The sequence below is a fragment of the Medicago truncatula genome, chromosome 5 (assembly GCF_003473485.1).
Source record: "Medicago truncatula cultivar Jemalong A17 chromosome 5, MtrunA17r5.0-ANR, whole genome shotgun sequence".
Taxonomy (NCBI): Eukaryota; Viridiplantae; Streptophyta; class Magnoliopsida; order Fabales; family Fabaceae; genus Medicago; species Medicago truncatula.
In genome coordinates this window covers 24505824-24577912 of record NC_053046.1, presented here as the reverse complement: position 1 = coordinate 24577912, position 72089 = coordinate 24505824, and the positions used below count along the sequence as shown (strand labels likewise).

Sequence of the window (72089 nt, the reverse complement as noted above, 5' to 3'; positions counted from 1 at the left end):
GGGTTCTTTGATTAGAGTATCTCTTGGGTTGAAAACATGGGAAACACCCTGCAGAGAGAATCATTGAGTGTCTTGGTGAGATTGGGAAAAGGGTAGAAATTAGGGTTTGTTCATTGTGAACTTGTCAAGCTAATTTCTTGTAACCTTTTGTATCCCTTTTGTAAGAACTCTTTGATAGTGGATTGGGGAGTACAATCTCTCCTCCAGAGTAGGTCAAGTTTGGACCGAACTGGGTGAACAATCTCTTGGTGCTTTTGTTTTCTTCTTCCCTCCCCTTTTATCTTGTGATTGTGTTTTGAGTTTCTCACTTGTTTCCTAGATTAGATCTAGGTGTTTTTTGTTGATTGTTGCTTGCATACACTTTGCTTTGGTGGTTACCGCTCTCCGTCGCTCCACACATCATTCTTTGTATTGGTGTGGTTCGATCCGAGGTTATCGGGAATTCACAACATCACTCTAAAACGCCTGGTTGTCATCAAATTCATAAGACAGACCTCAAAACAAAGCTAAAGGCCTCATATGATGAGGTGTAATCACTTGCATGATTACTTTGCTGAAAAGCTCCCAGAGCTGGAGAGTTAGGAATCACTGGAATAATTGTCTGGCTATTGCTAAAAGAATAATAAATTGCTCTTGTACTCACTTCGAGGGAGGAAAATGTGGTAGCAGATGCATTGGCTAGGCTTGGGCACAACTCAGCAGATCCATTTACAATAGACTTATCTAAAAGAATAAATTGTTCTCTTGCTATCTACCATTAAACTTATATTGCAATATGTTTTTTCTTTGTGTTGGCATCTGCACAATTTCAATCCTATATAACTTTACCAATAGAACTCTTATACAAATCTACTGGAAATGATTAAAACCCTCCTCTGACAAATATATTTCGTTTGTTTTTAGTAATTCAAACACAAGGAGAAAAATATGCACGCCAACACTTAGATTATCAAGCATGAATTTGAATATTTTCCTTCTAATGGTTGTTCTGTCCTCGCCGAGAAAAACCAAAAAATCAAAGCACATGAAAATTGCAAAGAAAGCAAAATAAAGCACGATTCAACAAGAGGTAAACAATAGATTTCAGTTGATTTTTGAAGAAATCAGAAGCTTGCATGATTAATCTCACATAGTGTTGCCAAAGTCATGGTGGTGGGAGCTTCTACATTGGCAGCAATAAAGTAGTATAGTAGCAAGATTTGGCAAATGACCGATTCCATGTAGAGCATTGTGCGACGCCATAAATACGGTTTAAACACATGGTTTACTTCCAACACATATTTACCATATCACAGGTTTTTGTTTAGTTTTATGGTGTCCAGAGCTAAATATAGTTATTTCATTGCCCAACCTGTTAAGCGAATGGCATAAGTGTAACTAGCACCACTATTGTATAGGTTGTTTAACATACACTAGACTCTGAGAATGAACTAACTCATCAAATTCCCTTCTTCAATGTTTGTAGCACCTTGTGATGAAACGTGTCCTTGAGAAACCATTTGGAAGTGTCCATCCATCTGTGGCTGCTGAAGAAGCTGTTGATGCTGCAGTTGCAGTTGTGAAAGCTGCAGTTGCAGCTGTGAAAGCTGGTGTTGTTGTTGCATTTGCTGCATCTGCTGCATCTGCTGCTGCTGGTTAAATACAAACATATCCTGCTTGCATTCAAGGTTTCAAGTAAATAAACAACAGTGTAATGTAACCCACCCATCACAGATTTAAAATAGAAAGTAAAAAGCTCTCGACTATATGTTACCCGAGAAAAAAGCATCCCAATCAAGCGGCAGCAGGCTATGTCAGAAACAGATAGTAGCAAAGTCTGTGATGGCAATTGAATAACTGCACACTGAAATTAGATAATATGTTTTCATTACCACAACTTCAGTGCATAGACAAGTAACACAGGTGAAACCTTACTGTAACCGCAGCAAGTACTCTACTATCACAATTCACAAGTTTATATTCTACCGGTCACGGGTTTTATTATTAATTCATAACCAACAGGAGTTGAGATACTCACAGTATCCTGAATTTAAAGGTAAGACATTCTAACTAGGAAAGCAACCCTAAATTTAAGGCAAGGAGATTTAAACGAAAAGAAAACCAAAATTAGCAAGTCACAAATTACCTACCAGCTTTTTTTCTTGCAGCTGACCAAGAAAACCATGTGGGTTCATTGCCCGAAAAACTAGGAAATCTGCGTTTCCTACATATTGTTGCCTAGTTACATGATATAAAATTAGTGCAGATACAGAAAAAAATTCATGTGATCTTGAGATACAAAAATATGTTAAAAGAATACAAATTGAAATAAGGACATACAGGTTATTCATGTGATCCTGAGGTATAAGCTGAACTATTTGCATTTCAGGAGACCAGTTTGCTACAAGTCTGAGATTAATAAAAGGTGGTAAGTAAAAATGGAATATGGAAGGTCTGAGTGTCACGTATGTTAGTAAATCGAAGGAATTAAGAAGATATAAAATGTTAGATGATATGATTTGGCCCAATAAGGAAGTCAAACTCAGAAAAATTCAATACAGAATCAGTCATTACAATGAAATTGGAGAAAGCAATGTGTAAATTAAAAGTGAAATTTTCTAATGTTCTCAATCAAGTTAATTCAAAAAGAAATTATAAAACTGAAAATTGTATCACTGATTTTTATTGTGGATGGATGTTGGTCCTGAATTTGAATTATATGAAATTATTCTACAAAGATTCTGAGTGAGCATTAAATGCAAATGTCATTAAAAAAGGTTTAAATAGCTTTTTCGTCCCTGCAAATATAGGTCATTTGAATTTTCGTCCCCGAAGTTACTAATCCTTCAATGTTGCCATTGCAAATATTAATCATTTGAAAAATGGTCCTAATTACATCTGATTAGTAACTTCAGGGACGAAAATTCAAATGACCTAAATTTGCAGGGACGAAAGACCTATTTAAGCCAACCACCTCGCCCAATCATCACTTGCCACATGGGCACCATGTCGCTAATGACAGCCCACCTCAGCAAAAAAACCTAATTATGACCAAAAGTTAAATGATTAAATTTTGTAGTGGCAGATTGGAATGATTAATAACTTCAGGGACGAAAATTCAAATGACCTATATTTGCAAGGGCGAAAGACCTATTTAAGCCTTTAATAAAACAAATGATGTCATAATAATAAGTAATTCAGGTTTACTGTTTTAAATGAAGAGTGGGGCACTGCAGAATTATTCAGTGGCCTATTATAAAAAATGCTTTTATCAATTATTCAATTGCAGCCACTATTGGCATTCTTTATACTAGAGACTGTAGGCTGCAATGGCACATTATCAATGGCGGATGGCGGTTTATGGCTGTCACCAACAATCTGCCATAAAAATGTGTCATTGCGGCCCATGGCAGTTGACACAAACTCATCCGTACTGTAACGCCATGCAACACTGAACACTAGTAAATCATTTCTATGCAAGAAAAGACAAACCACTGAATTTGTATCACTTCCATTCGAAGGCAATACAGAATGCTCTTACATAGAAAGCAAGGACTTTGTTGTGTCCAGAACAAATGATGTGCCAAGCATAAGGCTACGAGTAGATGTATCAATAAACTCAAATGGAAAATTAAGCAATGTGACACATAGAATCTCTTAAAAAACTAACCAATTTTTGCACAATAGGAAAATCACTATTTCAGGCTTAACTTTAATGAAATGGACCTTCGGTAATAAACTGCTGAGATTGCTCTGTCCATTCATATGGGGGTCTGAAATTTATTTTCCTCATTGTGGTTACTTTGGGAAGATAATTTGTCCTGTTATAATTTCTTCTTCTTATATAAAATCAGTGTTTTCAATCGCGGATAGCGGAAAATAATGGACTGTTAAAACTCCGCTATGCAATAGTGCTATAGTGCCACTATAACCTCTATTCGACAATATTTTGTACTTAATAGTGTATCTCGGAACAATAGCAGTTTGTCCAAATCCAGCTACGTTATAGCACCAGTATAGCTTCTATTTAACAACATTGTGTGTGTATATATATATATATATAAGCATAAATTAATTATCAATCAAAGTTAATCAATACTAAGAAAATTTTCCCGAGCAAACCATTTTAAGGAATTACTACTTCACTTATTATAAAATATCACAGCATAGATTCTTTGACTCTAAAGTTTGAAGACCAAAATCAACCAAACATTAAATACTAATTATAATAATTTTGCAGCATTTTGAGAAGAACCACTGAATTATTATCACGTCCACAGAGATAATACAATATCCGAAACTTACGTCTCAGAGGAAGAAGAACTCCTGTAAGCCTGCCACAGAAATTATACATCAGGATTACACGTCAAAAAAACAAGACAGTTTCCACAAAATTGTATAAATAACAAATATTAAGAATAAGACTGCAAAGGCCATATAGGGAAATGATGATAGGCTGGGTAAATGAAAATGCAAAACTAAAATAGTTTGAAACACGTAAAATTATAATATATTTGATCAGGCAGTCGGGAACATACTTCGAGTTTGCTGATAAATTTTGGCTGTCCGTGTCTAAGTCCTAATAAGCTTCCCTGTATGAATTTCAAATTCAATTATTAAACAGTTAGAACTGATGCATGCTATAGAAATCCAAAAATTTGTTACTATAACATTCATAAATGATAGAAAGCTGCCAAGATTACCTATTGGTGCTAAACAAAATGAATGGCAGATGGAAAATTTGTGCGGCTATTTATACAACAAAATAAATTCTAAGCTTTACTAAAACAAAGTGAAATTCTTAAAGGACTTATAGACACGGTTGTGTAAAATGAGGGTGAGAGATAAAGTTGAATCTAGGTTTAAGAAAGAAATGCATACCTCCCAGACGCTTATATAATTCGATTGTGCAGAAGTTGTATGTTGTGATTGCATCTGCTGGTGCTGTTGCTGCTGCAGACTGGATAATTGTGACTTAGATACGAGCTTATCCTGCGTTCAAGGTTTCAAGTAAATAAACAAAGGTCTAACCCATCAGAGGTTTAAAATAGACACTAAAAAGCCAACAACTATATGTTATGCTACCCCAGGAAAAAGCACCCCCATCAAGCGGCAGGCTTTGTCTGACACAGATAGTAGCAACGTCTGTGATTGCAATTGAATAACTGCACACTGAAATTAGATAATATGTTTATTACCACAGCCATAGTGTATAGACAAGTAACACAGGTAAAACCTTACCTTCAAGAAAGCAAGTAACTCTACTGTTACGAGTTAATATTCTACAGCTCACGAGTTTTGTTATTAGTTCAGAACCAACAGGAATTTAGTTATTGAATTGAGATGCTCACAGTATCATGCGTCAATTTCATTACTCAGGCAAAGTTGGGGGAGAATTAAGGAAATCATTTACATTCTAACCAAGAAAACAAACACTAAATGTATGACAAGGGTGTTTAAACGAAAAAAAATATATATATAAGTAATTCCTTAGAAACTTAAATAACCTACCAACTTCTTTTCCTGCAGAAGACCAAGGAAACCATGCGTGTTTCTTGCCCGGAAAACTAGGAAATCTGCCTCTCCTACATATTTCCTAGTCACAGCATATAAAATTAGCACAGCTACGGAACAAAAATCATGTGATCCTGAGATACCAATAGTTGTTAAAAGAGTACAAATTGAAATAAGGACATACTTGTTATTCATGTGATCCTGAGATATAATCCGAACTATGTGCATTTCAGGAGGCCAGTTTGCTGCAAGTCTAAGATCAATAAAGGTAGTGTCATGTATTTTAGTGAAACGAATGATTTAAGAAGAGGATATAAAATGTTCGATCATATGATTTGGTCTGATAAGGAAGTCAACATCCGAAAAATCCAATACAGACTAGGTCATTACAATGAAATTGGAGGAAGCAATGCCTAAATTAAGAGTGAAATTTTCTATTGTTCTCAATCAAGTTAATTCAAAATGAAATTACGAAACTGAAAATTGTGGCACCCAGTTCTTTTATTAATTTTTATTGTGGATTGATGTTGGTACTTAAATTCGATTATATGAAATTATTCTTGGAAGGTGCTTAGTGAGCATTAAATGCAAAATCCGCCATGATATAACGCCGTGGCGACATTGATAACCACTAAATCAATTCCAGGCAAAAACAATTTATTTTCCAACTGAATTAACTTTTCAAACTGACAGAATTGCAAATAACAACCACTGAATTATTATCACTTCCATTCACACGCAATAAAGAATGCACTTACATAGAATTCATAGAGAGTAGAGAGAATTCATAGAGAATTTCTTAACTAGCTTTTGATCTGAAAACTATTTATCATTGATTGAACAAATTCAGCTACACTCAAGCACTTACAATAATAACTTGAAGGATATTGCATATTATATGCAGGGGCCGAACCCCGGACACCCCACTTTTCCACTGTGTGAGCTCTAGCCACTAAGGTACTTGACAAAAAAAATAAATTATAAAGCCAATCTAGCAAAATTTTGTATTAAATACTGTATCGTGGAACAATAACAGTTTGTCCAAATTCTGCTATGTTATAGCACCGCTGTAGCTGCTATTTAATAACACTGAATATAGTATTTATTTATATATGAAAAAACTATCTAAGCATGAATTAATTTATGAATCATAATTAACCAATACTAAGAAGAGAAAACCATTTTAAAGAAATACTTTATCTAAAAAAATATCACAGCATAAATTCTGACTAAAGTTTGAAGACCAAAATCAACCCAACACCAAATTTATACTACTGATAAAAAATTTGGAGCAAAAGCATTATAAACTTCATCTGCAATATAATCTCGTCTAGTATTGTTATGAGAAGAGATGATAAAACTTCCGAAACTTACGTCTCAGAGGCAGAAGATCTCCTGTAACCCTGGCACAGAGAAATTACACATGAGTTTCCACAAAATTATATAAATAACAGTTATTAAGAATAAGACTGCAAAAGTCATACAGGGAAATGATAATGATAGTAAGCTGGAAAAATGAAAATGCAAAACTGAAATAGATTAAAACGCGTAAATAGTATATATTCTTTTCGGCAGTTGAGAACATACTTCGAGTTTGGTGATAAATATTGGCTCTCCTTGTTTACGTCCATATAAGCTTCCCTGCATTTGTTGAACGTGTGTGATTATTTCGATACAGTATTTTATGATTTAGAAAGAACATTTCATACATGCATACCTCCCAGATCGGTGATGATCGATGCCATCCATTCTGAGTCTCATGTGATTGACCACCGATTTCATCCATGTTGACTCCGTTTTGCATCATTTTGGCCGGCCCCCTCAATACAACAAATTTACTTCTCACCTTTCCACCCCTAACAAAACTTAAGAATTCACCTAAACACTGTTATTTAAACATCTATTTGCTCTTCACAACTAAATAAACAATCATGTTTCTACAAAGAAAACTATCTATTGACACAAAAATCAAAGTAACAAAGAGATAAAGTAAAAATATAATATGAGCATGTGAGAGAAAGTTATCATCAAAGTTATTTATAAAATGGTTGTACGAATGTCCCGCGTGAGCATAGCTCAGTTGGCACGAACATGTTATTCAACTTGAAAACGGTTGAATTCTAGTTGACAAAAGAAAAAAGGTTGTACAAATATCGTTTCTCATATTAAAAAGGTTTTATTAACAAGTGTCTTAATGCATTTTTTAAATTCTAACTAAGAAATTATTCATTGAAAAAGTTTGATGCTTCAATTTCCGATACATTAAATACATAAATTTTCATAAAAATTTACAATCTTTAAAGAGTGTTTTTAGGACACTCGTTAACATTTTTTATATTAAAAAAAAAAATGTGTCACTTTGTATAGAACTCTTGGATAGGTCATTGACTTTACAAATATTACGAAAGATCTTTGACACCGTTAAAATCTTAAATTGGTCTCTATATTTAATATTAATCTAGTGCTCATATTTTAATAATTTATTGTCAATTTGGTCTCTATATTTATTCGTTACTATCTATTTAATCTCTAGCATATTTTTGTAAGGACTAATACGAGTAAAGTTTAAAAGAGTTCGAGACTTTTTGAAATATTCATATCATAAGGTCGTTGATCTATCTGAGAACGATTTGGCTTACTCTTAAAAAGGGCGATTAATGAATTTAATGTGTCAATTTCTTATGTTTTTTGACAATGTGTCTATTTCTTATGTTTTTTCTAACAACGTGTCTATTTTGTATTTTGATATTAACATACTCCCTTAGTTTTTTTATCATTTAATGTTTTAATTTTTGACACAAGTTTTAAGCGTAATTAAAGTATAGAAATATTTGTATGTTTTGGATTAAAATATTTTTATTTATGATTAAATTCATATGTGATAAGCCAAAGGTCACAACTCTTTTAATAGTTTTATGGTGTGTTTTTCAACAAAGGTAAATTTGGAATAAAATTATTAAATGTACTAAAACATCAAATATTTTGGAGTATAATTGAAGTCCTAAAATATCAAAGAAGAAAAACGGAGGGAGTAATATTTGTATACTACTCCCTCCGTCCCTATATATAAGACCTTTTTGCCAAAATCACGGGAATTAAGATAGTGGATATTTGTATTAAAGTTGTTTGTAATCACTATTGTTTTTACAATTTTATCCTTTAAAAAAGAAGGTTAGTTTATGTTTTCAACATGTTATTTATTGTTGATTGAAGAAAAAGATGTATAATAAATAGGGGCATGTATGTAAAGAAATAATTAATGTAGTTGGAAATAACAAAGGGGTCTTATAAAAAGGGACAAAAAAAATTCTCAAAAGGGTCTTATAATTAGGGACGGAGGGAGTATATATTATGTAACTTTAACTTTTTTAATTTTAAGATAAATTGGTAATCAGGGCCGGCCCATAGCCCGTCGAGGCTGGGCGACGACACCGGGCCTCCAATTTTTTGGGGCCCAAAATATTTTTTTTTATATGTAAGACACAAAAATAATGATTATATATCTTTTAAAAGCAAAATTATTTAATTTGTACAGCTTGCTTTAGTGACATGACCATTTTTTGTTGAGTGTGAGGTCATGTGTTCAAGACCCAGTGTGATTTTTAATTATTTTTTTTAAATAACTTATTTATTTTTTTGGGGCCCAGATTTTTTTTTTTTTGCATCCCTTATAAAATTAAAACCGGGCCTATGAATTTGTTAAAACGGCCTTGTTGGTAATATCAATAAGGGTATGTCATGGAAAAAATGCACTTAATAATGCATCTAGTAAATTGTATAGGAATTTATAATTAAGAACAAAAGGAATATAAAGTTTAAATTTTAATTTTTTTTTATCACAATAACACAAATTTTTGGAGATCTAGACAAGTTTTCTTCCGAATTTCAAGATAAGTTGCTTCTATGTTTTTAGTTTTTTTTTTTTCCTTCACATTATCGTTATTTATGTGTAATGGATTTGGATTGTATTAGGTGTGACAAAGCCTGAACCTATCCAAAAATAAAAATAAAAAGGATTTCAATTTTCCATTACTACTACAATAATGAAGAAATAATCAAAGCATAAATTTGAATATTTCCCTTCAAATGGTTGTTCTGTCCTCACCTAGAAAAAGCTTAAAATCAAAGCACTTGAAAATGACATGAATTTGCAAAAAAAAAATAAAAAAAAATCAAATTATGTGCTCAACTCAAAACAATAGATTTCCATTGATTTTCAAATAACCGGAAGCTTGTGCGATCTATCGCACATGGTGTTGCCAACATTTCATGGTGGTGGGAGCTTCTATGATGGCTGTGATAAAATAGTATGGAAGCAAAATTTGCCGTATGATGGATTCCATGCAAAGCATCCATCGTATGATTGTCCGGCAATATAAATACGGTTTAAACATGTGGTTTACTACAAACCACCTGTAGAAATAATCTAACCTAGCACCAGCCTTTAGTTCATGTTAACCACATCACAGTTTGTGAGTTTTATTCAACACAAATACATATTTCATCGCTCAACCCCTTGAGTGAATGGCATAACTTTTGTGCCTTGGATAGCGCAAATAGCATTACTCATGTATAGACTGTTTAACATAATATATAGACTCTGAATCCATCATAAATCCAATGACTTTATAGTATGCTCTCAATATATACAACCTATCTGTTTTTAATGGCTCATGACTAAAGAAATGGTACGACCATAAATTAAATGACCAAAACTATCACTGTCTGAGTGTAGCCATAAATTATGAGCCAAGTACTTGCAATTGCATGCTAGTAACCTACAAACATAAGTTTAATGTTGAAATGATATGCCAGAATATAAAATAAATAGAATCCCCAAAACATGACTGGTGTTGTGTCAATCTTGGGGAAGCTGTATCAGAGAATGAGCTAACTCATGAAATTCCCTCCACCAATGTTTGTAGCTCCCTGTGATGAAACTTGTCCCTGAGAAACCATTTGTGAGCGCCCCCCAGGACCTTGAACATAGGTTTGACCCATTCCAGCACCAACCATTTGTTGCTGCTGAGGAAGCTGTTGATGTTGCAGTTGCTGTAACTGCGGAAGCTGTTGCTGCTGTTGCTGCAGCTGAGAAAGCTGCTGCTGTTGAAGTTGAGGGAGTTGCTGCTGCTGTTGCTGGAGTTGTGGAATCTGCTGTTGAATCTGGGAAAGCTGCTGATTCTGTTGCAGCTGTGGAAGCTGTTGCTGTTGTTGTTGTTGTTGCATCTGTTGCTGCAATTGTGGAAGATGCTGCTGTTGCGATTGCATCTGCTGGTGTTGTTGCATTTGTTGCTGTTGCATCTGTTGCTGCTGCTGCTGACCAGACAATTGTGGCTTAAATACAACCATGTCCTGCTTGCATTCAAGGTTTCAAGTTAATAAACCAAGGTGTAACACATCACAGTTTAAAAACAGACATTGAAAATTCAACAGCTATATATTACCCCAGGAAAAAGCATCCCGATCAAGCGGCAGGCTTTGTCTGACACAGATAGTAGCAACGTCTGTGATGGCAATTGAATAACTGCACACTGAAATTAAAAAAATATTATCATGACCACACTTGTAAAAATATGAAATAAATGGTTCACAGCCATTGTATAAACAAGTAACACAGGTGTACTATTGTTGAGTATCATGGAATTATAATTCTATCGGTCACAAGATTATTAATTCAGAGCTAACGAGAATTGAGTAGTTGAGGTTAGATGTTCCCAGTATTACACCTCAATTCCATAATTCATGGGAGGAATATTGAGGAAGAATTCAGGAAAAACATTGACATTCCAACTAAGAAAACAACCACAAATATAAGAAATGGACTATGCTGCATACGAAACCAGTACTGTGTACAAGCAAGATACAAGATTTTTTGAAAAATTAAGGTATGGTTACGTTAATAGTATACAAAGACATGTAATTCATAAGAACAAAATTTAACAAAAAAAATATATAAAAAAAGCCTTCCATAATTTACTATATATCAAATCAAAACAGAGTTAGGAAATAAATATACATAATCAAGTAAGTTAGGATAAGAGTAATAATATATTTACATAATGGGAGTCTTATAAACAAGGTTGTCAAAATCGAGATCTTGCAATAGATCAAAGGGGGATATCAAGATCGTAAAACATAAGATCACAACCAAGATCGAAGGATTCAACTCAATTAATTTTGTAGGATCGAAAGGGGACAGCAAGATCGTAAAACATGAAATCACAACCAAGATCAAAGGATCCTACCAAAACAAAAATAATACTAAATATATATTATATAGTGCATACTACCCAAAGTTTCAAATCTTAAACAGACAAATCTCAAATCTAAACATAAAACAACCTAGTCACATCTTAAACAAAAACGACTCAAAGCCAAGATTGTTAGAATCGTATGGAATCGCCCAATTTCACGTCGACTTCATGTTTTCATGCGATTTCGTGGAGATTTTACTCAACTTGGGATTCTATTCACAATCTGAATCGGTAGGGGTGAGTGAAATTGCAAAATCGTGTATTTTCGGGATTATGATCGGGATTCTGACAACAATGCTTATAGATGTTAATGAGTAATGCTAGAAACACTAATTTTAACGCACTTTTTCTAACACTCACTCTCTTATTGGGTGAAATACATGTGGGTCACACCACTTTGGGAATATGGCCCACATAAAGGGGTGGGACCATGTGCATTTCACCCATGAAGAGGTTGTTAGAAAGTTTGTCTTACAATGATTGTTGCTAGTGAAAAATAGGAACATAATATACAATATAATATAAAAAAGTATCCACGAGTACCGGGTTCGGATGCGACAAGTATTCTGGAGTGCCCATGCATTAGAGGACAAGTGGGTTTGAATGAAAAGAAAACGAAATTAGAAACTCATAAAGAACCTACCAGCTTCTTTTCCTGCAGCTGACCAAGAAAACCATGCGGGTTCATTGCCCGAAATACTAGAAAATCTGCCTTTCCTACATATTGCCTAGTCACAACATATACAATTAGCACAACTATAGAACAAAGTTCTAGGAACAATATATATTAAAATAATACAAATTGAAATGAAAACGTACTTGTTATTCATGTGATCCTGAGATATAAGCCGAACTATTTGCATTACAGGAGGCCAGTTCGCTGCAAGTCTGTGATCAACAAAAGTATCACGTATGTTAGTAAAATGAGGAATTAAGAAAAGGAAGTCAAATTCAGAAAAATCCAATACAATCAGTCATTACAAAGAAATTGGAGAAAGCAATGCCCCAAATAAGAGCAAAATTTTCTATTTTGCTGAATAAAGGTAATTTATAATGCTATTATAAAACTGAGAATTTTAGCAGCAAATTTTTTAAACTAATTTTTATTGCGGATGAATTTTAGTTCTGAATTTGGATTATATGAGAATATTCTTCAAAGGTGAGGATTAAATGCAAATGTCATTAAATAAAACAAATGATGCCGTACTAATAAGCAATTTAGGTCAATGTTATTGATGGCGGAAAGCCAAAAACCCAACATACGGCTGACATATGGCACTGCCATATCTGAATATGACACCTTCATGGCTGATATTTGACAGCACTGTTAGGTTTAATGATTTCAATGAAGAGTAGGGCACTACAAAAGTACTCAGTGACCTCTAGAGTATGGAGAATGATTCTATCGAGTATTCAGTTGCAGCCATTATTGGCGTGCATTTAACACCACCAGTCTTATAAATGGCGGATTATGGCAGTCATCCAACAGTTCGCCACATAAACATGCCATTGCGGCCTATGACAAAACATGCGGGTATAATAGGTGTTGCAGCCTATAGAGATGGACACAAAACCTGCCATGCTATAACGATGCGGCGACACTGAACACCACTAAATCATTTCCTGGCATATTGTTTTACTTTTCCAACTGAATTGATTTGTCAAACACACAGAATTGCAAGAAATGACAAACCACAGAAATATTATCATTTCCATTCACAGGCTAAACATAATACCCTTACAGAGAAAGCAAGGATTTTGTTGTGCCCCGGACGAGAGTAGAAGTAATAATAAACTCAAATGGAAAATTAAGCAATATGACACATTATTGACTTACAAGTTCAATTGTTTGATATTTTTCTCTTGAAAAAACAAACAGGTTTTATTTTATAACCAAACAAACCATTTTTTTTTGTCCTCGTGAGCTTAGCTCGGTTGGTATGGACAATGCATAATATATGCAAGGTCCGGGGTTCAAACCCCGGCCACCACCAAAAAAAAACAAACCATTTTTGAACAATAGGAAAATCACTATTTCAAACTTTAGTTTAATCAAATAGACTCTTGGTGATAAATTGCTGAGATTCCTATGTAGGTTCATATATAGATTCCTATGTATTTCCCCTTATGAAATTTCTTTATTTGTATATAAGAGATATCTATGCATAAATTAATTATCAATCAATTTTAATCAGAACTATGAAAATATTCCCAATAAAACCATTTAACAAAATACTACTTTCCTATCTATGTATAAAAATATCACAGCATAAATTATTGGACTCTACAATTTAGAGACAAAAATCAACCCAACATCAAATACTACTTTCCTTGTCAAAAAAAAAAAAAAAAATCAAATACTACTTTCCTTATTAATAACAATATCACAGCATAAACTCTATGACTCTATAGTTCAAAAACAAAAACAACCCAACATCAAATACTACTACTTATAACTTTGCAGCAATAGTAGTATAAACTTCAACTACAATATAAACTAGTATTTTGATAACAGATAATACAACTTCCGAAACTTACGTCTCACTTGCAGAAGAACTCCTGTAACCCTGCCACAGAGAAATTATGAATCAGGATTACACGTCAAAAAACTAGACACTTTCCACAAAATTGGAATTTTTAAGAATGAGATGCAAAGGGCATACAGGGAAATGGTAGTAGGCTGAAAAAAATGAAAAAGCAGAACTGAAATGGATTAAAACAAGTAAAAAGTATATATATTTTTATCTCGCAGTTGGGAACATACTTCGAGTTTGGTGATAAATACCGGCTGTCCTTGTCTTTGTCCTGATAAGCTTCCCTGCATGAATTTCAATTATTGAACATATAGAACTGATGCACAAGCAAGCTATAAAAATTCCAACAAATTGCCACCACTCTAGAACCACCAGTTCATTCTTTGATATTACAAATAAGAAATACAACACAGCATATATATGATTATTTCCATACAGTGTTTTATGATTTAGAAAGAACATTTCAACGAGATATCAGAACATCTCTAAGTTATTATGTAAGAGGTTGTACTATTTTTTAAATACATATCAAGGCACATTTAAACCAAACATGATCAGCAGTTAACTAGTTATCTTCGCTGAGCCATTCACTTTCAAGTCTTAACATGGTATCGCAACATTGATTTAAAAGAGATTAACATGCAAGAAAAAATACAAAGTTCATAGTCAATTTGTATGAGAAAAGCTTCTGCAAACAATGATCAAAATCAATCATGTCACGTCTGGTATTTGCTAGCAGATTTCATCACAAAAACCAAAATGTTGCGCTAGCTCATTTAAATTCATAACAATATGCATGATTCGGCTTCAGGGAGTGTACAGAGTATTATGTGTACAGTAGACTTTCCTTATGCGTGGCAAGTGTTAAAAGAAAAGAAATAAGCAAAGCATATTGCTGTGAGTAGTACCATATCTATTTATACGTCATTTATAATAAATATGGTATCTAGAAAGCTAGATATGCGTAGCAAGTCCAAAGTCCTGAACATCCAATATACTCCCAGAAAACTATGTGGAAAGGCAATATTCAAACAAGTGATCCCTGACCCGAATGCTGCTCTAGGGAAACCATAATATAAACAGAAATATACCCAAAAAATAAGAAATTGTAATAAGTGAACTGAGTCCAAATTTTTGCAAAAATATTGCCTACCAAATTAAAATTTTCCCATTAGCTTAGTTGGTTAAATAAATAAATTAAATAAAATTTGAAAAGAAAGTAGCAGTGATACTATGCGGATCTCATTATACTAATATTCCAAATTAAGCTTTACTAGATATAATTGAAATACCGCTTGATTATTCTTATTATATCAAACAAAAATTATTGAACAGCTACTAAGATTACCTATTGGAGCTAATTGCTAAAACAAATTGATTTTCTAATGGAAGAATTGTGTGGCCATTTCAAACAGAGAAAAAAATGTATACTAAAAGTCTAAGACAAACTGAAATTCATAAGGGACTTCTAGACAGTGCTGTAAAATCAGAGTGAGAGATAAACTTTAATCTAGGTTTAAGAAGGAAGTGGACATACCTCCCAAACCTTTATATATTTGGATTGTGAAGAAGCTGTCTGTTGCGTCAAAGTCATATTAGCAGCAGCTGCATTATTCACAAGAGGTTGCATACCTGATTGTACCTGTTGAGGTATTCCTGGAGTAGGAATCATTGCTCCAGTTCCAGAAGAGACACCTGATTGACCGAGGCCATTTATTACATTTTGGTTCATGTTAACTCCGCCTTGCACCATTTGGGCCCCTGAAAGGTTTCCTGGGTTCATAGTGGGAACCTGTTGTCCCATACTAACACCTCCTTGGAGATTAGCTATTGGTTGTGAAATCCCAGTATTTGGACTTGAGTTAGAAGTGGCTGATGTTAATGAAGAAAGACCTGAGTTTTGTCCAACCTGTGCAGAAGCAGTAAGAGATCCAGAACTAGTTATTACTGACGGTCCAGATGAAAATACATTTTGACCTGTAGGCCCAGAAGATGTCGTCCCACTGGATATCATGTTTGACATGTGCATGGCAACAGGAGTCTGGCCCATTGATTGAAGTCCCATAGAAGTTCCGCCACTTAAAGCCATTACCTGACGTGCTTGTGAGAGATTATTCAAAATGTTCACATTCGCTTGAGCTGGATTCACAGGACGTATTGGTTGCAACATTGACACAATAGGCTTTGTATCCATTGCATTTTCATTACTTGTCATAATATCTTGAGAAACAGAGGATGGAGAAGATGTCTGCAAGCTTGGAACTCCTAGACCCGTACCAGTAGCACGCGGAACTGATGGATTATGTGAAAAAGCTGGTCCAGAAGTTACAGGCACTTGCTCCTGAAGAATTATCATATAAATCCAGGATCATTTGTATAATTGAATCATAAAGACTTCATTGAAGTGCATAGTTTATATGAAAGTTAAAGTGTTTCTCTAGAAATAATTTACCACTTTTACAGTAGCAGGAGTCACATTCCCAGCAGGTATTGGTTGCCGGTTCGGAATAGATCCATTCACTAAAAAACAACAGAAAACTGGTTAACTATAATAACTTTTCAACAAGAATGTCAAAAGAATAAATAAGCCACTTAGAAAAATTGCTGACCAACCAAGCATGAGAAACTAGAACTCAAACAATTACTTGTCCATGAATTTTCTTACTATCAACCTTTTCAGTGCGATATCCATAATGACTAAAGAGTAAGTCCTATTCTTTTTTCCTTTTAAAAATATAGCAATGTAAAAAGACTTTCAATGAAGATCATTGTGTATTACAAAATTGACTGCCACGACATATATTTCTCAACAAAATAAGACCAGCCCTACATATTTTATCCCCTTCTATTACAGTATTTTTTTTATTTATTTTTTTATGTTAGCTTGCTGTTATTTCAGATCTCTGATCAACTGAGTTTAATAGGAACAAACACTATGCTAAACTGAAACTGTTGGAAATAGAAATAATGACAAAACGAGAGGACGAACCACCTGTACAAGATGAATAAAATGGTAAAATAATTCACAATGGATGGAGATGAATCTCCATGCAAAAGGACGAAAGTAGATGGTACTCTCAAGAAGAAGAGCACCCTCTATGAGATGGGAATCACCCAATACTTAACCCCTAATTCGTACTTCACTCTCATCATATCCCTCACTTCAGCTATCCCTTCATTACAAAACCCAATATTCTACTCCTACTTGTTCCTGCATTCAGTTATCCCTTGTGATTATCGAGTGAGTATTTTCACTATTCACCCTCCTAACAACTGTGAGTCCGACATACTCCACCCATGCACTTGCTCAACAGGTATGGGGTGGGTCCACATATGTAGGAAGGCATAAGATTTCGAAATGCGCAACAAAAGTGACTCATTGTTATTGTATGATATGTGTTGGTCCCACTCACCAATGTAAACTATAACCTCACAAGTTGTTCATGTAGAAAATCTCTCCCATGACTCAGGATTTCTTGATAGAGTGACCCTACCCAGCTAACTCTCTTTCTAAGCAAGAGCTTTCCCTGACTTAGTCTTCTCGACAGGAATTAGAGAAAAGGTCAGTCCTTCTACGAACAATTCTTTCTTCCCCAGCTAGTATCCTCAATTTCCAGTTCCATCCTTATAGGATTCATTGGTTGCAAAACCGTAAACATAATCTGATAAATATTTAACCTTACACTCCCAAAAATAAGTCTTCTGAACAAAATTCCAGCTATAAGAGCTACGGAGTTGGTGTTCAAAATTATGCAAAAGGAAACACACAAGAAATATAAATAAAGCATGCAAACTTATTTTTTGAATCACATGCCGTTTACTTAATATTTGTCTCATGAGGGATGTAGACACTGCATGCATAAATAACCTGATGGCAATGAAGATGGGGGTGCCCCCGTAACTGGTGTGGCAGATACAGCGTCTACTTTTACAGGACTTTGATTTGAAGGCATGTTAGTTCCAGGTCGACTCAAGGCACTGCGGGCTTCCCTAAAACCTTCTGATATTAAAATAAGAAAATGAGTGGTCTTAGCATCAACCGGTGGATCAGCAGCTCTATTATTTCGCTTTCCCTACAGTGCCAAAAGAATGTTATCAATATCATGAATATTATTCAATATCAGAAAGAAAGAAAATGTTGCTTTTTCTAATAATATTCCTTATAATATTTACTTTTGAAAATATTATGATATATTTTGTTATCACGAAAATATTATGTCCTGCTTGCTTTGTAAGACATTTTCTATTTTAATTTTCTAAAGTATGTGTTAACTTTAACTTGCTAATAAAATTGAGATTCCTGAAGTGAATCATTGTGATGCAGAGAAGATGAAATGCTAGCTAGGAATGAATTATTTTTGGAAATAATGAAAACAATTCTTTTGCATTTTCATTGTTGCAAAAAAATGCACACAATTGTTCACTTCAATCCTCTATTATCACTTTGTAGCAATATAATTAACACAAATTTTAGAAAATGTTTTCATAAAGTAAACGGGGCCTAGTGCGTATGTTTAAGCAAATACAAAACTATTCCAGAAAATGTGAGCTTCGGAGTGTACCATTTACAAGTAAAAAACCCTGGTATTATTAATTCCCAGGAATCCAATTTACCAGTATTTTTCCAACTTTCTAATTTTTATTCCAACGAAGTGTGGGAATCTTTCAAAATAAACAAATAAATACAGATTATAATTTTCGTATAAGAGTGATAGGTCATCCTTACCGCATTGTAGATGGCTTTAATTTTGGGAAGTTGTTTTGGGCAGACGACCGATAGAGAAATATTAAACTGTATACAGAGTATGACATTCCATTAACAAGTAAACAGATTTAGAATCTTACAGCATCAAAGACAGTGCCACATGAAGAAAATAAATAAAACAAAGTACCTGCGGAAACGCTTTAGCAACAGCTTCAGCATCATATAACTGGTTCACTTGGTTTGAGTCAATGGATTCAGTCTTCTCTAGGCTCTGCAGTTGCGGAACATATACCGGTGTCTGCAATGGGTAAGGATTACTGGCTGCCACAAGGATACAGTGCATGTTCGTATCCACATTCTGCTGATTTAGGCCTCCACTTTGAGAAGGGGGGAACATCTAACCATTCCAGCATTGAGTTTGAGCATTAAAATCCATCTTACAGCCAAAATATGATCATAAAATTTTCCAAAAAGCAAGTTTGAATTATATGGAATAATTTATTAAAGGGCATAGATACTGAAATTGCTAAAGATTTTACGCTTCAAAAAATACACCCAGGCTATCAAAAGATGATGTAAATAAGTGTAAGGTTTACACCATTGTGTCCAATATTTTGTATTATATTTTGGTGTCTTTGATCATTAAAAAAAATGTGTACGGAGATTTGGGCTTTAAGCTTTAGGAGTCATGTATTCCTACATATATAGGTTAGTCTTTAGTCTTTTGTATCAATGATATTTCAGCATAATTATATTTCTTCTTATTCTTATCCTTTTATCTAAAACCCATAACTTCAACAACTACGCAATTGGGTTTTAAAGGTTATAGACAGGTCTTTGGCTAGGATTACAAGGACGCCTTTACACCACATTTACATTGACAAAAACATTTTTTTTATATTTAATAACCACACTTTTTAACATAATAGCCAAAGGGACGACCAAAATGAAGTTTGAGAACATTTCAACTCAGATTGTTAGCTCAAATCATATCCAATTGAGCCATTATGAACCAAAAGGCTGATTTAGCTCCAAAACTATGACCATTAGCTCTGATTTCACACATAATTTAGCTCAAATACATACAACCACCATTTAGGTTTAAACAACACGGCAATATAAAAAACTTCTAACATTTGATATTATATTCACTTCCAAGTAAATAAAATATAGGAAAAATTCTGCAAACCACAACTATTATTGTAACCCATAAATCATCTTATATCTCATATGTTAACCAGTATTTCATCTGTTACATGAGAAGATTTTAATCAAAATAAATAAAGCCACAACATCATATTAAACAAGGAAAAACGCCCATATTACATGTGCACATGCACAAACACGCATATAATAAGGTCTAAAAGGAAACATTATGAAGGAATCCGGATCAACGTATATGGTATGAAAATTGAAAGAAACAGGAAACTATATATAGCATGCATACCATCAGAGCTTCAGCAAGCCCTTCAGCAATAGCTGCGTCATTAAAACCACCACCAGAAAATGGTATAGATTCTAGCCACTGTAAGAAAACATCTGGGTCTCTTGTCCAGCCAGTACGTTGCACGAGGATACCTGCATCCAGTGATGCCAAGATAAGTAAAAATACTCAGTAGATTGTCAATTGCACATAAACTTGTCAGTGCAGAAGGCGTTGGGCAGATTTCAAGAATTCTAAAAGTCCAAGAGATTATGCAGTGGAAAGTAAAATTATAATAGCGCAAACTTCCCAAACTCGAAGACCCACTTGCTAGTGTAAAAGAACATAGACAGAATTCAAGTAGTAAAACTAATCTATTTTATAATTTAACATCCCACACCCACGCATGTGTGCTCAAACCATGGAAATTTTATAGGTACAAACATGTTTAATCAGTTTCCTTCTTTACCAATATGTACCAGTTTACTTTTTAATGATTTGTTATTGGATATTATACCAAGTAAAACTCTGTGCCACCTTAAACAAAATTATTTTAAATCTAAATTAGAGAGAAATTAAATTATATAGCAGGTGGCAGAAAGAAGTTGATTTATTTTGAATTTAAATTAGAGAAAAATTATATTATGCAACAGTTTACTTAAATATGGTAACTGGGTATAAATTAAAAATAAATCAGCTAACACAGGTAGCAGCAAGAAGTTGATTCTGAAGCTATCAAAAATTATGGTATGAACAGCTTTCACAAAGCAGGAATTATGAAAATTAGCAAACTGTACCAGAATAACACCCATGAGTATTATAGGTGACTAGGGAAAACTCGACGTTGGAACCAGAAGGCTTCTGCAAAAGAAGGGGAAAAAAAAATCAATAGATTAATCACAAGACCTTCATTACACAAGACAACAAGAAAAACACATTTTACTAGTATGATTCTAACAAATGCATATATCTGAACATTTACCAAATGATTCCCTACGGGACATTCACCAAAAAAGACTAAAAGCAAAACCCTGAGCTGCAGATCATATAGTATCGGAGAAAAAAAGCAAAGAAGACCTAAGTATAATGCATAAAACCTAGGCAATGAAGAGACCACAACAAGTTGATATTTCTAGTGATAGAATATGAGTTTCTATGTTTAACAATAGCTTAGATGTGCATGCTATTGTGCTAGAATTTTCCTATAGTTAGTTCAGTTGGATAGAATTTGTTATATTAAAGTTGTCTACTATTGCAGGATAACAACTACAGCTTCGCTCTGTATTACAACTTCTCGTAGTGGTTGCTTTGTTGGCCGCATATCTTTCCAGTACCAAATCTGCTATCGATTTGTTCATGAAGGTGGTGGCATTTGATTATGTGGGTGAGCATAAAGAGGGCTTAGGGCAGCTAGAGTGGTCTTTCCGTTTTAGTTGCACTACCGAGACAAAAGCTATATTTTTCTGAAGAGCAATAGACTTAGGAGTTAGGACCTTAGTAGCATTTCCCTTTTCTAGTAAATTAGTATATGCTAGTATCTCTATTATATTCTAACATGTCTGGTCCAACCTACTTGATCATCAAAGCAAATGATATTTACCCAGCAATAATGTTAACAGGAAAACATCCATGCCAGCATATAAAAAGAATGAAATGAACATATTATCAAGCTTAGCCAACGGCTTCTATAAATCATCACTAGACAATACCAACTTAAGCTACTGAATAGTGGATTGTGCCTTGTTCAGGTAAGATTGAAGGTAACAAATAACAATCAATTGCTTGGAGTGTAGCGAGGCTATGAATTGACTCGTATAGTTGTTCTTAAACATTTCCGAGTCTTTATCCACCGCCATACCATGTGTTATAAGGACTAAAAATGCAGCATTAGCTTTGGATAAATAGACTTCCATAACAAGCTACTTATGTCGTCAAACCATTAGGAAAGACAATATGTTTATCCAAAGCCAATGAAAATAACTAACATACACTCACTACATATGAAATAAGACTAATCAAAAGTGGTCAAGTGACACATTAAATACTAATATTTTCTTTCATTTTTTTCAAAGACTGAAATTTTCACCGAAGTAAAAATGTATACCTGCCCAGTCGACTCGTTCCCACCAAGGCACCTGTAAGAATACCAAAGTAGGTTAAAACATGTGGATCATAAGATGTGTGGTGATATATAGCCATTAATATAGACTGAAGTATGCATGCGTACATGTATATACGGCATATCTAGTGAGAATAGTGTTTTTATGTGCGAGAGGAAATCATATTACCCATTGGAAATCTAGATTTTACGCGTGATCGCTAAGGGAAATCTAGATTTTCCAAAATGTTACGCTTAGAAGTATGGGAATAATAAATGTGTTCGATAAGACACGACTAATTAACTTTCTCATTTCCAAGAATTCATTTCATTTAGGAAAAAGTTATTTGGAATTTTCAACGAATTCCATATCCTCTGAGCTGGATTCATTTCTTTTCCGCATTAGCGCTAAGAGAGCCGCTTTACGCCAAAATGTTACCTATACAGCCGAATAGTATCTTACTGGCAAGAAGCATTTGGATCATGGCAGAAAGATTCGCACCGACTCATGTGATACGAATCATAAAACACAACAAACTTTGAGGCTGCCAATACACAGAGCTGGCTGAATCAAAATGAGAAGAGACACATCTATATCGATTTCAACCAAGTATCATACGAAATTGTTCACATGGATTTATTAGATCCTCTAAAATGAGAAAACCAATGATTATCATTCTGATAAACTCATGATCTGTTACGATATACATGCAATATCTATCTTTGATCCGTTAATTAATGGTTGATATAACTTGGTTTACACTCTAATGTGAATTGCTCACTTTAAAGAGTCAGATCCAGCTTACATGTTTGACTAATACCGGCAATTAGTTCAAACGTCGAACCCAACATGTTTAAATATAGTCTAATAAACCAAACCTAACAACAATCAACACAATTTAATAAACAGAATCAACATCATTTCTACAAGAACAACAGAACTTCATCTTCATTTCATAATCATAATCAATAACAATCAAAACACAATTCAGTTACAGCACTAAAATCAAAAACCTAAACTCCAAGAAAAAAAAAGTTGAAAAATCAAACCCTAATTTTGATTGAAAAATGAATAGAAAAACAAACCTGACGATTTTTTCAAGATAATCCATTAGAAGAGTATCCCAATAAGGTCCCATAGCTGCAGTGGTTTCAACAGCAACGATAAGCTGTTTCTCCGCCATAGTGTTTGTTTGAAACGAAAACGAAAGAAATAACAACAGAAGAGAGCACACAGAATATTAAGGTATTGGGTTTTATATAACACAAAACAGCTTTGGATTTTGGTTTATATGGGAAATTGAAAAGAAAAAGAAATTGTATTATTATTATTACAAAGAAATTGAGTGAAAAATAATACAATGAATGTGGGAATTGTTCTGTTAGTTTGTTTCTGTTACTTTTTGGTGATGACTGTGGCCAAAGGCAGCGGAGTCGTTTAGTTTCACCTTAGTTTGTTTGGGGAAGAAATTCTGACAACGAACCACTTCAGATGGACAACAACGCAAAATGTGGTCGTTAGTATTATTAAACTAGAGTGATGATACATGTGTGGCAATACACCCTTTACATCCACACAAAATTCTGACACGTGGCAACTTGGACCCCACACAAATAGAAGATAAAGTGTGGTTGTGAGATGAACTTACCAAAATATCCCTAATACATGGAGTGTACAATGGAGTGTAGGAATAAAGGGTGTTCATGTAACATTTTCCATTAAACTAAGAGAAAATGATATTTGTACGAATATTTTATGACATTTTTGAATAATTTTCTCTCTCTTACTTATATGATTTTTTTGTTTTCCTCTCTATTATTTTTTATAGATAAGAAATAAGATTAAAAAGGTTGTCATAAAAATTGCTATTAGATAATATGAACCATAATATGAACCACATGCATCATTAATTAAAAGAATCTAAAAAATCAATTTTGCTTATATTTAAAAATGGAGAGAGTATTGTAGAGATAACATTAATTAAAGTAAATGATTTATTTTTTAACAAAATTAAAGTAAATGATAAAATATTTAGACAAAGTCAAAAAATACAATTATGATAATCATAAAAAATATAGAAGAAGACCGCTTTCTCTAAAAATAGAAGAAGGTCGCTTTCTGGAAAAATGTCAAAATTGTTAGGCTGGATGTCATGATCGGGGTTTGAATTCTGGTACCTTCGCTTGTGTATGTGAGTCATTGTAGTTTTATCCGACTCGAATGATTAATCTATGTAAAGTCAAATAAACTATGTAGATGATGCTTAGTTAACAAAAATAAAAGATACAATTAAAAAGAACATATAAACTAATCCCTCCACTAGTATATAAAGTCCATTTAAAAAATTAATAATTTATAGCATCGTATAAATATAAGGTCAACTTTAAAGTTAAATATAAGTATAAATTTATATATAATTTGAAAACTAACTATTTTTTAATTGAAAGATTTTAACCTCAAAACAAATATATTTTCTTAAGTATTTTTCTGTTACAATCTAATATATATTTTTAATTTAAATTCAAGAATAATATTAAATATAAACATGACAAAATACAATAGAAAAAAGGGGATAGTTCCGCTAATAAATTAATATTTAAAAATGTTATTTGGAATTAACCATTTTTGTCTATCCAAAAAATATGATTGAGAGAGAAGAATCTATCTTGTGGGTTTAATAGATTCTTTAAAAAAATATCAAAAGTTATTTTAATAGAATGTTATAAGCCCATAAAATAATATCATTATCATCTAATTCTAATTTGTCATACTACTAAAGGGTATGAGCTATAAAAAGGGTTGGAATTTTAGAGAAGTTTCAAGATTTGAACATAAATTTGAATTCCTCAACTGAAAGGTGCAATGCAAAATGATGAATGTTGAAAATGGATCGATGAATGAAATGTGAGACCTTTAGAAGACTTATGAGGTAATTTAGGAGAAAAGAAAGTTGAATACTTAATGCAGATCAGTAAGTAGCTCGGCAATGTTATGTCAATAGTCTTAAGAAGCAGCACAAGATACCATTAAATATTGGAGAACAAAGATATGTGTTCCACGAGAAAGACTTGCTTGAGCACAAACATTTAGACACATCAGTTAGACACTCACATATAAAATTATATTTCATTTAATTATTTAAAAAGGAAATATTATTTAATTATTTTCTCTCTCTATATTTTTTCAATCATGTGTGTATGTTCAAACCCTTTTGTCCACTTAAGTATTTTTCTGTGTGTTCCACATAGAGGGGAGGTGGTGTACCAACCAAAATTCTAATACTCAAGATAGTATATGATTTAATAAAGTAAGATGTTTATCTGAGAGAGTTGTGTACTACTTCCTCCGTTCCAAATTGTATGACGTTTTGGCCATTTCACACGTATTAAGAAATGTAATTAATATTGTGTGGGGAAGAGAAATTATGAGTTGTTTTACAAAATTATCCTTAATAAATGGTATGGAAAAGATAAATGAAATAATTGAAAGAAGAGGGAGTAATTAATAGTTAAGGATATAATATGAAAAGTAACATTAATATTTCATTGATATTGTAAAGCGACATATAATTTGGGACAAATTTTTTTTCCAAAACGACATACAATTTGGGACGGAGGGAGTATATTGATAAGTGCCAAACTATAATTATTTTCACTAGCACTTATCAACTTATTTGCAAGTTATCAAGTATAAAACCCCCAATTATATATGTTCTGGACCGGCCAAAAGGATCTTTGGCCCATTTACTTAGGCCCAATACACTATAAAGTTCAAACACCACGTTTGATAAAATTACCCGCGACACACCCCTTCCACGCGAGGTGGGTGCACGGAACGAAAGAGACTGGTTAAAACGAACTCCAACGTCTCTTTCCATGTTCCCGCAATAAACTCACAGGCGGTTACACTTCCCACGATTTCGTAATTGTCATTTTGAAAATTTTAATTTATTTCTTTTTAAAAAAATTAATTACTGATAATGCTCATCACAAGAGTAACCAATTTCCACGGATAAGTCCTTGTCAGTTTGACTCAGTTGGTAGGGGCAATGCATAATATATGCAAGCTTCAGAGTTCAAACCCCGACTGTAACACCCCGTTTCCCAAAATCAATTAAATAATAATTTTTCAACATCAGAGTAAAACCCCAACGGGCATGTCACACTACAATTTCAAATTTCTTAAATAGAATATATAAAAATCTATTTAATTAAACATCCTTCAAAATTCATCATTAAACTTGCAGCGAAATAATTCAACTTTAATTAACAATCATCTCCAATAAATATTCATGGCATAGAAGCCTCAACAAGCAAAACCAATCATCAATAGGGCTACAACAGCAATATTCAAAATTTGATACATAGGAAAGAATTAAACACATAAAATCTCATCCCACGTATCAGAGCGCTAGACACTTTGAGCCACCACCAACTACTCAGGATCACCTGCAAGTTACCCATAGGAAGGGCAACATTTTCAAGCAGAAGGGGTGAGATTCACAACAATAATATAGATAAAGAATGCATCATTTGAATCTAACACCCTATCACATAATTCATCAACAACATATAAATATCATCAATTCCAATATCATCAACAAATGGTAATTAATAACTCACTCAACGACTCATGCAACTCATCACCACTCAACTAAGACTCCTCTAACAACACCATGCATGTGGTACCAAAATCAAGACCGTAGCCCTCACCGCTGTAGAATGGTTAAAGCATTCATTTTCAGGACATAAGTCCTCACCACTAACACCACTTTGAGCAACTAGTACTCCACCACTTTGAACGACAAGGCGTTCCAGATCCGAAGCTCTCCCACTGTTATGCTTATGCAACTGACCCACTTGTGTATATCTACATACAACCCAACCTATACATATATGTGTATATGACTCACCACTCCAATTTACAACATTCAAGTATAACTTAATTAATTAAAAGCATACATCCAGCCAGCATCCATTACAATCAATATAGAACATCCATAAAAATACACCAATATAAAAGTCATGCTTAATCATCAAGATAAATCAACCATCTACAACAGAATCCAATCCAACAAATACTGGGCAACTCGCCTCGCGAGCACATCTGCTCGCTATGGCGAGCTTAGGAAAAAGGGCACTCGCCATGGCGAGTTCGAGGCGAACAGAAAAAGTGTAACGCCCTAGTTGTCATATTTAATTATTTGATTTATGTGGAGTCTATATATATATATATATATATGATTTTTGGTGATTTATGTGGTGTGTATATTTTATTATATGGTTTATTTTAATAATAATTAGAATAAGTGTGAAATAATAATTATTTTGATGTTTGGGGAGTTAATAAAATTGATTAGAATTAATGGGGAGTTAAGTGAAAATAAAGGGAGTTAAGTAAGAGGGAAGTTAGGAATTAGATGTCAGAAGCTTTGTACGTGAAAACTGTCAGTTTTGGGAGAAAGAAGAGAAGAGCAAGTAGAACCCAAGAGAATCCTTTTGTTGTGCATTTTTCATTCTGAATTAAGGTAAGGGTGAGGTTTACTTCAGTAGTATAGACTTTAATTTCTGAATTTGAATTTAACAGAGTTTTGGTGAGAATTGGGATTTAGGGGTTTTATGATGAAATGTTGATTTTGGAGTTGTAATGATGATTTTGATGTTAGAAATAGGTTCTGAGTGCATACAGTAAGTTATCTCACATCTGTAAACTAATTTGGGGAGTGAATTGAAGAAAAATGGGATTTTGGGGAAAAACCAGTTTTCTGCCCGTACAGAAGTTCATCGCTCACCTCGCGAGCATTCATGTTTCGCCTCGCGAGTGAGCAACTTCATCGCTCGCCTCGCGAGCAGACCAACTCGCCATGGCGAGCAAGCCTGGACAAAACTTGATTTTTGAAAAGTTGTTATAAGATGTTTTGGGGATGGTTTAAGGTACCTAGATGATATTAATGATGACTGGAACAAGTTTTAGGTTAAAAAGATGAATAGGGAGCTTAGTATTGAGGTTTGAGTGAGAAAATGTCATTTTTTCCGAGAGAACCTATTTTTCACTCGCCTCGAGTTCGCCTTGAACTCGCCATGGCGAGCAAGTGGTTTTGTGAACTCGCCATAACGAGCAGATGTGCTCGCAAGGCGAGCTGTGCAGTTTTGAGTGCTGTTTTGCTTGCATGAATGGTTGTGATGGAATATTGTTGTTTAAGCATAGTTATATTTAATTGTGCATAGTTCTGGATGATTGGACCTCTACTGGATGTTGTTACTGATGACTGTGATGTATGCTAAAATTTATTGAATCATAGATGTTGTTTAAGTGGAGTCACATGGAGTTTGTATGCATGGTCAGTTGTATGTAGATATATACAAGTAGGTCCATTGCATATGCATAAACAGCGGAGAGGACTCATGTCCTGGAGCACTAGTTGCTCAACAGCGGTGAGGGCTTCGGTCCTGATGAATGCTTTAACCATTCAAAAGCGGTGAGGGCTTTGGTCCTGTTTGGTACCACATGCATAATTGCATCTATTGAGGAGTCTAAGGTGTTGTCTTAGCAGTGTTGTCATGTCATTTGCATGAGTCTTAGTTGTTGCTTTGATGATGATGATGTTGTTGATGAATATGTACATTTATATACATACTTGATGGGTGGATTCCGATGATGTTGTTGTTGCTTGTGAATTAATTATTTATATTTACAAGATGATGTATTTGATGTTATAGGGTGTTAGATTCAATTGAAGATTTTTAATATCTATATTTATTGTTGTGAATCTCACCCCTTCTGCTTGAAAATGTTGCCCTTCCTATGGGTAACTTGTAGGTGATCCTGAGTAGTCGGTGGTGGCTCAAGAGTCGTGTCTAGGGCTCTGATACGTGGGATGGGAATTATTATATTATATTATTGTTGTTTTCCTTCCTATGTATCAATTTTTGGAACTTGTTGATGTGGCCCTTTGTTGGTTGACTTATTGTTGATTAGGCTTAATGCCAAGATGTTGTTGGAGAATTTAACCGTTGTTGTTGTTGTTATTGAAATGCAAACTTTCCGCTGCATGATTTTGAAGTTATTAAACATGTTGAATTAAATAGTTTTATTTTCTATTTAAGAAATTTTGAATTTGCAATGTGGCATGCCCGTTTGGTGCTTAACTCTGATTAATATTTGTTATTTAATTGCTTTTGGGTAACGGGGTGTTACAATTTGGTATCAGAGCAGGTTGGTCCGTCTGGCCAAGTAGTAGAGTCGTGTTGAGCCACCTAGGATAGAGTGTCAACTTTAATGTTGCTTTTTGTTGTTGTTCTGAGTTGTTGTTTCTCATGTAGAACTTCGAGATGACTGGAAGTAGTGATGCTGCGCTTGAGGCTGTAGCTCAAGCTGTTCAACAGCAACCTAAGACTGAGACTGGTAGTGATGGAACCAGAATGTTGGAAACTTTCTTGAGGAATCATCCACCAACATTCAATGGTAGATATGATCCTGACGGAGCTCAGAAATGGCTGAAGGAGATTGAAAGAATTTTCAGGGTCATGCAGTGTTCTGAGACACAGAAGGTGCGGTTTGGTACGCACATGTTAGCGGAAGAGGCTGACGACTGGTGGGTGAGTTTGTTGCCTGTGTTGGAACAGGATGATGCTGTGGTAACCTGGGCTATGTTCATGAAGGAGTTTCTGGGCAGGTATTTTCCAGAGGATGTCAGAGGTAAGAAAGAGATTGAGTTTCTGGAGTTGAAACAGGGTGACATGTCCGTCACGGAGTATGCTGCTAGGTTTGTGGAGCTTGCTAAGTTCTACCCTCATTACAGTGTGGAGACAGCTGAGTTCTCCAGGTGCATCAAATTTGAGAATGGGTTGAGGGCTGACATCAAAAGAGCTATTGGATATCAGCAAATCAGAGTCTTCTCTGAGTTGGTTAACAGGTGCAGAATTTATGAAGAAGACACCAAAGCTCATTATAAGATAATGAGTGAGAGGAGGGGTAAGGGACAGCAGAATCGTCCTAAGCCTTACAGTGCTCCTGCTGACAAAGGAAAGCAGAAGATGAATGATGATAGGAGGCCTAAGAGGAGAGATGCTCCTTCTGAGATTGTTTGTTACAAGTGTGGTGAGAAAGGCCACAAGAGCAATGTTTGTGGTAAAGACGAGAGGAAGTGCTTCAGGTGTGGTCAGATGGGACATAGCTTAGCTGAATGTAAGCGTGGGGACATTGTCTGCTACAACTGCAATGGAGAGGGTCACATCAGTTCACAGTGTCCTGAACCGAAGAAGGTTAGAACTGGGGGCAAGGTGTTTGCATTGACTGGTACGCAGACTACCAATGAGGACCGACTTATCAAAGGTACTTGTTTCTTTAATAGTACTCCTTTAATTGCTATTATTGATACTGGTGCTACTCATTGTTTTATTGCTATTGAATGTGCTTATAAGTTGGGTTTGGATGTATCTAATATGAAAGGGGAAATGGTTGTTGAAACTCCAGCTAAGGGTTCAATAACTACTTCTCTTGTTTGTCTGGGGTGTCCTATATCTATGTTTCATAGAGATTTTGTGGTGGATTTAGTTTGTTTACCGTTGACGGGTATGGATGTGATTTTTGGAATGAATTGGTTAGAGTATAACCGAGTTCATATCAACTGCTATAGTAAGACAATGCATTTTTCTTCTGTTGAAGAAGAAGGTGAGGTTGAGCTTCTATCTACAAAACAGATGAAACAGTTTGAACGTGATGGAATTCTGATGTATTCTCTAATGGCACAATTGTCGTTAGAAAATCAAGCTGTGATTGACAGGTTACCTGTAGTGCATGAATTTCCAGAAGTATTTCGTGATGAGATTCCTGATGTGCCACCAGAGAGGGAGGTTGAATTTTCAATTGACCTCGTTCTAGGAACGAAGCCGGTGTCGATGGCACCATACCGTATGTCAGCTTCTGAGTTAGCTGAATTGAAGAAACAGTTGGAAGACCTGTTGGATAAGAAATTTGTAAGACCTAGTGTTTCACCTTGGGGAGCATCAGTGTTGTTGGTTAAGAAGAAGGATGGTAGTATGAGACTGTGCATTGATTACCGTCAGTTGAACAAGGTTACGATAAAGAACAGGTATCCGCTTCATAGAATTGATGACTTGATGAATCAGTTGGTTGGTGCTAGGATTTTCAGTAAGATTGACTTGAGGTCTGGTTATCATCAGATAAAGGTGAAGGATGAGGATATGCAGAAGATGGCCTTTAGGACACGATATGGTCATTACGAGTACAAAGTGATGCCTTTCGGTGTTACTAACGAGCCTGGTGTGTTTATGGAGTACATGAACCGAATTTTCCATGCTTTTCTGGATAAGTTTGTTGTGGTGTTTATTGATGATATCTTAATTTATTCTAAGAACGAAGAGGAGCATGCAGAGCATCTGAGAATTGTATTGCAAGTTTTGAAAGAGAAGAGGTTGTATGCAAAGTTGTCAAAATGTGAGTTCTGGTTAAGTGAAGTGAGTTTTCTGGGTCACATTATTTCTGGTAGTGGTATTGCAGTGGATCCTTCGAAGGTTGATGCAGTATCACAATGGGAGACTCCGAAGTCCGTAACTAAGATCAGAAGTTTTCTGGGTTTGGCTGGTTATTACCGCAGGTTCATAGAAGGGTTTTCGAAATTGGCACTTCCGTTGACTCAGTTGACCTGTAAGGGTAAGTCTTTTGTGTGGGATGCTCAGTGTGAGAGTAGTTTCAATGAGTTGAAGCGAAGATTGACAACTGCTCCTGTTTTGATTTTGCCTAAACCAGAAGAACCGTTTGTTGTGTACTGTGATGTATCTAAGCTGGGCTTAGGTGGTGTTCTGATGCAAGATGGTAAGGTGGTAGCATATGCTTCTAGGCAATTGCGTGTTCATGAGAAGAATTATCCTACACATGACCTGGAGTTAGCTGCAGTGGTTTTTGTTTTGAAAATTTGGAGGCACTACTTGTACGGTTCCAGATTTGAGGTGTTCAGTGATCATAAAAGTTTGAAGTATTTATTTGACCAGAAGGAACTGAACATGAGGCAAAGAAGATGGTTAGAGCTGTTGAAGGATTATGATTTTGGCTTGAATTACCATCCTGGTAAGGCCAATGTGGTTGCTGATGCATTGAGCAGGAAAACATTGCATATGTCTGCTTTAATGGTAAAAGAATTCGAGTTGTTAGAACAGTTTAGAGACTTGAGTCTAGTCTGTGAGTTGTCACCTCAGAGTATACAGTTGGGGATGCTGAAGATTGATAGTAATTTCTTGAACAGTATCCGAGAAGCTTAGAAAGCAGATTTGAAATTGGTTGATTTGATGACTACTGGTAGTGACACTGAGGACAATGATTTTAAGGTTGATGATCAGGGTGTTCTGAGGTTCAGAGGAAGAGTATGTATTCCTGACAATGATGAGTTGAAGAAGTTGATTCTTGAGGAGAGTCATAAGAGTAGGTTGAGTATTCAGCCCGGGGCTACTAAAATGTACCATGATTTGAAGAAACTATTTTAGTGGTCCGGTTTGAAAAGAGATGTTGCTCAGTTTGTTTATGCTTGCTTAATTTGTCAGAAGTCCAAGGTTGAGCATCAGAAGCCTGCAGGGTTGTTGTCACCGTTGGATGTATCGGAGTGGAAGTGGGACAGTATTTCTATGGATTTTGTGACGAGTTTACCGAACACTCCGAAAGGGCATGACGCTATTTGGGTTGTTGTCGACCGGTTGACGAAGTCGGCACATTTCATTCCTATTAATATCAGTTATCCGGTAGCACAGTTGGCAGAGATTTACATTCACAGTGTGGTGAAGCTTCATGGTGTTCCATCGAGCATTGTGTCGGATAGGGATCCGAGGTTCACTTCTAGGTTCTGGAAGAGTTTACAGGACGCATTGGGTTCGAAGTTGAGATTGAGTTCGGCTTATCATCCTCAAACAGATGGTCAGTCGGAGAGGACAATTCAATCATTGGAAGATTTGTTGAGGGTGTGTGTGCTTGAGCAAGGTGGAGCTTGGGATAGTCACCTGCCATTGATTGAGTTCACTTATAACAACAGCTATCACTCGAGTATTGGCATGGCACCGTTCGAAGCCTTGTATGGTCGGAGGTGTAAGACTCCTTTATGCTGGTTTGAGTCGGGTGAGAGTGTTGTGTTGGGACCAGACTTGGTTCATGAGACTACTGAGAAAGTCAGGTTGATAAGGGAAAAGATGAAAGCTTCGTAGAGTCGACAGAAGAGTTACCATGACAAGCGAAGAAAGGCTCTTGAGTTTCAGGAGGGTGATCATGTTTTTCTGAGGGTCACTCCTTTGACGGGTGTTGGACGTGCTTTGAAGTCGAGGAAGTTGACTCCTAAGTTCATCGGTCCGTATCAGATTTCAGAGAGAGTTGGAACAGTGGCATATAGAGTTGGTTTGCCACCACATCTTTCGAACTTGCACGATGTGTTTCATGTTTCTCAGCTTCGGAAGTATGTAGCGGATCCTTCGCATGTGATTCCAAGGGATGATGTACAGGTTAGAGACAACCTGACAGTTGAGACTATGCCGTTGAGGATTGATGATAGAAAGGTGAAGTCTTTGAGAGGTAAGAAGATACCTCTTGTGAGAGTCGTTTTGGGTGGAGCGGCTGGTGAAAGTTTGACTTGGGAGCTGGAGAGTAAGATGCGGGAGTCGTATCCGGAGTTGTTTACTTGAGGTAAGATTTCGAGTACGAAATTCTGTAATTTGGGGAGAGTTGTAACGCCCTAGTTGTCATATTTAATTATTTGATTTATGTGGAGTATATATATATATATATATATATATATATATATATATATATATATATATATATGATTTTTGGTGATTTATGTGGTGTGTATATTTTATTATATGGTTTATTTTAATAATAATTAGAATAAGTGTGAAATAATAATTATTTTGATGTTTGGGGAGTTAATAAAATTGATTAGAATTAATGGGGAGTTAAGTGAAAATAAAGGGAGTTAAGTAAGAGGGAAGTTAGGAATTAGATGTCAGAAGCTTTGTACGTGAAAACTGTCAGTTTTGGGAGAAAGAAGAGAAGAGCAAGTAGAACCCAAGAGAATCCTTTTGCTGTGCATTTTTCATTCTGAATTAAGGTAAGGGTGAGGTTTACTTCAGTAGTATAGACTTTAATTTCTGAATTTGAATTTAACAGAGTTTTGGTGAGAATTGGGATTTAGGGGTTTTATGATGAAATGTTGATTTTGGAGTTGTAATGATGATTTTGATGTTAGAAATAGGTTCTGAGTGCATACAGTAAGTTATCTCACATCTGTAAACTAATTTGGGGAGTGAAATGAAGAAAAATGGGATTTTGGGGAAAAACTAGTTTTCTGCCCGTACAGAAGTTCATCGCTCGCCTCGTGAGCATTCATGTTTCGCCTCGCGAGTGAGCAACTTCATCGCTCGCCTCGCGAGCAGACCAACTCGCCATGGCGAGCAAGCCTGGACAAAACTTGACTTTTGAAAAGTTGTTATAAGATGTTTTGGGGATGGTTTAAGGTACCTAGATGATATTAATGATGACTGGAACAAGTTTTAGGTTAAAAAGATGAATAGGGAGCTTAGTATTGAGGTTTGAGTGAGAAAATGTCATTTTTTCCGAGAGCACCTATTTTTCACTCGCCTCGAGTTCGCCTTGAACTCGCCATGGCGAGCAAGTGGTTTTGTGAACTCGCCATAGCGAGCAGATGTGCTCACGAGGCGAGCTGTGCAGTTTTGAGTGCTGTTTTGCTTGCATGAATGGTTGTGATGGAATATTGTTGTTTAAGCATAATTATATTTAATTGTGCATAGTTCTGGATGATTGGACCTCTACTAGATGTTGTTACTGATGACTGTGATGTATGCTAAAATTTATTGAATCATATATGTTGTTTAAGTGGAGTCACATGGAGTTTGTATGCATGGTCAGTTGTATGTAGATATACACAAGTAGGTCCATTGCATATGCATAAACAGCGGAGAGGACTCATGTCTTGGAGCACTAGTTGCTCAACAGCGGTGAGGGCTTCGGTCCTGATGAATGCTTTAACCATTCAAAAGCGGTGAGGGTTTTGGTCCTGTTTGGTACCACATGCATAATTGCATCTATTGAGTCTAAGGTGTTGTCTTAGCAGTGTTGTCATGTCATTTGCATGAGTCTTAGTTGTTGCTTTGATGATGATGATGTTGTTGATGAATATGTACATTTATATACATACTTGATGGGTGGATTCCGATGATGTTGTTGTTGCTTGTGAATTAATTATTTATATTTACAAGATGATGTATTTGATGTTATAGGGTGTTAGATTCAATTGAAGATTTTTAATATCTATATTTATTGTTGTGAATCTCACCCCTTCTGCTTGAAAATGTTGCCCTTCCTATGGGTAACTTGCAGGTGATCCTGAGTAGTCGGTGGTGGCTCAAGAGTCGTGTCTAGGGCTTTGATACGTGGGATGGGAATTATTATATTATATTATTGTTGTTTTCCTTCCTATGTATCAATTTTTGGAACTTGTTGATGTGGCCCTTTGTTGGTTGACTTATTGTTGATTAGGCTTAATGCCAAGATGTTGTTGGAGAATTTAACCGTTGTTGTTGTTGTTATTGAAATGCAAACTTTCCGCTGCATGATTTTGAAGTTATTAAACATGTTGAATTAAATAGTTTTATTTTCTATTTAAGAAATTTTGAATTTGCAATGTGGCATGCCCGTTTGGTGCTTAACTCTGATTAATATTTGTTATTTAATTGCTTTTGGGTAACGGGGTGTTACAAAAAGGCTGCTCTCGGGAGTTTTGACATTTTTCTCACTAAATCCTCATTTCCAAGTTCCCCATTCAACTTTTTGATCTAAAAATTGCACCAGTCCTCTCTAAAATCATCTAGGTACATAAAACTACCCAAAATACGGCTTATAACAACACTTCAAAAATCCAGTTTTCCTCACAGGTACTCGCCATGGCGAGTTGTCTCACTCGCGAGGCGAGCCATGAAGTTGCTCACTCGCCTTGGCGAGCAAAGGCTACTCGCGAGGCGAGCGATGAACTCCTGTACGGGCAGAATGCAGGTTTTTCCCAAAAATCCCATTTTTCTCCAATTCACTCCCCAAATCAGTTTACAGATATGCAATGAAAGGTTATATGCACTCAGAACCCATTTCTAACATCAAAGACACAATCCCTACTCTCAAAACCCATTAATTTAACAAAACCTAACTTCTCCCAATTCTCACATAAACCTGTTAAAAAACAAAATCAGAATTCAGAACCTATACAATTGCGGTAAACCTCACCCTTACCTTAGTTTTGCAGAAAGATCAGCACAGAAAATGACAACCTTGGCTCTCCTTGCTCTTCTTTCCTTTTCTCCCAAAACTGACAGTTACACGTGAAAACGTATTCTGACTCTTTCTTTCTTTCTTAACTCCTTTCTTAACTTCCCTTTATTTTAATTACTCCCCCTTAATTCTATTAAATATTATTTAACTCCCCACATTCCAAAATAATACTAATTCTCACTTATTCTAATTATTATTAAAATAAACTATATAATAAAATAAACACACCACATAAATCACCAAAAATCATATATAAGACTCCACATAATAAAAAATAATTAAATAACAATTAGAGCGTTACACCAACCACTACCAAAAGTCTACTAACAATATATAAAAATTGAACTACAACAAAATTTCATAATCATCCTTATTAAAACTTATGACCGCCTTAATTTTATGTGCATAACTGTCGTTTTGAAAATTTTAATTTATTTGTTTTAAAAAAAAAATTAATTATGGATAATGTTCATCACAAGTGTAACCAATTTCCACGAATAGTCCTTAGTTCAGTTGGTAGTGATAATGCTTAATATATGCAAGGTTCAGGGTTCAAAACTCGGCCACCACCAAAAAACTTTTCACGAATAACTATGGATCTACTTTATTTGTTTTTTAAAAAATTAATTACGAATAATAGTTATATCTACTAACATCTATCTTTTTTTGGATGGTGTCCGGGGTTCGAACCCAGACCTTGCATATATTATGCATTGTCCTTACCAACTGAGTTAAGCTCACCGGAACAACTAACATCTATCTATCTACTAACAATAAATAAAAATCGAAGTACAACAAAATTTCATCATTGTCCTTATTAAAACTTGATAACGGATACTGTTCATCACAAGTGTAACCAGTTCCCACAGATAACTCTGAAACTAATTTATTTGTTTTTAAAAAATTGATTACGAATAATGGTTATATCTACGTACTAACATCTATATACTAAAAATATATTAAAATTGAAGTACATCAAAATTTCACAATCGTCCTTATTAATCTACTAACAATCTATAAAAATCGATGTACAACCAAATTTCATAATCATCCTTATTAAAATGGAAACACTTGTGGATAATGTGGAATACCAAGTTCCGGGGGAATGGTTAAAAATGTGGAGTTTGAAGATTCTGCAAAGGGTAAATTTTTCCTTTGGAGAGCTGTGAGGGGTGTTTTGCCTACGCGTATGCGGTTGCAAGATAAAGGTGTTCCGTGTACGGATTGCTGTCCTTTTTGTGAAACAAATTACGAGAACGATTGGCATGTTTTCATGGGGTGTGAAGAAGTGAAAACTGTTTGGCGGACAGCAGGCCTATGTGATTTAATTGCTGAGATAGTTGCTGATGCCGCGAGTTTTGCAAACTGTTTTTTCTCATTATTATGCAGGTTAACAACTAATAAGTGCAAAGACATGACAATGATACTTTGGTGCATATGGCGTCGCCGTAATGACAAAGTATGGGACGGTGATCTGAAGCTAGTTTCGATCGCAATTCAGTTAGCACGTGAGGCGCTATTCCAATGGCAGATTGCGAGACAGAACACTGCAGAACCACATCAGACACAACAACAACAAACAATACAGTGGCAGCCACCAGCACAAGGTGTTCTGAAATGCAACGTCGACGCGGCCATTTTCAATGAGTTAAAGAGTCTGTGTACATGTATATGTATTAGAGATCATCGTGGCCAAATTATAAAGGCTGCTACAAATTGGTACGAAGGAAATCCTCTTCCTCAAGAAGCTGAAGCGGTGGGTTTACGTGATGCTATTTTGTGGCTTGGAGAGTTGGGATTATCGGATGTGCACATTGAACTAGATTGTAAGATAGTGGTTGATAGCATATGTGATAAGAATAATAACCAAGCCGAATTTGGCAATATCATAGCTAATTGTATGTCACTTTTGCAACAATTCACAAACTTTAAGATAAGTTTTGTTAGGAGACAAGCGAATGTTGTCACTCATAACTTAGCAAGGGTGTCAATATTACATGCTCGTCACCGTGTCTTTGATTTGATTCCTTCTTGTATTACAAACCTTGCGATGAATGAAATAATATGAGTTTATGTTTGTCAAAAAAAAAAAAAACTCATGATCTCCTTAATTTTATGTGCATAATGGTTATTTTGCAAATTTTATTTTATTTATTTTTAAAAAAATTAATTACGGATAATGCTCATCACAAGTGTAATCAATTTTCACGGATAACTATAAAATTAATTAATTAATTTTTTAAAAATTAATTATGTATAATGATTATATCTACTAACAATATATAAAAATCAAAGTACAACAAAATTTCACAATCGTCCTTATTAATCTTCTAATCCACTAACAATATATAAAAATTGAAGTACAACAAAATTTTATAATTGTCCTTATTAAAACTCATGATCTCTTTAATTTTATGTGCATAATGGTCAATTTGCAAAATTTAATTTATTTGTTTTAAAAAAAATTAATTACGGATAATGCTCATCACAAGTGTAACCAATTTCCACGGATAACTATGGAACTAATTTATTTGTTTTTCAAAAAATTAATTACGGATAATAGTCACATCTTTATACTAACAATTTAGAGTTTTTAGAAATAGCCTATTCCAAAATCCTCTCCTCCAAAGGTGTCCACATCATCATAATCCTATTTGGCATTTGTTCCAAAAATTTCTCCTAATTTTTAATACAAGCTTAATAATTATAATTATTATTAAAAACCGTTTTTTATTAATCATTAAATTGTACATAAAATAAACAGTTGGTTACAATCAAATAATTATTAATATAATAATTGTTTCGATTAAAATTTATATGTTACATTAAAATTTTGTACGTTACAATCAAATGATTATTAATATAATCATTATTCGATTAACATTTATATGGTACATTAAAAATTTGGTAAGTTACAAAATTATAACAAATAACTTGAATAAATTATATTTTAAATTTTGGTCTGTTACACTCTATGATAGTAACCTACTAATTAAAAATTTAATTGTAGTAATTAGTTTTTAAGGTTATATAATTAATTTTTATTCGTTACAAAATTATATTACTTGATATTAATAAGATATTATTGAATTTTAAATGTTATGAAATTAATTTTTTTGTAGGTTACATGAAATATAATATAATCATTTAATACACATTTTATAATATTAATTTTAAAACGGTCAAATTAATAATTAATAGATATTAACCGTTATGGTACTATTTTTCTATATAAATAGTAGCACTTTTGGGTACGAGTACACAACAATCACAAAATATAGTTCTTCTTTTTCTGTTCTCTGGTTCTCTGATATCTATATTCTAAGTAATTTGTTTAATTTTTTCTATTGCAAAGAAAAACGTCTACGAAACACGACTTCATCTCTAATGTTTCGCCGAGAAAATAATCGTGGATATTGGTTGTGATGGTTGTTCGTGCTTGGTTTGTTCAAGACTACAAAAATGAAAAACTATCATTTTCTATGGAGTTGGTTCTAATGGATCGAATGGTACTTTTTTCATATCGTTTTTTTCTTTTTGTTTAAATTATAATATTTTAATCTTTGTTATCTAGGGTGATCGAATATGTGTGTTTATACGGATAACATTGATCTACAAATTCAAGGAGCAGCTCCAAGAGGGAATGGTGTTCACGATTACCTCATTTGATTTTGCTTGCAATAGTGGTTTGTATAGACCATCACACAACAGATACAAACTGAATTTTACAATTAACACAAAAATCAAAATATTTAAATCTTCTTTGGTCCCTACAAACATGTATTCATTTACACTGCATACGATGTTTTCAATGATTCTTACGACATGAAATGTAATTTGAATCATATTTTTATCATTAAACTAATTTCAAACCCCCATTCCTTTCTAACAACATGAAATAAATTATATATTGATGCAGTTGGTGTCTTGACTGGGGTGGATTTTGTTTGTATGAAGACCTCAAATCAATTATATTAAAAACCCTTCAAGCACAAGATGTGCTCAATAAAGGAAAATACAAAGTTCAAGATGCATAGATACAAAAGAATCAAATCATGAGGTAGAATAACCAAGACAAGTAGAAAGATTATTCCACCAACATTTCAACTCAAAATACATACATGATTGCTTAGCATTTTGTATCCAATAAACGAGAAATATAATTTATCTAACAACACCATAAATTGGTTCTTGTGACAAAAATGTAAGAATTTTTGTCTTTCCAAATAATCCAAATGCAAGTCAGCAAAATCAATTGAAAACTAAAACAAACTTTTTTGGAACAATTGAGAACCACTGAAATGAAGAGTACCCTCACAATAATTAATTGGAAGAACACAATAATTCCAACCACTTTATAATATTATGTCATATGCTACCAAAGAATTCACACTAAAAATAAAAAAGATAATTCTCCTATTTTTCACATCTGCCAGAACATAAAAATAAAAAAGATAATTCTCCTCTTTTTCACTCCGTCGACTCTATTTAATGTTATTTATCCTAATATACATTTTAATTCATGTAAGTTTTATTTTTAATATTTTTTTATTCTCATGAAACAAGTTACAATAGATGACACTTTTCATAATTTTATATTTTTTTTAGAAACATTCGAGAAAACTAATTGCATATAAGTAAATTTTTGAACTTAGATATTTTTTTTATAATTGAAATCGTAATAGCTTTATTCAAAGTGGTAGATTTTTTATTATATTTTTATAAGACAAGAGCAAAAAGAATAATCTCAATTAAGTTGGTACCCTACTTTAATCGATTGCCAGTTGCTCATATATATTATTAAAAAAAGAAAAAAAATTATATAAAATCTGGGAGGACAAAAAATATGATCCAATCAATCCAAGTGGATCCACCCTAACGGGTAATACATAAAAAAAAGATCAACAAAGTTGATTCAACCCTAATTAATTCTAACAAACGAATACCATTAACGATAGACGTTTGTGAGGGCAAATCGGGTCTATAATTTGGTGAATTGATTGATCTTCAACACAGAATCGGATCATGTGCTATCAACTCCCTGCAACAACGGCAACAAGCATTAACGACTCTTTCAAGTTCACAGAGTCTCATGTCAATCAAGGATTAATGGGATACGAAACACATACGTATTCTTGATAGTAGGGAGTAGATTCAAACGCACTAATTGTTTGCTGCTATGATCAACATCAAATTAACAGTTATTTCTGGCCCAACATAGAACCACAACCACCTCCAAAGAAAGGGAGGAGACGGTCGATTCGAATGACCAACCATAACCAATCCACACGGCGGCGAAAAAGGTCTAAAACGGTGGTAAAATAGAGGATAAAGAACGGACCCTTTCGGGTTTCAACCAAACCAACGCGGGGTTCTGCCATTAAGAAGCCAACACACAGAACAAACAAGATCGCCGGTGACAACCAACAATTTACGAATACCAACAGCTAAGCAACCACCACCCGTAGCAGATGCGGTACTGGTTGAATCAGAAACAAGCGACACGAATTGTTGTGGGAACCAGAAAAATGGTGGTGCGGGGGGACGACGCCACTCATCGCACCATCGTTGCATGTTGGTACATCGTAAGTGATGAAGGTTTCGAAAAAAAGGGGGCGAGGTGGCGGAAGATTTCTTAAGAGAGGGCAGAGCCATAATGGTAGATTATAAGAGAGGTAATTATACCTCTTATTAATTAGATATATTTTTAAGAATATAGTAATTATTTATAGTATTTTTATATTTTAAGCATAGTTGTACTTTTTCTCACTCTTTTAAGCATAGTTGGCATGTCCCTGCCAACTCTGCTTCAATTTTAAATATGAAGATAAAATATTACATAATATCAAAATTCTGAATGAAATCAAACTAAAAAAGTCAAACAATATCTAAAAAACTTATTTATGTGTAAACCCTGTTAAAAAATTTAAATAAAATGTATCCCGTGCTTAGCACGGGGCGTTACACTAGTTTACTAACAATATATAGAAATCAAAGTACACAAAAATTTCATAATTGTCCTTATTAAAACTCATGGGGTGTGTTTGGTTCGCAAAACAACAAGTATTGGACAGAACAGTGCAAGACAGAATAACACAACACAAGGTAGAACAGCACAGAACAAATTTTTTATGGCAATGAGTAATTTTTTGTTTTATACGATTTTTGCGGACAAAATGCTATTTTGATATTTTAGACAACTTGTACGTGTGACAAAAAGTTGTGCTGTGGTTTGGTGAGGGACAAAAATATGAGTTTTTGTCTTGTCCTTTGGCTCCAGTTTATCCTGTACCTGAAACAGTTTTACAAATTAAACACTGGACAACTAGAGTTGTTCTGTCCTGTCCTTCATTTTTTATAATCATCCAGCAAACATTGAATGATTTTTTTTTTTTTTAGGGAAGCAAACATTGAATGATGTTTTACATATAAAGTAAAAATTTATTTAATATAAACACTACATTGATATTTTTATATTGAAAATACTCATGCGTTTTCAATATTTTATCATATTGATTTTCTTATATATGTATATAAAATTTGTTTTTGCGGATATAAGCATTTAAAATTTGTCACTGGAACGGTGCAAATATTGAACGATGTTTTGCATATAAAATAAAATTTTAATTAATAGAAACACTTCATTAATATTGATATTTTAAAATAGCACGACTTTTCAAAGTTTTATCATATCTACTTTCCCATATATGTATATAAAAATTTGTCTTTGCAGAGTACATAAAATCTGCAATGGGTGAGGTACAAACATTGAACAGTGTTTTGCATATAAAATAAAAAGTTATTTAATTTAAACAGTACATTAATTTTGATTTGAAAATAGTCATGAGTTTTTAAAATTTATCATATTGACTTTGTCATATATGTATATAAAATTTGTTTATGCAGATATAAGTACATAAAATGTGCAATGGATGCGGTGCAAACATTGAACAGTCTTTTGGATATAAAATAAAAAGTTATTTATTGAAAACACACAATAATTTTGATTTTAAAAATAGTCATGAGTTTTCAAAAAATATCTATAAGTGACGTCGTGATCCGAGCAAAAACACTAGTCTTTTACTAGTTGTCTAATTCCCTAAGAAAAGCTAAACAAGGAAATAAATGATAACACCTGAAAAAAGGAAATAAATGACAAAAAAAGAAAGCAAATAATGGAAATATATCAATCGGTTTAATGTTGATTCACTACCAAAAAAATCGGTTTAATGTTGATTGATTTCAAATAAATTTTATTCTTTTTATTCTTGCCATCTAAAACTGAAAATTTCTATAAATTCAGGGTAGTCAAGGAGACGCAGAGTTATGAATTCACCAAGGAACTACCACAAAAAAACAAAAAATTCACTAAGGAGTTACGTACGTTATTCAGTCGAGTAGCAGCAATTCGGAGTATGGGTAATTTTTGAAAATTCATTAATTATATGTTCATATCATTAATCCCTCATGATGTTTTTCACTCTATTTTATTTTGTAATTAATTGAATTTCACACTTTTTATTTACTTTTTGTTTATGTTCCGCTGATTGGCTCGGTTGGTAAGGAGTCGACGACCTATAAGATTCAACCTTCGCTGTGGATATGACGATTTCTTCGATGAATGATCTGTATTTTTGTAAAAAAAATTTAAGCCTTGAGACATGCCCAAACATTTTCTGTAAAGTGGAGCATAGTATTAGTGTAATTTAGGGTTTGCTGCCTTTTCTTTTATCATTATTATTAAGGGAGGTCGGTGTGGGTTTGTAAAATAGAAGGGGAGTTTAGTGTAATTTCCCCTTAATTATATCATTATTATTAATTTTTCAACTTGTTTACATTGTTCATACTAATCCTTATAAGTAGACCATGGCTCAATCCAGTCACGTTATTCTTCAATCTTTATCCATCATGATTAACCCAAATTTACGTTAGTAATATATAATTAATCATACAATTTTGGTATGAAAATTTTCACCCTAGTTTAATTTTATTTCCTAGTAATCACACTAAATCCACTATAAAAACACTTTCATTCTCTTCCCTATTTTCTTTTTCCCTTTGAATATAGGTTCCAATATGAGTGCTTGTCAATACCAGAATTTACGTGCGGACGAGGGCAGTTTCGAACATTGTCATTAATCGAATATATGCGGCTGATGAGAACCCTTCTGGTGAGCAGGATGGACCTCAGGCTAAATTGGGGCATGTCCTTCAGAGACATGCATTCTTTTCTATGGAGGCCATTGATGATGTTGATGACGACGTTGTTGAAATTTCTGCAAGGGATTTTGCCGAGGCTAAAAAAAATTCTAGAAGAAATCGCCTGAGGACCATAGATGATCTTATTGATGTGCATTTAGACGAAGAGCAGCCTTCAAAAAAAATTGTCTTAAGCTGTCCTATATGCATGGGCCCTTTCGTCGAAGAAATGACGACAAGGTGTGGTCATATTTTTTTGCAAGATTTGTATCAAGATTGCTATCAATGCTCAGGCTAAATGTCCTATCTGCAGAAAAAAGACGAATGTGAAACAACTTATAAGAGTGTTTCTCCCAACAACTGATTGAGAGCTTATATGCGCGAAGCCGAACAAACATTGCAGTTAGAAGATTATCAAGTGGTTTTGTAGTTTTAATTTATCATTTATCATAACAATGCAAAGTTTGTATATATCTTCTGAACCTTTGTTTCTTGAAAATAGTTAATTTTATGTTCAGATTTTAATCTTTATACCTTTTAAGATGTATACTGCAAACAACTTGGATAACATTAGTCTTATAAATATAAAAGTGTGTTTATGTCACAAGTACTTAAATTTATTAAGGCTTTTGTGTTAGCAGATGCATTGCCGCCTGAATTCAATGAAAAATAAGCAAGGGTTCTCACATCTTCGTGAACAGGTGTGTGTAAAGAAGTTAGTTCGTGAAAATATGATTTGTTTTCGAACATGAAATATCGACACTCTTATAGGAAAATCTATCGAAGTAGTGGACACTAGGACTAGGAGGAGGATTAAATTTTATGTTCCTGCAAGAAACTAATTGGGTGGGCGAAAAGGAAAACTAATTAGATAGTTCAAGATTTAAGCTTTGGTATATTGGTAAAGCTAGATCGAGAAATGTGGTAGGCATTATTGTGGATATTAAAATGATAGGAGAAAGGCTTATAGTTATAAAATTTGTAGTGGAACGACGACAAATTTGGAAGGGTATCAAACTATTCAAAGTAATAAAATTTGAAAGGCTTATGGTCATAAGTTATTGTTTTCAGAAGGATTGTTGTTTTCGACTCACCATTAACTAAACTTATAAATATAAACAATAAATTGGAGGGATTTGCAAGATTGGTTGTTTATGACTAAATGAAAGGGTTTGAAATAGATTGATGACAACGATTATGATTCTTTGAATCCTCTTTAGAGTCCTTGTTGGACTAGCACATGTTCCTATATCAAAGATTATTTGAGGCTTATACTAACAACACATAATACAGTAAGACCTATTCCAGCTATGGTTCAATAGGCCTTTTCATGCAATATTGCTCTTCTAGTGCTGGTAGGGACTTATATTCTAACGAATGTTCCAGAATGTAAAGCCTAGTTATACATGAGGAATTCTTGATCTCTTGGCGAACGACTTTATTAAATTACATATAACGTTCCAATTAGAAAATAGAACTTAATCAAGGATTTAAAACCTAGGATCAATTCAAGATCAAAGGAACTAAAAAACATTAAGAGCGATATATATATTGAAGTAGCAATAAACATCACAAGAAAGGGGGGTTTGAATTATGACCCTTTTAAAAATTATTCCTGAAACTTAAGTTTAGATTTATATACTCAAGAATGATCTTGGTGTAAGTTAGTTTAACAAGATTAGAGTATATAACAATTAATTGATTTAGAACAGAACGTTTTGAAGAATGATTTATAAGCAGAATGAGAAAAATGATGTTAAGTTAAAAATAAAAGATTATTTTAACAAGGATCAGAATGTTCTGGAGAATGATTAATATAAGACAAAATGATAAAACAATTATAAATTGATTTTACTCGTTAGTCAATTATTTAGGTAATTGTTTTATTTTGGACCAGAATGTTCTGGAGATTAATATAAATAAAATAATGTGTGTGTGTTGCATAACTTTAAATAAAGAGAGAGAGAGAGAGAGAGAGAGAGAGAGAGAGAGAGAGAGAGAGAGAGAGAGAGAGAGAGAGAGAGAGAGAGAGAGAGAGAGAGAGAGAGAGAGGAGAGAGAGAGAGAGAGAGAGAGAGAGAGAGAGAGAGAGAGAGAGAGAGAGAGAGAGAGAGAGAGAGAGAGAGAGAGAGAGAGAGAGAGAGAGAGAGAGAGAGAGAGAGAGAGAGGAGAGAGAGAGAGAGAGAGAGAGAGAGAGAGAGAGAGAGAGAGAGAGAGAGAGAGAGAGAGAGAGAGAGAGAGAGAGAGAGAGAGAGAGAGAGAGAGAGAGAGAGAGAGAGAGAGAGAGAGAGAGAGAGAGAGAGAGAGAGAGAGAGAGAGAGAGAGAAGAATAACACAGGAGAGTTATCCTGGTTCACCAAACCCGGCTACTTCCAGTCCCCACACCTCGTGTGAGATTATCCACTATAGTTGTCTTGCTAACAGAAACTTATGACTAGCACTATAAGATCTTGATCACACCAGATCAGTCCGTTACACCTGTATTATCAACCTCAGCAGACTTCTACAATTCTTTGCACACTAGCAAAAGAAAGGTTGGAATTTTCTATCTCAAAACTATTAAGCCCAATAGACTTTGAGAAATACAACACACTTTGTATGATGAGATTTGTTTGGATCAAATAAATACTCAAATCTTTGTTTGAGTTTTACAATAGCAAATTCAAGAGAGAAGATCCAAGAGATATAGTGAGAGAGCTTGGAATTTGCTTTGTTTGCGAAGAGCTTTGTTTGTAGTGATGATTTTCACTTAGAGAGATATTAGCTTGCAAAACTCTTGCTTATGACCTTCAAAGACCCTTGTATTTATAGGTGAGGAGTGTCTTGGTGATCAAGGGAGAAAATAGAGCTGTTGGACACGTTTTTGATAGCTGTCCAAAGTCTCAATTGATTTCTCTTTTCTTCTTTAAAATAGCCAGAACGTTCTCAGAATGTTCTTTCTGATTTGCCTGGCTTTGAAAGCACTGTTGCTTGCTTGCACATGAGATAACCAGCTGTAATGAGCTGTATAACTTGCTGCCTAATGCTGATGATGTCATGTCCTTTTGCTTTAGTGATGTCATGCTTAAATAAGCCATGTGATCTATCCATGAGTGATTAATGGGCTTACTTTTCCAAATGGGCTTAAAGCTTTTCTTATGGCCCAATAGACATTTATTAAAACATAATCAGCCATGCTTTCTTGCTGTGCAGACTTGTTCACTTTTGATGTACTGTTCCATTTTCATAGTTTTTGCCAGAACGTTCTCAGTTCATTCTCATGAAACAAATTCTCACAAAACGAATTAGTAGATAACAAGATTAAATAAATATAATATGTTTGTAATCTTTAAAACATCAAATAAGAATTTTGTCTCAATATATATATATATATATATATATATATATATATATAATAAGCATAATTCAAAAGAAAAAGTAACATACACAAGAACAAGTGGAAGGGGGTTGAAAAATATCCCTTTAATTTTTGATGCTACAGTCATATTCTTTGCCTTTTTTTTTTTTTTATATAAGGTTGTTGATGCAAAAATGCATCAACTATATTCTTTGCCTTTGAACCGTCAGATTTTAGAATGAATATTTCTAAGTCAAAACATGCTTTAAACAGGCAAAAACCCACACACAACATGCACGGAGTATAACACCTTATTTTCCGTCGATAATTTTAAATAATAATAATATAATTAATAACAAGGATGTTACACAACTCAACGTTATATCACCATCAAATCATCAACTCAAGGTTACCTCTGGCGTCCGGGCTCCGGTTCCTCCTCTTTCTGGTTTCATAATTGGAGTCTCCATGGTTTTCTTGGCTCATTGGTACCTGTTATAGACATTCATGACACCCAGCTTACTGTTAGAGATGTTTTCACTGTTACTGGGCAACACACGCAAGCCTTATACATAGAGCTTCCTCAAATCATTGCAGATTTTGTTAACAATACCCATTTTAAGTTTAATGACACAATTGAGGATGCTTTCATTTGGAATCACAACAAAAATGGTAACTACACAGCGAAAGATGGTTACTCTTGGTTACTTTCCAACGCCAGCCCCCCCACAGCGCTGCAAACCATTTCCTAGAATTGGATTTGGAAATTGAAAGTCCCTGAAAAATTCAAACACCTAATTTGGCTACTTGCTCATAACGCCGTCCCTACTCTTTACCTTCTTCATCACCGTCACATGGCCCCCTCTTCTATTTGTTCACGATGTGGAGAAGGTGAAGAAACTCCCCTTCATTGCTTCCGTGATTGCAGATTTTCCAAAGAAATTTGGTTTAAAATCGGATTCATGGATCACGATTTCTTCCATGAAGTTAGCATTGTCAACTGGGTCAAAACCAACGCATCTGGCTCGCGACAACCCCTCTTCTTGGCCGGTCTATGGTGGTCTTGGAGACATAGAAATCTGATGTGCTTGAGTCAAGAAACATGGTCTCTTTACCGACTCCATTTCCATATCCAGCAAACATCCGAAACAATCACAACTTGCTTCAATTCGATGCAGGCCCAACAATCTGACACTCTGGTTCGCTGGAATAATAATGATTGTAATTCTATTATCCTGAATGTGGATGGCAGCTGCTTAGGCGAAACTGTTCGAGCCGGATATGGAGGTCTAATCCGCAATTCTGCAGGCCTCTACCTCTCGGGTTTCTCAGGTTTCATGGCTTCAACAACGGACATTCTTCTAGCCGAACTCACTGCTATTTATCGAGGTCTTCTTCTGGCTGTACAATTGGGCATCACAGATATGGTTTGCTATTCTGACTCCTTGCACTCTGTTAAACTTCTCACTGAACATGCTTCAAGTTTCCACGTCTATGCTGTGTTAATTCAAGACATCAAAGACATTTTGTCCACTACAAATTTCTCCATTCATCATTGTTTAAGGGAAGGGAACCAATGTGCGGACTTCATGGCTAAGCTGGGCGCTACCTCAAACACTGAATACCATCATCATGCCACTCCTCCACATGCCTTACTTCCTTTGATTAGGACCGACGCAGTGGGAACTTTGTATCCTAGAGTCTAAGTCCTATATTTTTCTTTTTTTGTTGTTTTTTCCTTTATCTGTTAGCTTTGTAACCAAAAAAAAAAAATCATAAACACTTTCTTTAAATTAATTCATCGTAGTGGTAAATAAATTCATGTGTGTCTTTCAATGATAATAAATAGAAAATAACAAGATTTCCAAAAATCCAATTCAAAATGCAAATAAAGACTCAATCGTCGTTCCCTAGTGGTACAAGAATCAGAGCTCGTAGCAACTACATTTATTTTAACTAATAATAAAAGAACTAAATTGAGACATCTCCCATCTGCACCTTCTAAAATGTTCCATGACTACTCTTCTTCAACCTGAGTGTCTGTACTCAAAGTAAAGTACAGCCACCAAAAAGGAAACAAACAACAAATAAAGGGGTGAGAAATCTAGTCATAACATGATAATAAGGAAAAACATGCACATCATTAAAGTATCATAAGAACAATATTCCATCATTACAACAATTATTTTTTCTCAACAAATCATACATCACACCATCTCATCAATTTCACATTCAAAAACACCAAGTGCGAACATCATAATTTAAATGCATATGGACTCTTCCTAATACCTATATGAAAGTGGTACCACACCTATCATCACCAAGTTGCCAGAGAAATGTTACTGGACTTTTCATCACCAGATTGCTAAAGATATGTTACTAGACTTTTCAACACCATTTCGTCACCATTTTCCTAGACTCAATTCTAGTATGCATGCATGGGGGCCGACTCGTCAAGTAAATACACACCTGCATATCATCAACACATCATTTATTAATGCATGACTCTACCTAATATGCACAACACCACAACAGAAAAAAGAACATCACCATAATTAAACATCACAATTTCCATCACCAAATATAAATATATCTCACATTTTCATCACCATACTTTCTACATATATAATATATCACCGCTTACATCACCAATTATTATTAAACATCATCAACATCACCACTGTAATTACTTTAAACCCATCTAGTTTCTTCATCAATTAAAATACACGTCACCATTATTGTCGTTATACTCTCTAACATCGCCCCGTCCATCTTTCATTAAATATACCACACCTATGCTTTGATATCATCATCCTCGTCTCTCTTATATACCACAAATTAACATTATTCTCATTAATATTACTACACTTCGATTATGGACCTCTTGCAAATCACGATTTACATAACTCTCTGTTTCTCATTTATATCCTTCTTACACCCTTAACACCCATTACATTATAAGTCTATTAAATCTTACAAAAACTACCTTACAATCCTAATTTAGACTCCCCCTCATCTAAGTTTATTGGTTATAAGGACCTTTTTATGCATCTTAGGGACCCTTTGGAAGCTAAAAAAGTGGTGTTTCCTAGATCTGGGTAGGGCGCACAGTTGTGCTCTTAAAATTTCACAAAATAGGAGGGCCAACATCGAACCACACGCACGTACTGTGCCGCAAGGGACCACGACCGTGCGTGTCTGACAAACAGAGGAAATTGCAGTTTTTATGCGATTTCTATTCTATTGACCTTCTCCGACTACGTTTCCAACTGAAAACTCACCAAATCTACCCCAATCATCACTCTAAACTTATTCTACCTTTCATACCCTAATTCATTGTTAATCCATCCGATTATCCATTATTTCACCGTTTAATTCCCTAACGTTATTCCTCTCGCATTTTAATTTTCTCAACAACAATTCTAATCCATGACACAACAACCCCATCAACACACCCATCACCATTACAACAACATTCATACTCCAACACCTTTACAACCTCACAATAAAATGATAAACCCTAAAGATGAAGAGATTCTCCCCATACCTCGAATCCTTTGAAAAATCTGGGTTTTGGCTTGACCTTGTGGCACTAGGGTTCCTCTTCCCCTTCTCCTCTTTTCTTTTCCTTTTCACATTCATTAGTAACTAACTATTCTAACTTTTAAGGTCCTATTTATATTCGGGCCAATACTTGCCACAATTCTTTTCCACCGCCAATCACTATTCTTTTACTTCGTCCCTCCCCCACTTATTAAAAACTTAGTTTATACACCTCCAACTCTTTAAATCTTATTTATAAAAAGTATCAATGAAATAATATTTAATTTTTATAGTCATAACATTGAACATTGATTATTTTTTACGAAAAAATATGACAAACTAGTATAATTCTTATAAAGAATGAAATTATGTTTTTTTTTTCTCTTATGAAACAATATATTTTTGAAAAATAGAGTTTTATTTCATAAAAATGATTGTTAATTTTATTATTTAAAAAACAAATATATGAATACATTGAAAATTGCGAGTTTACTATAGAATCACCCAATATTTCAAATCAATCTTATTCTTTTTTAACCTTGCCTTAAAAATATTAAAATTTCTATAAATACAGGATAGTCAAGGAGAGACACTTTATAGCTACTTATGTGTATAGGGAAGGAAATCATTGTGCTGATGTGTTAGCCAATTTAGGGTTAGATTTGAATGCCCTCAGTGTTTGGTTTGAGATTTCACATTGTATTAGAAGTCATCATGCACAAAACAGACTAGGTTTGCCTAGTTTTAGGTTTGTTCACCACTAAGGAGGTTTTGGCCTAATCCCCTCCTTTCTTCTCTTCTTGCATGTTTCCTCTTTTCTTTTTTGGTTATATATTTATGGTAGTGTAGTTTCATATCTCTTTGGTTAAAAAAAAAAAGGAGAGACAGAGTTGTTAAGTGTCTACGGTCCCATCACAATGTTTGCTACAAAAATACATTTTCTTGTACCAATATATAAATGGAATATATACCCCTTTTGTGTTTGACTTTTCCTTTACATTTTTATCCCAATATTATTTAAACTATTTATTATTTTCATCATTTTTATTTTAATTATCAATTAAAATTTTAGTTAAATTCCATTAAAATAGGAACAATGCACAACAATAGGAGAAACAATCAACAACAATAAAAATAACATCAAACACCGTAAAATATTTTATTTTGACCTCATATAAAAAAATATGTTTGGGAGTAATATTTTTTTGTCTTCCAATTTTAGGATTCACTTAATTATATTTTTTACCATTTATCGTTCCTTTCAATAAAAGCGAAAAGATGGGCATGTTAGTCCCGTCTTTACGCTAGTAATAATAAGACAATTTCTACGGTAGACTTGTATTTCTATCAATAAATTAATCTTAAATTAATAGTTAAATGAGTTGTTTTACGAAAATAAATTATTTTATATTATTTACAATTATAATAACTAAATCTTAACCTACTTGGGTTGGTCTGGTAGTATTGGCTTGGGTGCTTGGTGTGTCTAAATCTCCCTGATACCCAATTTGGATGATCTAATTTAACTTTTTTAATAAAAAAACACTAAATCTTATTTATAAAAAATATCAATGAAATAATGTTTAATTTTTAGTCATAATAGTGAATATTGATTTATTTTTTATGGCAAAATATTAAAAATTTAATATAATTCTTATAAACAAGAAATATGTGTCCCCGTGAACTTAGCTCGGACAATGCATAATATATGTGTAAGATCCGGTGTTCGAAGTCCGGAAAAAAAAATGAAATATGTTGGTAAAACGAGGAAATTTGTATGATCCATAAACCAAAGAAACTCCCTAACAAAAGCTAAACAAGGTAATAAATGATAACACCTAAAAAAAAAAAAGGAAATAAAAGATAATAAAAGAAATAAAATAATGGAAATCAATTGGTTTAATGTTGATTAATTTCAAATAAATTTCATTCCTTTTATCCTTGCCATCAGAATTTCTCCCCTAAAAAAAAACTAAAAATTTCTATAAATTGAGGCCAAAGAAAAGCAAGTTGGTAAGAATTCAACAAAAAAAGAGTTCACCAAGGAGTTAAATTATTGGGTTGAGTGGTAGAAATTCAAAGAGAAGAGTATAGGTAATTTTTTAAAAATTCACCAAGGCATTTTCTCTTTATTTTTTATTTTGTAATCTTATCTTATCTTATCTTATTTACTAAAGCTTGTCTGGTCAAGCAATTCTCAACCTAATTTTTTACCCTAATTTTTCCCTCCACTTTGAAAGCATTAACTCACTCTATATTTTAATCCTAATCAGCATTCCACTATCTATTCCTATTTTCCCTCTCACAATCAACTCATCTGCTGATGCGTATTCCTATACAAAAGGAATTTAAAGCGCCACTTATGTGTTTATTTCCAATGTTGTGAACACTGATATCTCATCCTCCTCACTTTCCAAGAAAAAATTCAAATCATTCCTTCTCTCTATTCACAAAGTCTATCCCTATATCTCAGTGTGTGTTTGGTATGGCGGCGGGGAGAATTGATTTTGATAGAATTGATTTTGAGAGAATTGATTTTGGTTAAAAGTGAGTTGAATGTGAATTGATTTATGTTTGGATACACTTTATTAAAAGTGATTCATGTGGGTTGATGTTGTTTGGATAGTTTGAATCAAAATTGATTTTGAATGTATAATGACTAAACTATCCTTTTAATTGTATTTAAAACTCATTCTCATTAAAAAATTATTTCAATTTATCATACATGAATTTTATTGGTTCCAAAATTAATTTTAAAATAATATTAATTTATGTTATTTTTAATATAATTTTTTTATCAATTGGGTGATTTTTAATAAAATAATATAAACATAAAAAGATGTAAAACAAATGACAAATTACACGATTGTAAACTAAAATATATTACAAATAGATAGATAATAGATAATATAAGTTCAAGTGCAATATAATATTGAAAATTATTACATTTTTAATTATTTAGCTTATACGCTATAATTTGATCGCGGATTGAGTTTCGAGCATGATCCATCTCTGAAGAAGAAGCTACATTGAAACTTTGGGATTAATTCAAGTTAGTTGATCTATGATCATCATCATGGTGAATGACTGTATTTTCATCTTCATAAAGATTAAAATCAACATCCATTTCAGCACTCCTTCTAATAAAGTTGTGTATTGCCATTGTTGCGACAACTATATGAACTTGTGTCTCATATTTGAACTTAGGCATGCTACGCAGAATTGCAAATCTATTCTTCCATACCCCAAAAGTTCTTTCAATTGTGCATCTTAAACTTGAGTGATAGTAATTGAATACTTCATTATGATTTTCGAACCCACTTGAACGTCTAAATTCAGGAAGATGATAACGTTCACATCTATATGGACCAATGTACCCTATTGGTGTTGGATAACCAGAATCTACCAAATAATACTTACCTAAAAATAAATTAATTATTAAAATATGAAAATAAATTAATTATTGATATAACAAATTAATCATATATAGTAAGGCAATGTATAACATACCTTGAGGAGGATGCGGAAAGTTAAGGTTAGCGGTAGTAAGAGCTTTGTCAAAAACACGGGCATCATGGGCAGTGCCTTCCCAACCAGCTAATACAAAAGTGAAACACATATTCCAATCACATACAGCCATAATATTTTGTGTTGGATATCCTTTTCTTCCAATAAACCTTGGTTGCTCACTAGCACTAACTACACATGACACATGTGTACCATCAATTGCTCCTATAGCATTCTTAAAAAAAGGCCAATAACGTTGATCATTTTTAATTTTGGCATGACATTCACAAAACATAGGATCTTCGGGTTTAATATATTTGAAGGACAACTTAAGGCATGCATGAAGTACACGATGAAAATGTCTACTTACAGTCTCACCCGAATGTTGAAATCTTTCTTGAATCATTCTATTACCGACACCGTGGCCTACAACGACCAAAAACATTGCAACCATTTCTTCAACCCCCATATGTTTAGAAGACTTTAAATCATGTTCCACCAATTCATGGCAAAGTTTATGAAAAATATGTTTTTCCATTCGAAACATCTCATAACAACGAGTGGGATTCCCTTGCAATATTTCTTGAACCCATGCATGACCTGTGAGCTCACTAGTTCTACATGGCTCTTTGCATAAATATTTTGTTGCATACTCACCAAGTAGTGTAGCCAAAATATAGGATTCTTCAAATGTATCATCATCTTCTTCTTCTTCTTGTGTATTGTGTTCCAATTGTTCCTTCCAAACATTCATTTTAATAAAGTGGACCTGTGTGTAAATGACAATATATAAACACGCCATCCATTGTGAAGTAAAGCAAATAAATCACAATATATAAACACTACCATCCATTGTATCCCATCTGTCAGTATAATACATGCACCAAAATACATGTGCATTGCATACCCTTGAGCCCATAATTATCTTGTTTGTAATTTGGTTAGTGAAGGAAGGTTACTGGTATTCAATGAATCCTCTTAATCTTCTAAAAAAAAATATGTGCATTGAATATATCTTAAAAGGTGGCCGGCAATTTAAAATTATTATGAATGATATACAAACACGCGCACAGAACCAGAAAAAAGCAAAATAGAAAAATCTCAGCAGACAACAACATAAGGCCTCTGAAACAGAACAGCATAATAGAAAAATCTCAGCAGTTAGAACACGCGCATAGAACCAGAAAAAAGCACCTAGCTGCAGCTGTTAAGGACTTGAGCATATATGTTTATAAGTTTGAGCAACTGAGAATTCCACAAAACTCACCAGGCCACGCGCAAACATTACTACCCTTACAAATCATTCATTCTCTATTCCTCTTGCTCATTAACGTGTTCTAGAGATATTAATATCAAGATCAATCACTTTTAATCCCTCATCAAACCAACAATGCTCTCAAGCTTGAAATGGTTCACTGTTTCAAATAATCCTATGTGTCAAGCTACTTAAGATTATAGGCCATAAATTCACCATATTTTTCCACAAATTAGAATCTTTTGATTTTGTTAAACACTCATCCAATAAAAGTTCTGTACATAGACAATTTTCTGATTTATCAAACCCAGGTTACGAGAAACAGGGTCTAAAGCCATTTCAAATAAAGTACATCCTTTTGCAGCTTAGCACAAACTAGTACATAGAATTTATTACCTGACACAGATGATAATTTTGTTGTAGTCCCAATCTTCAACACATCTACATAAAGTACATCCTTTTGCAGCTTAGCACAAACTAGTACACACTTGCCTGCCAGACACAATAGTTTCCATTACCATTTAATAATATAACCAATAAGTCATAAGACATATAAAAAATAACAGAGACAACCATGTAACAAATTCACTTCATTCAAATTCACAAGGCATAATACATAGGTTTTATATCACCATACTACTTGAGTTCTTAATACGGAATTTATAAAGGGAAATCCTAACACATAGTGCGACATAATAAAGATCTAAACACAAACTAAGCAACCAAATACATAAACTAAGAAACCAAATACATAAACTAAGTCCAAAAGCATAAGCTAAGTCCAAGACACATCACTAAGCCAATTCTTGTCCCAATTTTTTTCTCCAAATCACGGCCTCATGAATAGAGTAGGGTTGAATGATGCAAATTTGAGCCAAATCAACCTTCTTTCCTCAAAACCCCGCAGTGATACAAACATCTCCCTAGCTGGCTTAAACATCATTAGGTTACAACACATTGTATGAAACTCTAAATCAGAAGTAACTGCCTCCATGGTTTGAATCTCAGCCATCACCTCACCAATAGATGCATTACTTATAGCCTCATTCCGCGACTTGCAAGTCTCCGCAATAACATTAACAGCCTCAGCTATTGACGTTGAAGGAGTAGCTTTTTTCTTTCCTTTCTGTTCAGCCCCAATAACTCTCTTTCTCTTTTGTCCACTACTTTGACTAACAGCTCCTTGTGATGTATTCAAGTTAATATTTTCAAAACCAGTTGCTGCTCCAATGCTTGCATCTTCACTATCACCCGAACCTTCTGCATCATCCAAGCCAACATCAATATCATCATTACCCAAGTTCTCATTAGGTAATACACCACTTGATGGTGCCCAAGCATGCTCTCCATTAGCCACTACATCCTTGAAAAGTGTGGTTAGTTGGTGAGCAAATGGAAGTCCCTTGTCTCTAAACTTTGCATATTGAGGATTTTCCTGCATATTCATAACCTAACATATAAAACTATGGTAAATATAAACATAAAAGTATCCTAAACAAAATATTTGTGATTCACATACCAATTCTTTCTTCTCCCACCATTCATCGGATGCATCAACGGTGTTCTACTCAAAATTCCATCCTAATCCGGTAACTTTTCCAAACAAGTTATACCATACTTTCCATTCCTTTCTCAAGCTATCATACCTATTCTTCAATTGTACCTTGTCATAATTCAGTCCACTTTGTTCATGAAATTGGGAAACAATACCTTGCCATCCTTTCTTGGTAAAACAAGTACCATTTCGTTGACCCTTGGTAACTTGATCCAAACATGCCTTCACAAAGTACTCAGTGGCTTTAATATCCCTCCAACTAGCTTTGGAACTTTGACCCTCATTGTTAGTTGATGGGGGGTTAGCAGAAATTTTCCTCTTAAGTGAGTCCATAATACTATATACACAAAAGTATGATAACAAAATGAAACAAACTATACATAAGGAACTTGATCAAACTGACACCAATATCCTTGTTTTGTGCATATGAAAATGATAGCAAAAAACAAAAAAAAAAAAAATACTAGAAGAAGTTCTGTTACTTTGTGCTAAATGTAACTCTTTTTTGTAAAGGTTGGAAAAGGTTTATCTAAGAATGAAAATGCATAAAAATTAGTAATACAACAATGGCTTGAAGTTGTAAGTTGTTTTTCTTACATTATTTCATTCAAGTTCAATTACTTTAAACTCACACCAAGTAACTTTAAACAAAAACAATACACTCATTGCTCAAAATAGAACAACAGGAGAGAAAAAAAAAAAACATAAACATGTCAATAATAATAGAACAATCATCATAAACATATCAATAAGAAAATTGTTTTCTTCTTTGAGACTATTTATCAAACATATACAATGCATTGATACAGGATGAAAAAATTAAGGTAAAATTTATAACAACTAGAGCAAATAGAGATAGAAATTAACAGTTTTGAAGCAAGAAAACAAAGCAATTTTTTTTTTATGAATATGTATTTACCTTTAGGCCTTGGCAGAACAATGAAATGATTCTCACAAGTAGCTCATAAGCATCATATATAGGGGGAAAGATGAAGGAATAAATTCACCCAACCAACACATCTACCATGAGTAATGAGATTAACCACAAAATCTGAAAAAATAGAGGAAAATCTGAAGAAAATTGAAAGCTTGGATTTGCAAAATCTTCCCAAGTAGCAGAAAATTGAAGGTTGAAGTGATGTGAAGTAATGAAAAGGAAGAAAACTGGGAGAAAGAAAAATTGAAGGCTTGAATTTAGGGGTAATTAGGTAAGTACTTGTCCCTTGAGAAATTAAAGGTTGAAAAGTGATTTTGATTTGCCGTAGAAGCTATGAATCTCAGCTTCATGAAAACTGAGTTTTGGAGACAAAAACGCGTTTCACAAAATTGCTTTTTCAGTCATCCAAACAGCATGAAAAGAGCAAAACGGTGTTTCCATAAAGCAACCCACGTTTTGAGGAGAAAAAAGTGGTGCCAAACACACACTCAATATGTTGTCTTCAACCACAGTCATCGCCTAAGCCAAACACTGTTTCGCCGGAACGGCCATGTTCGGCATAACGTTTTGTTTAATTTTTTATTCTCTTTCACGTTTCTTCATTTCATTCAGTTTTTTGCTCTTTGCTTCAAAGGTGAGTCTATTCTTTCATTACTTTGTTGTTACAACATGAGAAATCCCTAAATTAATTTTAAAATTGCAGCCTTCTAATTATTTGGTTATATGAAATCTTCTAATATTGATACTTATGTTCATCTCAAGGTCGATTTGTGCATTGTATCTCTTCTACTTTTTTTAATCAGTTTTTTTTTTTTTATGATTATTTGAAAACCCCTTTTGATCTATGTGCTAAAAATTAAGTTTTTTTTGTTTGGTTTGTTGAAATCTGGATTGTAGTTTGAATTTGATAAATATTGCTATTTAAACATGTTTAATGATTGTTGTTTTTTTAATTTATCAGAGTGATCCTTGGTTCTGGGTATGCTTGATGATAATTTGCTGGATTCTTATTGAGTGGTGAAATGGTGATTGGTTATTGAGATGTTAGTTATTTTTAGTTGTATATAATTTTTGTTTTTTTGGAATTTGGTATTTGATTGATATGTACTGGTTTGAAAAGTAGTGTTTTTTGTTGGAGGAATAGATTGTTTGATTAATTATGAATTAGTTAGGATGGATTTGCAGAATAATATGCACTATTCTTATATTTATGTTCATTTCAATTTGGCCTAATTTTTGCAGAAAAATATGCACTATCCGTATGTCACTGGGTCTATCAGTGGCAGCAACGGTGAACTCTGCTGATAACATCGGAGGAAATAGTCTGCACATCATCTCTGTGAAGGGAATCAAGGGTAGATTGAATCGTCTTCCTTCAGCTTGTGTTGGTGACATGGTGATTGATGGCTACTGTGAAGAAGGGAAAACCTGATCTCATGAAGAAGGTTTTGCCAGTTGTCATCGTTCGTCAGCGTAAGCCTTGGCGCCAAAATGATTGTGTCTTCATGTACTTCAAAGATAATGCCGGCGTTATTGTGAATCCTAAGGGAGAAATGAAAGGTTCTGCTATCACTGGACCAATTGGCAACGAGTGTGCTGAGCTTTGGCCTATGATTGCAAGTGCTGCCAATACCATTGTATGAGTGTGGATTATGTTTCAAGATTGCAGGTAGTGCTGATGCCATTTTTTGGAAATTTTAATACAAATCTAAATAGATGATATGAATGTATATGATAATGTGGTGGGTTGTGATTTCTAACTCAACCGGCAATGCAAAGAAGATGCATGCCAATCATGATTTAGTTAATGGCCATCAGAAGAACTCAAATAACTTTTGGGTATACTTCATGCTTTCTCCTTTTCATGTGTAGGGTTAATTTGTCATGCTACTTAGGCACCTATCTATTGGGCACTATAGATGTTATTGAAACTATCTTGGTGAACACCATGTTTACAGTGTAAAGAATGAGGTATAACATTAAAAGTAGCAGTTTGGCTTTATTTTTTTTCATTAAGTGAGTTGTTCTATACTTGAGTCACATATGTTATTCCATTTAAAATTTGAAGCGAACATTTGGTAAAGATTAGAGAACAATGTGCTCTAATTCTTTTGTTATTGAATTAACAGAACTGACTTATAAGAGAGGTCATTTTACCTTATATACAATGAAAGATCTACTTGCTTAGTTGAATGACAGAAACTAAGAAACTGTGTGTACTTCATATTTGATCTACTAGCTTAGTATTATAATCTATTATAATATTATAATTTATTTATAGATCTATAACACATAATTTAACTTAAATAGTATTTCTTTATTTTTGTTTTATAGTATTATGTGATCCACAAAGTTAATTAGGCAAAGTCTAAGTGTGACAACTTTTGATTCTAACTGTTTGGCTGAATTTGCAGGTATTAGTAAAGGATGATGATAATGTCAAATAATGCACCTAGCTAATGTTAATGGAATTCAATTTTCGATGAAGTTGAATTTTTTGTGTAGATGATTTGTAAATATCTTGATAAACACTTTTTAAACTTTAATACATGTCTTGACTCGGATGAGGCTTTGTAGCTCAATTGATCTAAACTTGATCTATTGTAACAGAAAAAGAAGTTATGGCTTAGATGACTTTTTTCTGAAGTGCTGGGTTGGAGAAATTTGATGTTTATTAAATAATTAATATCATTAAAAATTATAAAATAGATGACTTGTACATGCATGATCCACCTAGGCAACCCAAAATATAGTGCTTTGTTGTAGGTCGTCTTAATACTAATCCTTATTTAGACCATGGCTTCAAACCAGGCACGTTATTCTCCAATTTTTATCCATCATGATTAAGCCCAATTTAGGTTAGTTTAATATAATTAATCATACAATATTTGCATAAATTTTTTCAGTAATCACACAAAATCCACTATGGCAATACTTTCATTATCTTCCCTCTTATTTTTATCTTTTATCAAACAAGCAGGATGTCCGATGCCACAAATTACAGGTGGATGGAGGTTGTTTCGGACATCGGCCTTAATCGGGTACCTGTGGTTGATGAGAATTCAATTTTTGGGAATACTTCTCGTGAGCAAGATGAACCTTCGACTCAGATGAGGCATGACCAAACACTCGCACTATTGCCTATGGAGGCCACCGATGATGACGTTATTGAAATTTCCGCAAAGGCTTTTGCCAAGGCAATACCAAATTTCAGAAGAAATCGACGGAGGACCATTGATGATGTTATTGATGTGTATATAGAGGAAGAAGAAGAGCAGCATCCAAAGAAACCTCTCATCAGTTGTCCTATATGCATGGGCCCTTTTGTCGAAGAAATGACCACAAAGTGTGGCCACATTTTTTGCAAGACTTGTATCAAGGATGCAATCAAGGCTCAAGCTAAATGTCCTACCTGTAGAAAAAAGATCACTTCTGTTAGACAGCTTATAAGGGTGTATCTCCCAACAACTGGTTGAGAACTTCTACTCCCTCCGTTTCTAAATATAAGCAAAATTCATTTTTTAGATTCATTCATTTAATGATGTATGTTGTTTATAATATGGACTACGTACATCATTAAATAAATGAACCTAAAAAGTCAATTTTATTTATATTTAAAAATGGAGGGAGTAGTATTTAAGCTCTCGCTGTCAAGCTCAGTACCTGTTTTATCTTGTTTAATTTATCATTTATCATAATATTGTAGAGTTTGTACCGTTTGTTTCCGAGTACTCTTAGGCTTTGTTAGGATTGAAGGTATTGGATTAATGACATTATATGTTCCATTGTTTGGATATTAAACAAAAGAATGGAATGAGATGGAATTTGATGGTATCCATTCCACCATATTCCATCACTTACTCTCATTTTGCTTCACCTCCAATTCAGAAGGTATGGGATGGGAAATACTTGGGTGCCATAGTTTTTTGGCGCCATGGTGACATATGTTCATTTTAGATGAGAGAGAATAATTAAAATAAATAAATTATGGGAAATGTTAACCAGTGCCTTCGGGGCACTAGTTAAGGGCTTTAAATGGTAACTTATCGTGAAAATATGTGTAATCAATGCATCAGAAATTAAAATATTTGATTTTTTTTATAAAATAATTTCTTCTTTTGAAATCCTTAAAGAATGCCCTAGGATGTTCGTTAACAATTATTTAGATGAGAGAAAATAAATTGTTAAGAGAGATAGACACAAAGGTACCAATGGCACCAAAAACTAATGACACCCATTAACTTCATTTAATAATGAGTGGTATGGATTTGAGTTGTTAGTAATAAAGTTTGCTGATTTCAATATTTTTTTCATATACTCTAAATTAATTTTTGAATTAGACTACACAATATTTTTGCAAGCATCAAAACTTAAAATCGACTACATCTCCAAACAAATCATGTTTTGATTTGGTAACTATCCACAATTTAAGATTTGAAATCGATGAGAACTTGCCTTTCCAAAAAAAATCGATTAGAACTCCAAATCCTCTTATTATTTCATCTTCACAAATTTTTAATTAAAAAATATATAACTATAACATCATATCTTAAAATCGATGAGAACTCCAAATCCTCTTATTATTTCGTCTTCACAAACTTGGGAATTGGAGAATCGGATAAGGGATTCGTATCTGGAGTTATGCTCTTCAGGTAATTTTCAAGGACGAAAATTCTTTAAGTGGGGGAGAGTTGTAGAAACCCGTTTTTCGCTAGGATTATTTTATTTATTATTTATATGTGTTTAATTGTTTGCTTGTGTGTTTGTTTTGAGATTAGTGGAATTTTAGGCGAGAATGGTATTTTGTAGGGGTGGAAAACGGCCGGGTTCGGTCGAAAATCGGTCCTAGAACCCCAGTCTGTTGGACAACCGCGGATGAGAAATTGGAAACCACCACCGTCCGTTTTCTTCAACGGTTAGATCGGGTTGCGGGTTCTTCGGGTGACGGTTTTATCGGACCGGTTTTGACGGGTTTCGAGATATGAAAGATAAACCTTTCAAGATCATAAAGAAACTAAAAAAACGTAGCAAGATCAAAGATGAAAGATACTCATAAAAGAAGGGTGGTATTTGTGAGCAAAGAGACTCGAAAATGGGATTACAGAAGTTGTGTGGTGAAAATGAAGGCTTAAGCAGTGGCCTTAGATATGTCGAGGATGGCTGAAAATCGATTTTGCAGGTGAGGGGATTTAGATCATGAGAAAAGAGAGATGCAAGTGAGGTTAGGGATGATGTGAATTGTCTAAAAAAAAAACTAGACAGGTGAAGCTAGACTCGTGAAGGTTTAGGTGATATGGGAGCTATTCTTCCATAGTCCAAGACTAAATAAATAGTCTTTAGACACACTCACATGAAGAGATTATTTTCAAAATATTTAATTATTTTTTTTATTAATTTTCTTTTCATCATTAAAAAAAAAAAAACTTGTTTATGTGTGTGTGAGCAAACACTATTTGTTTGGTGTTGTGACCATATTAGAATTTTTCGTGATATGGTTTGAGATTAATAATTAAAAAATAGTGTAAGAATAAAAAAAATACTCCTAGTAGTATAAAGGCTTAATTGCACTTTTGACCTCCTATGTTACAAGAAGTTGCGATTTTGACCCCCTAAGTAATTAAAATACAAAACAGCCCCCTATGTATTGGATCTTTGGCAGTTATAGCCCCCTAACTAATTAAAATACAAAACAGCTCCCTATGTATTGGATTTTGGCAGTTTTGGCCCCCTAGACCAATTTTGACTCGGTCAACGCTGACGTGGCACTTCAAAGCCGCCACGTGTGCATTGTTTTAATTAAAAATAAATAAAAAAAACCACATATAAATTAAAGAATTAAATAAATGAAAAAAACAACAAATAATTAAAAAAAATAAAAAAGGAAGAAAATCGTGTTCCAAAATCTGATTCTCCCTCTTCTTCCATGCTTATGTCAATGGAGCAGGTTCTTGAATCAATGTTTTAGAGAGAGATGAGAGGAAGAAGAGCTAGAATCAGATTGAAACAGCAAAAATACAAGCCAAAGTCACATGAAGAATGATACAATTCAATGCATTTGTGAATCGATTCAAGTGAGCCTAGGATGAAGAATTATGTGATTCATCATTTTGTTGAATCGATTTAATGAAAGCAGGAGAAACCATGATACGACTCAACCAAACATGAGTCGAGTCACAAGTGATATGATTCAGCATGCAGTGAATGGATTCATCGAAAGTTAGAAAATTTTATGATTCGATTCACACACCAATGAATCGATCCAGTGACCTAACACCTGAAATATGACTAAGACTTCAACAATTCAAGTAAACTTTAGATGCAAATGACACTAGGACAATGAGGCATTGATGTTGGGTGGTATTAATGTAACGCCCTCTTTGAATTATTTAATTTATTTGATTGTTTTAATAGGTTTAGAATATATTTATATGATTATGTGATTTATTAAGTAGTTACTTTTATTATTTAATAGAATAAGTGAGAATTAGGATTTAATTGGAGTTTTTGGGTTAAATGAGAATTAAGTAAATTAAGTGGGAGTTAATTAAATATTGGAAGATTATATTTACTGAGAAAAAGGAGAAAATAGGGTAAGAAGCAGTTTTCACGTACAATAGAGTTTGGGAGAAAAACCAAGAGGAGAGCCAAGAGGGGAGAATCTGATTTTCGTAGAGCTTGTTCATCAATTCAAGGTAAGAGTGAGGCTAACTTTCAATAATTATAGTGTATGTAAATTCTGAAATTGATTTAACATGAGGGTTGTTCTTGATTTGGGAATTAGGGTTAGCATGTAGAATTGAATCGTTGGAAGAAGTAGGTAATCTGATGGATTAGGGTGATAAAGGATGTTTAGATTGTAGATTGATCACAGATTAAGTTCCCAATCAGTTTTGGGGTATGGGTCGATGGAAATTGGAGTTTTCGTTTGAAAAGTCGAAGTATAAACGTTTTGCAAATAAGAGATTATGTGAGGTTTGGGAAAATGATTTTTGGGATGGTTGAGACTTGAAATAGCTATAGATTATGATAGAACCAAGTGTCAGGAGAGTGTAGGAGAAAACGACATCGAAATCCGATTAATGGTTGGAATTTTACCTGCGAAATGGTGAAAATCGCACTTTTTGAGAAACAAATTTCTAGACCTGATGCTGTTAAAATGTGTCACGATTTGGAAAGCGTGGCACAATTTTGTTGGCCGAAAGTTCAATGGTTCTGGGCACAAAAACGTGGCACGATTTTCTAAAATCGTGGCACGATTTTTGTGAATCGGATCCTTCCTATTTCACTATTTTTCACCCCTTTTCGCTTTGAACTGGGTTTCGCTTTGATGAATCTCGTTGTTAAGAGTCGTTGTGTCATAGTTGACCAAGTTGTGGAGTAAGTCATAATTATTTATGCACAGTTGTTGTTGTCGTTGTCGTTGTCTACGTTGTCATTGATGTTGTTGAGTTGTATGTTGATATACACAAAGTGGAGTCCATTGCATAATCATAAATTGTTGAGGGCTTATGCCCTGTGAACGCCTTGTTGTTCAATCGTTGAGGGCTTATGCCCTGTGAATGCTTTAACTATTCAAACTGTTGAGGGCTCATGCCCTGGAATGCCTTGTCATTCAAACCTTTGTCATTCAAACTGTTGAGGGCTCATGCCCTGGAAAGCCTTGTCATTCAAACTGTTGAGGGCTCATGCCCTGGAATGCTTTGTCATTCAACTGTTGAGGGCTTATGCCCTGAAATGTTTATCATTCAAATTGTTGGGGGCTTATGCCCCGGAATGCTTAGTCATTCAACACATTGAAAATGATGCCACATGCATATTGTAGTTGTCGTTGTTGTTGAGAGAGTTGTTGTCGTTGTTGTTGATTGAATTGTTGTTGTTGTTGTTGAATAAGTTGTTGTCGTCGTTGTTGAGTGAGTTGTTGTTGTTGTTGTTGTTGAGTGAGTTGTTGTTGTTGTTGTTGAGTGAGTTGTTGTCGTTGTTGTTGATTGAGTTGTTGTCGTCGTTGTTGGTTGAATTAGTAAGTGTTACTAAAGTTAAAGAAGTAAGAATATTATTGTTGAATATATGTTGTTGTTTATATTATAATGAGGTGATGATTATGTTGTGTTGTCTATGTTATTATGAGGTGATGATTATGTTGTGTTGTTTATATTACTATGAGAAGATGTTTATGATATGATGAATTATGTTGTTATACGATGAATGTATATGATGTGATGAATATGATATTAATGATGACTAGAAGTTGATTGATGATTTAATGAAGTACTATACGAAGAGTTAATGTTATTAATTGATGAAGTTTAAGTTGTTAAATGCTTTTGATGAATTATATGCTTATTATTATTGAATGTGAAATCTCACCCCTTCTGCTTGGAAATGTTGCCCTTCGTATGGGTAACTTGCAGGTGATGCAGAGTAGTTGCTGTTAGTTGCTGTTCACATGAGTCTTAGGTGCTCTGATACGTAACGGGATTGGGATCTTTATTGTTTTCCATATGTTATGTGATTCATTATGACTTTTATGTTGAAGACTGTTTAGACTGGATCTTTATTAAGTTGTTTAAGTTGAGGCCGTTGTGCCAACATGATGTTTTGTTGAGATATTTTCCGCTGCATTGAGATTTAATTTTGATATTATGAAATGATTGAAATAAATAGTAATTTTGCTATATTTATGTTTGAAAGAAGTGTAACATTCCGTTTAAGATGTTTTACTCTGATTTATGCTAAAAAAAATTCAAGTTGGAAAAACGGGGTGTTACAATTAACATGACTATCTATTATAAAAACAAGTAAATATATAATCATCAAAAGAGAGTAAACTAGAACATCATCAAAAAAAATATGAAGCCTAAATCTATGTGCTTCATTCTTTTCACTAATTAAGTCATAATCTATTAATTTCAATTATCAGTGTTTAAGTGCTTTAAGAGCTTAATTGAGTGTGAATCATGAATTGGTCAGTCATTATTCTTGAAACATGTTTGAATTTATTTCATAAATGTTTGTTTATGTTTGTATGTTGATGGGATTTGAATTGGTGTGGTTGTTTATGAGTTTTGAATTGAACTAGATAATGAATCTGAGGTGAATTGGTGTTATGATTCAAAGTTTGTTGTGGTTTTAAATGCCTTTTGATGTTTATAAACTAATGTACAAGTTTTGGGGTCGAATATGAGGTCAAGGGGATCAAAATGGGGATTTTTTGGTGAAAATTGAGTGAGTTCCCGAAATGAACCCAAAATCTGGGTTCTGTGTTCTATGTGGCTCGCTATAGCGAGTTGTAACATGCTATAGCCAGTTGCTTAATACAACAACTCAAGGTTTTGGTGTTCCAGATACTACTGGGCCGATCCAGACAGTTCCTGTAACGCCCTAGTCGTTATTTTATTATTTTTTAGAATTAGTTAGAGTCTTTTGTGTGTTTTTAATTAATATATGTGATATTTGTGGTGTGTAGTATTTATTTATATAATTTATTTAATATAAATAGAATAATATGAATAGTGGAATTATTTAGGAGGTTGGGGAGTAATTAGAAATTAATAGTAATAAGGGAGGTTTTGATGAAAAAGGAGAAGTTATGGTTTTGGTGAGTTAAGAAAGAAAGTCAGAAAAACAGTTTAACGTAAAAACAAGTTGGAGAGGAGAAAAGCTAAGGCAAGGAGAGAAGACCAAGAGAGAAGAACTTAAGAACTGATTTGCTGTGCCTTTTGTCTTTGCAATTCTAAGGTAAGGGTGGGATTATCTTTCAATAGTCATAATATATAATTTCTGAAAAATTAATCAATTGAACTGTTCTTAAGGTAAAATTGGGAAATTTAGGGTTAAGGATGATTTGAAAGAAAAGGTATAAGGATCAGGTTTATATTGTCGTACTTTGATGTTTAGTATGTTTTCTTATTCTATGTTGTTGATGCTGATCGTAATTGGAATGAAAATAGAATATGATGAATGAATTTTGGAAGCCTTGCATGAATTCTTGAATGAATAGAATTGATGTTGTTGATGTTTAGTTTTCCGTTCCTTGATGTCTGGTTGTGTATAGGACTCGTAAACATTTCAGGAAAACGTTTTGGGTGATCAGGGGATTAAAATTGGGTCTTTGGAGTGAGGAGAAGTCTGAAAATCGTAGCTTTTACCCTGCCCAGATGATTGGTCGCTTAAGCGAAGCATCCGTCGCTTAAGCGAACATTCACGTGAACTACCCATAATGTGATTTTACCCGTTCGCTTAAGCGAACAGTGAGCGAACTGGTAAGCGAAAATTAAGTTTGATTCTGCCAAGAATTCGCTTAAGCGAGCCGTGAGCGACCCATAAGCGAACTGAACCCAGACCTACTGTAAGCTGGTCGGTTAAGCGAACTAGCCGTCGCTTAAGCGTACTGAGTGTTAGACAGCCTTTTCTGAATCTTGCTTCGTACACTAGGGGACCCTTTTGAGTACTTCTAGGTGTTTCTCTTAGCTTGTGTAACTTTGTATAGACATGAAATCCTACTTAAAATTCACGACGTTAATTAGTTGGTTATTTTTATGTATTTGAAGATGTTGAGGTACTTGAATCAAGTGAATGTACATGTTGCATGAAAAAGGTGGTGAGTCATATAAATACATATGCATTTGTCGTTGAGTTGTATGTAGATATACACAAGTGGAGTCAGTTGCATAAGCATAAAAACGATGAGGACTTCGGTTCTGGAACGCTTTGTCGTTCAAAATGATGGAACACTATGTTGTTCAAAACGATGTTAACGATGAGGACTCATGTCCTGATAAAAGAATGCTTTAACCATTCTATAACGATGAGGGCTTCGGCTCTGTTATGGTACCACATGCATAGTTGCATTTGTTGATGAGTCTTAGTGGAGTTGTCATGTCCTGCATGAGTCTTAGAGGTGAAGTCGGGTTGTTGCATGAGTCGTTTGTTTACTGTTTTTATTACTGTTGGATGTTGAAGTCGATAACGATGCTATACTATAATTGATGAATGATTAAGATGATAGGGTGTTAGATTCGTTTGTGTTATTATATATTATTATTATTGTTTGAGAATCTCACCCCTTCTGCTTGAAAATGTTGCCCTTCCTATGGGTAACTTGCAGGTGATCCTGAGTAGTAGGTGGTGGCTCACAGTGTCCAGGGCTCTGATACGTGGGATGGGATTTTATTGCTTGAATTCTTTCCTATGTATCAATTTTGAAATATTGCTGATGTAGCCCTTTGGTGATTGAATTTTATGTTGAAATGGCTCTTATGCCAAGAATATTTATTGGAGACTTATTGATGTTGCAAATAAATCCGCTGCGAGTTTAATGACAATTTATGAATGACGTTTGATTAAATAGATTTTTATATACACTCTATTTAGAAGATTTTAAATGAAGAAATGTGGCATGCCCGTTGTGATTACTCTGATTATTGATGTATTATTATTATTTTAATTGATTTTGGGAAACGGGGTGTTACAATTGGTATCAGAGCAGGTTGGTCCGTCAGACCGTGTAGTAGAGTCGTGTTGAGCCACCTAGGATAGAGTGTGAACTCTAAAGTTGTCTTTGTTGTTTTCTGATTGCTATTTCTTATGTAGAACCTTGAGATGGCCGGTCGTAACGATGCTGCTATCGCTGCTGCACTTGAGGCTGTTGCTCAAGCTGTAGGACAGCAACCAGCTGCTGCTAACGGTGAAGTGAGAATGCTGGAGACTTTCTTGAGAAACCATCCACCAGCATTCAAGGGAAGGTATGACCCCGATGGAGCCCAGACATGGCTGAAGGAAGTAGAGAGGATCTTCAGAGTCATGCAGTGCTCTGAGGTGCAAAAAGTGCGGTTCGGGACACACATGCTGGCTGAGGAGGCAGATGATTGGTGGGTAGGCCTTTTTCCTATGTTGGAACAAGACGAAGCGGTGGTGACATGGACTGTATTCAGGAGGGAATTCATGAATAGATACTTTCCGGAAGATGTCCGAGGGAAGAAAGAAATAGAATTTCTGGAGTTGAAGCAGGGTGACATGTCTGTCACAGAGTATGCTGCCAAGTTCACGGAACTTGCAAAGTTTTATCCTCACTACACTGCGGAGACAGCTGAGTTCTCCAAATGTATTAAATTTGAAAATGGTTTGAGAGCTGACATCAAGAGAGCCATTGGATATCAGAAGATCATAATTTTCTCATAATTGGTGAGTAGCTGTAGAATTTATGAGGAGGATACAAAGGCTCATTATAAGGTGATGAGCGAGAAAAGGAATAAGGGTCAGAGTAGTCGCCCGAAGCCCTACAGTGCTCCTACTAACAAAGGCAAATAAAGATTGAATGATGAGAGGCAGCCTAAGGGGAGAAATGCTCCTGTTGATGTTATTTGTTACAAATGTGGTGTGAAGGGCCACAAGAGTAATGCTTGCATCCAAGATGAGAAGAAATGTTTCAGATGCGGTCAGAAGGGTCATATGTTGGCTGAATGCAAGCGTGGAGATATCGTTTGTTTTAATTGTGGCGATGAGGGCCACATTAGCTCGCAGTGCACGCAACCTAAGAAGGTCAGAATTGGAGGGAAGGTTTTCGCTTTGACTGGTACCCAGACTACCAACGAGGATCGACTTATCAGAGGTACTTGTTTCTTTAATAGTACTCCTTTAATTGCTATTATAGACACTGGTGCTACGCATTGTTTCATTGCTTTAGAATGTGCATATAAGTTGGGCCTAATTGTATCTGATATGAAAGGGGAAATGGTTGTTGAAACTCCAGCCAAGGGTTCAGTAACTACTTCTCTTGTGTGTTTAAGGTGTCCGTTGTCTATGTTTGGTAGAGATTTTGAGGTCGACTTAGTATGTCTACCGTTGTTGGGAATGGATGTTATTTTCGGGATGAATTGGTTAGAGTACAACCGAGTCTGTATAAATTGTTTTAAC

The 72089-nt window shown here is 34.3% G+C and overlaps 7 protein-coding genes and 1 pseudogene across 10 annotated transcripts; 5 read left to right on the top strand and 3 right to left on the bottom strand.

Annotated features, from left to right (window-relative positions):
* Positions 1 to 941: 941 nt before the first annotated feature.
* On the bottom strand, positions 942 to 7404 carry LOC11433176 (mediator of RNA polymerase II transcription subunit 25). 3 transcript variants are annotated; one of them, XM_003614449.4, is made up of 13 exons: positions 7211 to 7403; positions 7081 to 7134; positions 6868 to 6896; positions 5678 to 5746; positions 5491 to 5575; positions 5065 to 5151; positions 4861 to 4971; positions 4518 to 4571; positions 4285 to 4313; positions 2320 to 2388; positions 2130 to 2217; positions 1754 to 1843; positions 942 to 1652 (listed from the first exon to the last, which is right to left on the bottom strand). In XM_003614449.4, the coding sequence occupies exons 1-13, from the start codon at positions 7298 to 7300 to the stop codon at positions 1431 to 1433; spliced, it is 1077 nt and encodes a 358-aa protein (XP_003614497.1). In that variant the 5' UTR covers positions 7301 to 7403; the 3' UTR covers positions 942 to 1430. The 3 variants fall into 3 exon arrangements, with proteins under 3 accessions (XP_003614497.1, XP_013453936.2, XP_013453935.1); XM_013598482.3 differs by having other exon boundaries at positions 5678 to 5738; positions 7211 to 7260; XM_013598481.3 differs by lacking the exon at positions 5065 to 5151 and having other exon boundaries at positions 7211 to 7404.
* Positions 7405 to 10059: 2655 nt separating this feature from the next.
* On the bottom strand, positions 10060 to 24008 carry LOC25494748 (mediator of RNA polymerase II transcription subunit 25). Its single transcript, XM_013598480.3, has 15 exons — positions 23594 to 24008; positions 22514 to 22544; positions 21207 to 21270; positions 20434 to 20564; positions 19174 to 19383; positions 19008 to 19073; positions 18150 to 18354; positions 16734 to 16801; positions 15819 to 16622; positions 14512 to 14565; positions 14286 to 14314; positions 12567 to 12635; positions 12391 to 12475; positions 10938 to 11024; positions 10060 to 10845 (listed from the first exon to the last, which is right to left on the bottom strand). The coding sequence occupies exons 1-15, from the start codon at positions 23689 to 23691 to the stop codon at positions 10384 to 10386; spliced, it is 2463 nt and encodes an 820-aa protein (XP_013453934.1). The 5' UTR covers positions 23692 to 24008; the 3' UTR covers positions 10060 to 10383.
* A 13942-nt stretch (positions 24009 to 37950) lies between these two features.
* Positions 37951 to 38913, top strand: LOC112422098 (uncharacterized). The gene has a single exon (XM_024784844.1). The coding sequence runs from the start codon at positions 37951 to 37953 to the stop codon at positions 38911 to 38913; it is 963 nt and encodes a 320-aa protein (XP_024640612.1).
* Positions 38914 to 44447: 5534 nt separating this feature from the next.
* Positions 44448 to 45412, top strand: LOC112422097 (E3 ubiquitin-protein ligase complex slx8-rfp subunit slx8-like). Its single transcript, XM_024784843.1, is given in 3 exon segments — positions 44448 to 44473; positions 44943 to 45297; positions 45299 to 45412. Coding segments are annotated over 3 exon segments (495 nt in total).
* Positions 45413 to 49552: 4140 nt separating this feature from the next.
* Positions 49553 to 50086, top strand: LOC112422096 (uncharacterized). Its single transcript, XM_024784842.1, has one exon. It carries the CDS (start codon positions 49553 to 49555, stop codon positions 50084 to 50086), a length of 534 nt encoding a protein of 177 aa, XP_024640610.1.
* Positions 50087 to 54789: 4703 nt separating this feature from the next.
* Positions 54790 to 59294, bottom strand: LOC11438371 (uncharacterized). 2 transcript variants are annotated; one of them, XM_024784516.2, is made up of 4 exons: positions 59160 to 59294; positions 57082 to 57177; positions 55434 to 56199; positions 54790 to 55343 (listed from the first exon to the last, which is right to left on the bottom strand). In XM_024784516.2, exons 3-4 carry the CDS (start codon positions 56182 to 56184, stop codon positions 54967 to 54969), a joined length of 1128 nt encoding a protein of 375 aa, XP_024640284.1. In that variant the 5' UTR covers positions 56185 to 56199; positions 57082 to 57177; positions 59160 to 59294; the 3' UTR covers positions 54790 to 54966. The 2 variants fall into 2 exon arrangements, 1 of the variants encoding a protein (XP_024640284.1); XR_003012411.2 differs by lacking the exons at positions 54790 to 55343; positions 55434 to 56199; positions 57082 to 57177 and adding exons at positions 57203 to 58120; positions 58205 to 58577 and having other exon boundaries at positions 59160 to 59271.
* Positions 59295 to 59342: 48 nt separating this feature from the next.
* LOC11427508 (60S ribosomal protein L23-like) lies at positions 59343 to 61840 on the top strand (annotated as a pseudogene).
* A 318-nt stretch (positions 61841 to 62158) lies between these two features.
* On the top strand, positions 62159 to 62653 carry LOC112416066 (E3 ubiquitin-protein ligase RNF8). The gene has a single exon (XM_024784841.1). It carries the CDS (start codon positions 62159 to 62161, stop codon positions 62651 to 62653), a length of 495 nt encoding a protein of 164 aa, XP_024640609.1.
* Positions 62654 to 72089: the final 9436 nt, after the last annotated feature.

Excerpts from the sequence above, each read along its gene's own strand:
- LOC25494748 (XM_013598480.3), bottom strand. The coding sequence starts at position 23,691 with ATGGCGGAGAAACAGCTTATCGTTGCTGTTGAAACCACTGCAGCTATG. Across the intron at positions 19,074-19,173 it reads TTGCTAAAGCGTTTCCGCAG|TTTAATATTTCTCTATCGGT; the intron begins GTACTTTGTTTT and ends CTCTGTATACAG. Across the intron at positions 16,623-16,733 it reads CTCCTGCTACTGTAAAAGTG|GAGCAAGTGCCTGTAACTTC; the intron begins GTAAATTATTTC and ends ATAATTCTTCAG.
- LOC112416066 (XM_024784841.1), top strand. The coding sequence starts at position 62,159 with ATGTCCGATGCCACAAATTACAGGTGGATGGAGGTTGTTTCGGACATC.
- LOC112422098 (XM_024784844.1), top strand. The coding sequence starts at position 37,951 with ATGGTTAAAAATGTGGAGTTTGAAGATTCTGCAAAGGGTAAATTTTTC.
- LOC11438371 (XM_024784516.2), bottom strand. The coding sequence starts at position 56,184 with ATGAATGTTTGGAAGGAACAATTGGAACACAATACACAAGAAGAAGAA. Across the intron at positions 55,344-55,433 it reads CTTTCCGCATCCTCCTCAAG|GTAAGTATTATTTGGTAGAT; the intron begins GTATGTTATACA and ends ATTTATTTTTAG.
- LOC11433176 (XM_003614449.4), bottom strand. The coding sequence starts at position 7,300 with ATGATGCAAAACGGAGTCAACATGGATGAAATCGGTGGTCAATCACAT. Across the intron at positions 4,972-5,064 it reads TGGGGGTGCTTTTTCCTGGG|GATAAGCTCGTATCTAAGTC; the intron begins GTAGCATAACAT and ends CCTTGAACGCAG. Across the intron at positions 2,218-2,319 it reads CAGGATCACATGAATAACCT|GCAACAATATGTAGGAAACG; the intron begins GTATGTCCTTAT and ends TCATGTAACTAG.
- LOC112422096 (XM_024784842.1), top strand. The coding sequence starts at position 49,553 with ATGCAGGCCCAACAATCTGACACTCTGGTTCGCTGGAATAATAATGAT.